The sequence below is a fragment of the Phocoena sinus genome, chromosome 2, assembly GCF_008692025.1.
Source record: "Phocoena sinus isolate mPhoSin1 chromosome 2, mPhoSin1.pri, whole genome shotgun sequence".
Taxonomy (NCBI): domain Eukaryota; kingdom Metazoa; phylum Chordata; class Mammalia; order Artiodactyla; family Phocoenidae; genus Phocoena; species Phocoena sinus.
This window is the reverse complement of record NC_045764.1, coordinates 93,651,661-93,706,953: the sequence shown is the minus strand read 5'-3', so window position 1 is coordinate 93,706,953 and position 55,293 is coordinate 93,651,661. Positions and strand designations below refer to the sequence as shown.

Genomic DNA, 55,293 nt, shown 5'->3' with positions numbered 1-55,293 from the left:
GGACCCACACCTTTCAGAGGCTTTTTATCAGGACACTTCCTTCTCTTTGGGGATCCTCTCTCGGGCCAGAATTGGGCTGGGCCCTCTGTCCTTAACTAACCTGTGCTCCTCACAGTCCTCAGTCTGACCAGGAATTTGTCAAGACCAGGCAGAGATGGCTGCTGGCAGTGAAGTGGAGGAGGAGGAATGGTCAGCCTCAGAGCACCCCTAAATTGCTGATGGCCCCTCATGGGGGGCTGCATTGACATGGAAGGGTCCTCTCCCCTGTTAACAACAATAAGAATCCTTTACGTCCTGCATCTTTTAGTTTGCAGAACACTTCCACACCCATCGTGTCCTGGGAATCTCACCACTTCTGTGTGGGGTAGCCTACAGTTGGTCAGGTCCTCTTGCCGCCAGTTTACAGGTAAAGACATTGAGACTAGGTAAGGTTGAGTGATTTACACAAAGTCGCGTGGCTAGTAAATGGCAGAACAGGCTTCCTGACTCATTCCACCACAAACTGCCACTCTCCTCTGTCTACCTGCCCCAGGGGACGTTGGCCTGGGGCTGTCTTGATCTTTGGTCTCTGACACCCTCTAACAACCTGCCTTCGCAGATGCCTCTCAGTAAACTCCCCTCCTTCCTCACTTTAGGCCTCCATCTCCCAGAAAGAGCTACGTTCTGAGCAAGCCTGGGGTTCCTCCCCATCTCCCTCGTGCTTCCCTCCAGCTCCAGCCGAGAAGCCTACCATCCATGAGGCATCCTGGCTGTTCTGATTCCCAGGTTCAGGGTCAGAGGAGGAGGCCTCTTCAGTGGCCACAATGTGTGGAGAGTCCCTGCCAGGAGACGCACTGAGGGCAGTAGAGGCCGAGAAAAGTTCAATTAAGGCAGGAACTCAGGGCTGCCCTCTAGGAGTGTGTAAGTCTGAAGCTGTTTCGCAGGTCAAGGTCCCAGCTTCCTAAGGACAGGTCTCTCTAGGGGTACTCAGCAGACCAAAGGCTGACTGCCCCCTCCCCAAAGCAAAGGGTCTCTCTGGAAGGTTTTATCCCACATGAGAGCTCACGACACCTGGAGCTTCCAGCAAGTTTACTGAACACCCAACTCTGCCTATGGCACTACATGGGGACAGAGGCGAGGAGGGAGAACTCAGACATCTGCCCTAAGGAGCTCACTCTCTAGCTGGGGAAACAGCTCACACACACATGCAGGCATCGACGGGTCACTGATAGTAGCATGCAGCACGTGCTGAGGGCCATAGGCCTGTCACCATGACTATTGCTGGAGCTCAAGTACCCAGGAATGGTAACCAGGAAGGCTTCCTGGAGAATGGAACGACTCGAGCTGGGCTTTAGAAGTCCAAGTATCTCAAACCGAAAGGGACCTTAACAATCATTTATTCCAGCAGTTTTCAAACTTTGGAGCCTCAGGATCCTTTCCTTCAAAGAATCCTTGTGTGGAAAACAGTATATAAAGCAGATGAAAAGCAGCCACTCGGGTGGGTGCTGGGGGGTGGGGGAGTACAGAGCCAGGTCAGCCTCCCTTTCTACTGTGCCTCTCGGGGGACCCTGGGGAACCCTCAAGCTCCTGGTGGCTCTGAAGAATGTGATGCGAAACCACTGATGCAGGTCATTTTATGGATGAGTATCACAGAGGGGAAGGGACTTTTCTAGGGCCAAAGAGACAGTCTGTGGCAGAGCTGGAGGCAAATCAGGGGGTGTTTCAGGGTTTTTTTTCCTATATTGTTGAGCCCTACCTCCCACTCCAAGTAACCCATAAGAAGTGAGGCCAGAACCCCAATGAAAATATGGGCGTTGTGGAAGAGACAGAAGACCGTGGGCAGAAATGACCGGTTATGTCGGCTCCTTTGCAAGATAATGATACCCATTTGACTCCCGACACCAGGAAGGAGAGACAGTGACTAGGTCAAACTTGGACCATCTCCCTGGAGGTCCGCTGGGACCTCTCTCTCTTCGTGTCCCAGTAGAATTCAGCCTCTCTGGCCTGGCTTCTCTGCACCATGGACTATATCCTTCTGTTACCACACAGCCAGGCTGAGAGAGCTCTGGTCTCATCTGGGACCATCAGCCAGAGGGAGGACAAGGTGAGCCCTTCTTACTGAGCATAAGCAGAAGTCTGGCCTTGACTCAGAAGTGAGTCGAGCGTCTTAGTGGTCTCTCAGTGACTCACCGCGGCTCTTCTGCCCTGTGTTGTAGGAAGGCAGCAGGGCCCTGGACGGAAAGGACCTGCCTCCTCTGCACCCTCTTTCGTGTCTTGCAGGGGGAGGACCTTGCAGACCTGGGACTGGAGCTTCAGGAATCTGGCCTGAACACAAACCAGTGAAACGTTCGAGAGAGCATGAAGTGGTGGCTGGGGTGGGCATCAGGGATCTGGGGACAACTGAGGGCCCTCCGCAGGGTCCCCTTCTGGCAGGCTGTGCCACACAACCCTTCAGGAAGGCAGATGAGTCAGAGCAGCCGAGGCGCCCCTGGATTTGTTCTTCACACCAGCGGGCCCAAAGGACTGGAAGAACCCAGTGGTAATCCAAAACATCACCTCACACCCAGAGTGGCCCGAACGAAGAGCAGGCTTCCCACAGCGGTGGGTAATCCCGCCCACCTCTCTAGCCCCAACTTTGGAAAGCGGGATTTGAAGCACTTTCTATTTCCTTTGAGTTTCAGCAGATCTATTATTATCATTATGGGTGGTTACAGTGAGTGTATGGCCCTGGACACATGTGGGGAGAGGCTTAGATGCATGCTGTGAGGCAAGGGAAAACCAGTCAAAGCATTCACAATGGCTCTGGAAAATTCGAGAAATGCTTTCTTAACACTGAGACACTGCATGAACACTCATTTGGGACTTGAGGTCATTTCTCCCTATTTGTGCCACAAGTCCTTGAACTCACACCCAGAGCATGAGTATGTGTGCCGTATGTTTTAAGAATGTAACTTGGAATAGTTTGTCACTATGGGGAAACCCATCTTTCCATGGCTTTGGTGACAATGTTAGAGATTGAATTGACCGGCAGAATCTTAGATTTTACGGGCACATCCCATACCATGATATTTAGGCAATATCTCAGCTTGAGCCTGATTCTGAAGAGACATCTCACAGGAGACTTATAAGCCAAATGCCCTCAGCCCCTCCAACTAACTCCTCCTTCTCCCAGCGCATGACAAGACAGGGAGGTGGGGGAGGGGTACCAGGAAAGAGGACATATTGGAGAGTTTCTGATCTTTTCTTCCATGGTGGCCTTATCTTGGCCTTTGATAATACACGTGGGCAATGACAAGCTCTCTGGCACCCATGCCATGCATCAAGATTTGCTTGAAAAAAAAAAAAAAAAAAAAGATTTGCTTGGGGGTGGGAAAAACAGACATTCCTTACATTTTCTAACCTCACCCTTGTTCACAGGGACAGCAGTAACTCAAGGTGTAGTGGTGTTTATGCTTAAGAGAAGAAGCTGTAACTCAATTCACTGGGAAGATGAGAAACAAAAGAAAGCCACTGTGTGCTGTGTAAATGGCTGGCTGTCCCAAGCCACCTTGCACTGAAGAGCCCTGGAAGGACCTTGATAAACTTGCCATCATGAGGCCTCTGTGTGGTTATTCATGTTAGACCTTAACATAGGGAAAAGATCAACATTTTACCAAGTTCACAAACATCAAACAAGAGCTTCAGGACTGCTAACGAATATCACTCAGCTGGGCAGACTGACGTAGATTTGAATCCATGACCTCCAACCTCACCTGCAGTCTCCGCCCTGCCTAGCTAGCTTCCATTCCAGTTACTAGTTTCCATTCTTTGCAATGATCATTTCGTACTTTCTCTACCTGCTTCAGACATCAGATGCCCTTCACCTCCCTGCACCCCGACTTTCAGTAGACAAAAAACTCATTATTCATGAAGAAACCTAGAGGCATCAGAGTGAAATGTGCTCACCTTCAAGGCACCAAGTCCCCAACTCACCTACCGTGCTCCTACTGGCTTCTCAACCCATCCCTTCTGTTACAAAGAAAGAAGCAGTAATGGCCCCAGCAATGGCTTCACACACTTTGCATGAGAGGCCTTCAACTAGGGCTTGCATTCCCACAGAGACATGAACACTTTCTAGAAGGTAGGTGGGCACAGATAGTTTTAAGGGAATCAGTTTCAAGAGCTTCCTTCTTCATAACTTTCCTCTCCTCGTATTCATTAGCCTAAGAAGGAGCCTTAGGTCGGCAAGTTCGCCTCCCCAACCCCCGCTTTCCCAGTTGACCCTTCCTTCATTCTGACTCCTACTCTGGCATCTCCCTCTGCAGTATTTTCTGAAAAACAAATAAAAGGACTACTTGAGAATGCTCTGCTTGAGGAAGTCCTTGAGAGAGCAAAGCCAAGAACTTCCAAACGTTATTATAACTATTCCATATGTTCACATAGCTAAGTAGAGACTTAGAAAAAATATATATATATATTTTATTTTAAATACCCAAATTGAACTTGTAGAGATGAAAACTAAAATGTCTGATTAAAAAAAAAAAAATCCCTGGATGGAATCAACGGTTTAGACGTTTTAGGAAAAAAAAAAGGATTAGTGGACTTGAAGACATAGCAATAGATATTATCCAAAACGAAACACCAAGAGAAAAAAAAAAAAGTTTAGAAATGAATAAAGAGCATACACAATATACAGCAAGCAGAAAATATGTCCTTTACAACTATTTAACATTATGAAATAATTTAGGCATCAACTAAAAATGAAGAGGGTGCATTTTAAAAATATATTTTTTTGTGAGGGTACGTGCACAAAGGAGTTTGAAGATGCTACCCTAGGTACCATCTCCCTTGCCCCTTTCTCTATGACTTTGCTCTTTTGATCATGCCATCTCCCTTCTGAAGCATCCTATTCTTCCTCTCAGCTGGCTCACTCCCATAGGCACATGTACCCACTATTATCTACATCTTCAAGAAAACCCTTCCTTGACCCCCACAACCCACCTTCAGTTATTGCCCAATTGTTCTAACTCCATTCACAGACAAACTCTTCTGCACCCGCCATCTCTGCTTCCTCGTCTCTCATTTACTCTTCAATTTGTTCCAGTGTGGCTTCCACTCCAGCCTCTCCACCAGAATTCCTCTTCTGATACTCAACAGTGACTTTTGTGTGTGTATGAGAAAACATATGCATGAGTTTATTCACTGCAGGGTTTTGTACACACCAATGACTTCTCTGTTGCTAAATTAATGGGTTCTTTTAAAATTCTCATCTTGCTTGCCCTTTCAGTTATTTTCAATGGTTTATCACTCCCTTTTCCAGCAGTTTACCACTTTCTTCTTCCTAGCTTCTAAGACACCACCCTTTATTTATTATTATTTTTTTAAGATGTTGGGGTAGGAGTTTTATTACTATTTATTTTGCTGTGTTGGGTCTTCGTTTCTGTGCGAGTGCTTTCTCTAGTTGTGCAGCGGGGCACTCTTCATCGTGGTGCGCGGGCCTCATCACTATCGCAGCCTCTCCCATTGCGGAGCACAGGCTCCAGACGCGCAGGCTCAGTAGTTGTGGCTCACGGGCCTAGTCGCTCCGGGGCATGTGGGATCCTCCCAGACCAGGGCTCGAACCCGTGTCCCCTACATTAGCAGGCAGATTCTCAACCACTGTGCCACCAGGGAAGCCCCTCTTTATTTTCTTTTCACCTCTCTGACACCTCTTTATCAGATGTCTTGGCTGGCACCTTCTAATCACTGCAGCTTCTAAGTACTGCCATCCCTGTCCTTGGTCCTAAGGCTCTCTGTACACTTCTTCCCTGGTGATCTCATCCAATATCATAGCTTTAAATACATATGTATACCCATGACTCCCAAGAGTATATCTCCAACCCAGACTCTCCTCCGGGCTCAAGGCTTGTATTTCCAACTGCCTACTTGACAGCTCCACTTGAATGTCTCAAAGGCATTTCAGGTTTGCCGTGTTCAGAACTGAAATCTAAATCTCTCCCCAACACAAAATAATGACTCTAGCCACACAATTATTCAAGCCTGGGAGTCATCCTTAAGATCTCCCTCCCCCTTACTCCTCCTTCCCCCACATCCAGTCTAGCACTAAGTCCTGAGATTCTGCCCTCAAAAGCTGTCTTAAATGTGTCCGCCTCTTTCCATCTCCACTACCACCACCACCATCCTGGCCAAGCCCCCATCATCTCTCACTTGAATGATGAGAGTAGCTTCCCAACTGTCTCTCTAATTCTGCTCTTGCTCCCCTTCAATCCATTCTCCTTGGAGTAGCCAGAGTGAACTTTTTAAAATATAAATTGGGGAATTCCCTGGCAGTCCAGTGGTTAGGACTTGGCGCTCCCACTGCCAGGGCCTCAGGTTCGATCCCTGGTTGGGAACTAAGATCACACAAGCTGCGCAGTGCGGCCAATATATATATATAGAGAGAGAATGACACTCTCCTGCTCTAATACTTCAATGATTTCTAATTACCCTTAAGAAAAAAAATCTCAAAAATGAAAAAGAAATCTCATTACGTTTGGACTACAAATCTCTTTACCTTTGGCCTACAAAGACTGCCACTTGACTTATTTCTCCAGCTTTATCAGTACCATTTGCCTCCCATCTTTCAGTCCCTCTAGGAAAAGCCCATTCCTACCTTGGGATTTTGCATTGCTCTCCTCTTCCCCATTGCTCATCTGATTAACTCCTACTCATTTTTGTCAGTCAAACATCACTTAAGATGTCTTCCCTGGTACTTCCCTGGTGGCACAGTGGTTAAAAATCTGCCTGCCAGTGCAGGGGACACGGGTTTGATCCCTGGTCCACATGTCTTGGAGCAACTAAGCCTGTGTGCTACAACTACTGAGCCCGCATGCCATGACTACTGAAGCCCGCGCACCTAGAGCCCATGCTCCACAACAAGAGAAGCCCCTGCAATGAGAAGCCCACACACCTCAAGGAAGAGTAGCCCCTACTCGCTACAACTAGAGAAAGCCCACGTGCAGCAGCGAAGACCCAACGCAGCCAAAAAAAATGACTCTGCAATGTAAACTAGGTTTCCCTGCTTTTCTCTCATAGCACATTGTACTTTCCCTTCATAGTTTTACTATAGTTGATGAATATATATTTATTTGGGTTTTTTCCCGCTTAACTGAGATACAGTTGACAAGTTTGTGTGACTATTTGTTTGCTGTTTCCTGGATTGTAAACTCCATGAGGGCAGAACCCAGGTTAGTGTTGATATTTGCTGCCCTCATCCCATCTGTCCGCTTAGAATTGTGGTCTGGCACATAGCAGGTGTTCAATAAATATTTGTTGAGCGAAATGAATCAGTGCACTGTTTAAGAACCCTGCCCTGTTCCCTAGGAGTAGGTTTGAATCTCCGCTTAAATTCTGGATAAGTCTTATTAAAGTTAGGACTGAGGGTAGGTGTTGCAGGTATTTCAGCTCACAGACCCTCTCCAAACCTCGCCTGCCACTCTCCACCCTGTAACGTGTAGTTTCCTGCCCATCCCTCTCTGTGTTCCTGGCTATCCGGTATCATGCACCATCCCTAACAATCACAGACCAAATAAAGAGAAAGATTGTGACATGGACTCCAAACGTGACCGCGTTTGCGTCCCAAGGCCGGAATAAGACGCCAATGACTCATAGCTCCATTTAGGCCGGCAAAGCGCATCACTCCCCTCCCCCGTCCAGACCTGGGGGATTCCACATCCACCGCCAGGAAGCTCGCGCTCGTGCCTCGATTCGGATCTTCCGTACAGCATGGCAGCCCCCGAAGGCGTCGCCCACGGCAGTACATTCCGTACAACATGGCCGCCTACAGAGAGCGCACCGCAGCCCTCCCGCCCGGCCACCGGAAGTTTCCGTTTGAAACCCAGGCGGCAGACCCGGTCTGCGGTACGGCAGTTATTGCCGAGCATCTTTCGAACCAGAGCGACGGGGCCTGCGGGCAGGAGCAGCAGGCGTCTGGGTTCGGCTCTCCTGGGGCGGGAGACTGGGCTGGATGTGGGAGGCCGATGGGATGGGCTGAGAATGGAGGATTTTCTCTCTCCCGAGTCGCGCTCTTCTGGGGCCCTCCGCCTGCTCGGGCACCCTGGCTCACTCCTGGGTAACATTCGCCTTGTACCTTCCAGGCCCCAGCCGTGCCGCCTCGTTACGATGACCAGCGTGGTCAAGACAGTGCACACCCTGCAGCCCCCCTCTGTGCTGAGCAGCGGCCTGTCCGCAGGTGGGTGTCCACGCCGCCCCTGCCCCCGGGCACTGCGAACTGGCCCCGGGTGGTCAAGCCAGGAGTATGGGGGATCAAATCGGTGGCTGGGAGTGGAGGGCTCCGGCAAGGGAGGGGGTTCTATTGGCTCTGACATCCTGCTCTAACTCCCCTAGAACCGAGCTGTCGAGGCTTATGATGGGAGTTAGGGGAAGGGCCACATGGTGGGAATTTAGACTTGACCCATACCCCTGCTCCCCCAAACTGAACTCTGCTGCATTCACCAAGTAGTTTTAAGTTGTTGATTATTCTACAATATTATTCCCATTAAGCTAGGAATCCCTTTTTAAACATTTACCTGTTTTATTTCCAGACGAGCTATCTGGAAGGACTGGGTTTATTGTCAGGGAGAAGAGAAGAGAGTCATATGAAAAGCAGGATACTTAGGGAGCACTAGGGTTCACACTGTGTCTGGTTCACATTTGTAACGGCACAGTGTCTCTTATATAGTACATTCTCAGTAAACATTTGTTGAGTGAAGTGAGAGAGAAGGGTCAGGCCTAACTAGTATTCGAGAATCTTGGGAGAAGAGAGATGGTTAAAAGCAATGTTTGGGACTTCCCTGGCGTTTCAGTGGTTAGGACTCCGCACCTTCACTGCCAAGGGCCTGGGTTCCATCCCTGGTCGGGGAACTAAGATCCCACAAGATGCCCTGCGTGGTCAAAAACTAAAAAATCAAATAAATAAATAAATAAATAAATAAAAATAAAAGCAGTGTTTGATTGCTTTGCCATTTGCTTTGTGTTACTGGGCTTGCGGCTGAAAGTCATCTCCTAAAGTCTGCAGTTGCTGAGCTGCCTGATCTAGAGATCATAGCACAGAATAGGCTTCAAACATCAGAACCTGTGGTAGGAGATTTTGAAGCAGCTATTTAAGATCCCTTCCCAGATGACTCCATGCAGTTGACTGATGGGCAGTAGCAGGATTGACCTTTGAAGTAAATAGGCTTTACTTCAAAGGGTTCTGTTTGTCCTATGTTGCTTCAGAACACCTGAGTGGCAATTCTGGCATCAGCAACACCTAGGAGTTGATGGAGGAAATGGAGCCGGTATTAGCTGCCTTTCCCTTAGAAAGCAGTCTCTCGTTCAGTGGGGAGCGACTGGCATCTCCCCAGCCAAGTTGGAAGTTTTCATCTCTTTGCTTTTTTCCTTGTCCCAGCTTTATGATCATATGTAACTTCAATAGTTTAACATTTTTAGGCTGCTTCTCAGGATTTTAGATTTTAGGCATGGGTTGGTTGTTTTTTAGTTTTTTGAATAGGTAACATTCAAAATAAATAAATATCCAAAGTGGGGAAACAATATACGGTGAAAAACAAGTCTTCCCTTCCTTGACACCAGTCATCCAATTCCCTCCTTCACGTCTCTCATTTTAAGGAGATAGTCTTTGTTAAATCCTGCTAAATTTTTCCTACGATGCAGTCCTTAGGATCTCACAAATATGGGTTATTGAAACCAATTCCAGTCAATGAAGAGTGTTAATTTTGATCAATTTGCTATGGACACCTTTTTGCATGAGATAGATTTCTTTTTTTTTTTTTTGCGGTACGCGGGCCTCTCACTGTTGTGGCCTCTCCCGTTGCGGAGCACAGGCTCCGGACGCGCAGGACCAGCAGCTATGGCTCACGGGCCCAGCCGCTGCGCGGCATGTGGGATCTTCCCGGACCGGGGCAAGAACCCGTGTCCCCTGCATCGGCAGGCGGACTCTCAACCACTGCGCCACCAGGGAAGCCCTAGATTTCTTATTGTGTGTAACTTATTAATACTTGAGAGAGGAGAAGGTAAATTCATGCACTCAAAGTTACCTTTTACTTCCAACAGAGACCTCAGAAAGAACCTTTTTAATACTTGTTTTGTGGGTAAGAGGGGAAAATAGGATGTAAGTGCCGATTGAGTGTACCTATAAATGAAGTAATTTGTTAGCCTGAGAAATCATATTTATTCCAAACTGTTGTGCAGCTAGAGTCATCAAAATAAATCTTTATCAGACACAAAGTTTCCTAATCCCTGTGATCCAGTGCTTTGTACCTCATTTCTTCAGCTTGATTTAATTGTTATGGCTCTTAACTTAGGTCAAGCTTAAAGGAGCCGTTTTACAATGAACAAAGTGAAAGTTAGTATAAACTAGAAGAATCCTGTGCATGTGCTGGGGGTGCGTGCTTAACTCCAGAACAAGTTACTTGAATTTGCTATCGAATGTAAGTGGTAGAAAGATGTGTGTGGTAGAGGGCTGGCATAAGGGCTAGGGGGGAAATGCTCTCCTCTGGCGAAGAAGAATGTCATGTCGGGGCCATTTCTCTGGTTATCTGGCAGTAGCCTAGCAGGATCAGAACAGAATACCAAACAGGGAACCTAACGAGCCTCTAAACTTAACAGTGGATAAACAGTTTAAAAGGGCTGGTGGTAGGGGCTTCCCTGGTGGCGCAGTGGTTGAGAGGCCGCCTGCCGATGCAGGGGACACGGGTTCTTGCCCCGGTCCGGGAAGATCCCACATGCCGCGCAGCGGCTGGGCCCGTGAGCCATAGCTGCTGGTCCTGCGCGTCCGGAGCCTGTGCTCCGCAACGGGAGAGGCCACAACAGTGAGAGGCCCGCGTACCGCAAAAAAAAAAAAAAAAAAAGGGCTGGTGGTAAAGGCAGTCAGCATGGAAGAGGGAAAGAAGAATAGAGGAGCTAGTTTAGAGATGGTCTGTGAAGTAACCCATGAAACTGTGACGTGTTCCATTTATTCAATAAGTAGGTTTTGAACCTCTGTTAATATGCCAGATACTCTCCTAGATGCTGGGGCACAAAGATGTCTCTTAGAGTACTAGTTAGGGAGCCAGTCTGGTCAAAACAACTAAGCAACTGCTGAAACTCGAAGCAGCTTGAGTGTAGCCTTAGGAGAGCGGGCAGAGTGCTTAGGAGCTGAACGACATAGTTCCTCTCAACTGCTGTGTGACGAAGGACTCAGCTGTGTTCTGCCTTGCTGACGGCCACACTGCCTCTCATCCTCTTTGCTGTATGAATCTCCACTTTCACATCTATACCCTCTGGCCATTCAGTTTGCTGTATCCGCAAGCTTTTGGCTACCCTCAAACACACTGTACTGTCACATTTCAAGAATTTTGGTTTCTATTCCCAGTTGGTCTAGAAGTCTTATTCTTGCGAATTTATAGAGTTGCACTGTTGGTCATGATGCGCGGGATTCCACCCTCTTGTTTTCCTTTGCAGATGCACAAACTCGAGCCACTTCTAAGAGCCTGTTACCTGTTAGGTCCAAAGAAGTCGATGTTTCCCGACCTCACTTAGGAGATTCAGAAAATGATGTTACAAAAATCATCAAACCAAGACGAGACAATGGGTGAGAGTCAGAGCATCGGTATCCAATTCTTGCTCAGTACCAAGAATTAGGGCTTTCGAGAGCACAGGGTATCTGAAGGATTGGCCTGTAGTCAGTGGCCTATAGCAGTGCAGCGTTGCTGACCTGTTTGTCAGAACCCTCTGTGTTGATCAGGTCAGAAGAGGCACAGCCAGGGTTACAATAAGAGCTATTCTTTCCTCTCTCAGCATTTGCTCTGAGTGTACAAATAGCAGCAGTGCAGTCAAACCAGCCTTAAGTGGTAGTCGTGGCAGGTGGGGCCTAGTTGTTAGCCTAGGTTGCTGCTCTCAGCAGTCCAGCCCAGTGTAGTATGCATGTGTGTCCCTCCACCTGGTGTTCAGCTCCCGTGTGAGTGAGGCTGACATGAAGTAGCCACACTGTCTTGAGCCGAAGCAGGTCTGTCAGGTTGTTGAGGTGGTCAGGAGGGGAGCCCGTGCCCTATTCATAAGCTTTTTTCAGTAGTCTGGGCTGAAACAAAAGTGCATGGGCCCTCAGAGCTTCTCAAGCTTGTGCTCTCTGGGACTTGCCTGGCAGTCCAGTGGTTAAGATTCTGTGCTTCCACTGCAGGGGGCACGGGGTTCGATCCCTGGTCAGGGAACTAAACTCCCGCATGCTGCACACGGCCTGGACAAAAATACAAAAAAAAAAAAAAAAAAAGTAATAACAGGACCGTGATTCTCTGATTGATTTCTTTGTTGTTATTGTTTTAATTGAGGTATAGTTGACATACAACATTGTGTTAGTTTCAGGTGTACAACATAATGATTTGATATTTATATATATTGCAAAATGATCACTGCAGTAAGTCTAGTTAACATCCTGATTTGTTTTTGCTTCTCTAGGCAGCTGAGAGCTACAGACACTGCCACCAGGAGGAACATCAGGAAGAGGTGAGCGTCAGGGTAGATGAAACCTGGCCACCGTTTTAAGGTAGTGGAGCTCAATCCTGGTTGCACATCAGAATCACTCACAGGACTTGTTTTACTGTGTTGGAGTCTGATGCCACCCCAGAAATCTAGATGGTATTTTCAGGGCTGAGGCACAGCCGATTTTGAGAACCACTGTCAGGGCAAGAATCAGTGATGCTACCATCTTGAGTACCAGACAAGAGTTTGGGGGCTCCATGCCAGGACCACTGCCCCAACCTAGCTATGGCCCATCGGCAGGAGCGGGAAGCCCTCAGGATGGGAGAGCCTGCGTGTGGTTAGTGAGTTCGAGATCAGTGTTCTGCTGCTGCTGCTGCTGCTGTTGAGATTCTGGAGAAGGATCCAGCTTTCTCTGCTTGAGACTTGCTTGGACATTTTGCAGTCCTGCAGACAGAAATAACATAAGCTGAAAAGTTTGTAGACATAGGTTTTAATTCCACATCTGTTATTTGGGCATGACTTAAAAGTTCTGAAGACAAAATACTATCAAGGACTCAGAACTTTGAAAAGGCTTAATATTGATGATGATAATGGCTATTCCTTTTTTTTGATTTTTTGCATTTTATTTTTTTATACAGCAGATTCTTATTAGTTATCTATTTTATATATATTAGTGTATATATGTCAAACCCAATCTCCCAATTCATCACACCACCACCACCACCACCACCACCACCACCACCACCACCACTTTTCCCCCTTGGTGTCCATACGCTTGTTCTCTACATCTGTGTCTCTATTTCTGCCCTGCAAACCAGTACCATTTTTCTAGGTTCCACATATGTGTGTTAATATACGATATTTGTTTCTCTCTTTCTGACTTAATTCACTCTCTATGACATTCTCTAGATCCACCCATGTGTCTACAAATGACCCAAGTTCGTCCCTTTTTATGGCTGAGTAATATTCCATTGTATATATGTACCACATCTTCTTTATCCATTCGTCTGTTGATGGGCATTTAGGTCGCTTCCATGACCTGGCTATTGTAAATAGTGCTGCATTGAACACTGGGGTGCATGTGTCTTTTTGAATTATGGTTTTCTCTGGGTATATGCCCAGTAGTGGGATTGCTGGGTCATATGGTAATTCTATTCTTACTTTTTTAAGGAACCTCCATACTGTTCTCCATAGTGGCTGTATCAATTTACATTCCCACCAACAGTGCAAGAGGGTTCCCTTTTCTCCACACCCTCTCCAGCATTTGTTGTTTTTAGATTTTCTGATGATGCCCATTCTGACTGGTTTGAGGTGATACCTCATTGTAGTTTTGATTTGCATTTTTCTAATAATTAGTGATGTTGCACAGCTTTTCATGTGCTTCTTGGCCATCTGTGTGTCTTCTTTGGAGACATGTCTATTTAGGTCTTCTGCCCATTTTTTGATTGGGTTGTTTGTTTTTTTGATATTGAGCTGCATGAGCTGTTTATATATTTTGGAGATTAATCCTTTGTCCGTTGATTTGTTTGCACATATTTTCTCCCATTCTGAGATTGTCTTTTCATCTTGTTTGTAGTTTCCTTTGCTTTGCAAAAGCTTTTAAGTTTCATTAGGTCCCATTTGTTTATTTTTGTTTTTATTTCCATTACTCTAGGAGGTGGATCAAAAAAGATCTTGCTGTGATTTATGTCAAAGAGTGTTCTTCCTATGTTTTCCTCTAAGAGTTTCATAGTGTCTGGTCTTACATTTAGGTCTCTAATACATTTTGAGTTTATTTTTGTGTATGGTGTTAGGGAGTGTTCTAATTTCATTCTTTTACATGTAGCTGTCCAGTTTTCCCAGCACCACTTACTGAAGAGACTGTCTTTTCTCCATTGTATATCCTTGCCTCCTTTGTCGTAGATGAGTTGACCATAGGTGCATGGGTTTATCTCTGGGCTTTCTATCCTGTTCCATTGATCTATATTTCTGTTTTTGTGCCAGTACCATATTGTCTTGATTACTGTAGCTTTGTAGTATAGTCTGAAGTCAGGGAGTCTGATTCCTCCAGCTCCATGTTTTTCCCTCAAGACTGCTTGGGCTATGGCTATTACTTATTAAAAGTTTTGTGTCAGTAGCTGTGCTAAGAATTGTACATGTATTCTCTCTTATCCTTCATGATAATAATATTATGAGATGTGTGTATTAATTCTAGAAATGAGGAAACAGCCTCAGAGAGGTTACACAACTCCCTGAAGGTCATATACCACTATGTGGTGATGCCAGGATTCAAACCAACCCGACTCCATAGCCCATACTCTTAACCCCTCCACCACTTCATCTAAGTACGATTATCACTACAGCTATAAGCCACTGAGTAAAGAGAAATCAGAGGAAGAGCTCAAGGATAAGAACCAGCTCTTAGAGGCCGTCAACAAGCAGTTGCACCAGAAGTTGATTGAAACTCAGGTAAGCGATCCACCAGACCTGCCATCAGCTGCACTGGGTGATGCATGTGGAATCCTGAGGGGCCACGCCAGGTGCCTGAGCGCAGGAGAAGATGCCAGGCTTGCGCTGTGGCTGCCCCTGAGGAATGGGGCAGGCCTTACCTGTCTGTATGGCACCCCTACAGGGAGAGCTGAAGGACTTGACCCAAAAAGTGGAGCTGCTGGAGAAGTTTCAGGACAGCTGTCTGGCAATTTTGGAGAGCAAGGGCCTCAACCCAGGTAAGAGATGGCACACAACTGCCTTCAAAGGAGTCAGTGCATGTGCCCCTTCCTGGGTGATTCTGGACTGTGCATCAGGGGTCTGGCATGGTGTCAGCTGACCCAGTCAGTGCAGGGGTTGCCTAGCAAAGCCCTGAAGATTTGGGGGAGCTCCACTCTGTTCTGTTGTGATGTTGACTTTGCCTGCCCAGCGGAGTTTTAGATGGTTGTGCAGAGAGGATTCTCTCTTTCTTATCTGAACATTTTATACCATTAGTTTGGTGCTGACAGGTATGGTCTTGCAAATACATCAGAAATATTTTCTTTCTTTCAAGGGATATAGCATACAGGTAACCTTCACAGGTGGAGAGAGAGATAATACTGTTGAAAGGGTTCCTAAAGCTGGCTAGTTAGCAGAATCACGGTGTTTAAAATGTGATTCCTGTTCTGACCCTGTCCCTAGAGGGCAGAGTCTGTCACAGAGAGGAAGCGGAAGAAGGGGTTACCCCAGGACTGTAAGAGAGCCTGAACTGAGGAGCCTGAGAATGCCCAGGGAAGGAGCCCAGGCTTGTTTGAATTAAGGAGTGCTGACTTTGAATGCTGCCATTAACCTGTGCATTTTAGGATATATTCTTGATAGTCACCATATACGTTTTTGGATGATTTTAATTTCCTACGTGTATGCACTGTTTTTACCGAAAATAATAAAAATGTCTAAGGCCTGAAAAGCTTTTAAAAATAGTTTTGTGTATTGTTAACGAACCCAAAAAATACAACCTATACATTTCTTTTGGACAAATTTTCCGCTGAGCTGAGGAGAAAGCAGGATGAAGTTTTGGCCATATCCATACCTAGAGAGGAAGGGGAGATAAAATCCAGCTCTGGAGGGCAGGCGTGGGTGACCTTGCCAAGGTGAAAACTCAGGGGAGAGAGTTTTCAGATGCTTAGAGAAGTTTCCCTCATGAATACTCCTGTGGAGGGATTTAAATTTTCTTTTAAGTTGCAGTTCCCTAGGCAAGGCTGACTTTGTTGTATTTACTGGTTTTAGGCAGTGAGACCCTGGCGGCACGGCAGGACTCCACCACGGATCACATGGACTCGATGGTGAGGGTGTGGGTGTGAGTGGGCGAAGGCCCAGTGAGCGTGAGGCCCTGCAGATCTAAGCAGGTCTCTGCCGTATGCTCGGCAAAGCCCATGAAGCAGCCTTCGGTTATCCAGGGTAGTGGAAGAGGGTGGTGGATGTGTACTCAAAGTAGCATATTTTACTTGGAAGGTGACTTTGTGCTTACAAATATGACGGAGTCTAAGTTGAGAATGTACTAGTTTAAAACCCGTAGTAGGGTGGGCCGGTAGAGACAGCTTTCTGGTTTCTCTATTCTTTGCTTTACCAAATTTCTCCCCTTATTCCTTTGCTGAGAACTGTGTCTTACAAAGGTCCAGCCTGAACTAAACCTGCCTTCTCTTTGCTTCCCTCCCTGAAGTAGAGGGCAATCGTTTGCACTTAAAGCCTTTTGAGCTTCTGTGATCTATTCCCCAGGAAGATCAGTTGTCATCTTAGAATCCTAGAATACTGGGTACGGAAGCCTTCCTCAGCTCCCCCAGGCGATTTGTCACCCCTTTAGTGGCTACTGCCTTTCGTTCATATTACCTGTGTAGCACAGAGCACGTGGAGGTGGGGTTCTCTGTCCATGCTGTGGACTCAGTTCTTCCAGGCCCACGAGAGAACCCGGCACATTTGTGGACACTCAGTCAGTGACTGAACAGATGGGATATTAGCGATCATCTAATTCAACTCCCATGAAGAGATTAGTTTATATGAAGAAAGTTCTCACATTTCAATAAAGATTTGTTACTACCTTGTACTTTTCTCTTAGCTGCTGTTAGAAACTTTGCAAGATGAGCTGAAGCTTTTTAACGAAACAGCCAAAAAGCAGATGGAGGAGTTACAGGTGAGAGGCAGACATCTCCGCAAGGCAAAATTACCATTTCCTACCACAGTAGGTGGATCTGTGGAGGGCTCTTTCTTATTTATCTCTTTATTCATTTTTTTTTTCTGGTACGCGGGCCTCTCACTGTTGTGGCCTCTCCCGTTGCGGAGCACAGGCTCCGGATGCGCACGCTCAGTGGCCATGGCTCACGGGCCCAGCCGCTCCGCGGCGTGTGGGATCTTCCCAGACCGGGGCACGAACCCGTGTTCCCTGCATCGGCAGGCGGACTCCCAACCACTGCGCCACCAGGAAAGCCCTCTTTATTCATTTTTAATACACTATTTTGTAATAATTTTAGACTGCAGAAAAGTTGTAAAGATAATGGAGAATTCAACTCCCCTAATATTAACATCTTACATTATCATGCTGTATTTGTCAAGACTAAGAAACCAATATTGATGCCTTACTATTAACTAAATTCCAAGACTTTATTTGATTTCACCATTTTTTTCAACTAATTTTCTGTTCTAAAGACTCTTAGAAATGTTCACATCTGCAGGGCATGAGGCAGTGTGCAACACGCTAGGTGGCTCCAGGTTGACAGTTGACACCTGTGTGAAATCCATGCTGTAGAAACTTGATATCTCAGGGAAACCTGTAATAGGAAACCCCGATTCTTGGGTCTGAACCACTTTGGATTGCTTGGATGAACCATGGGATACTACACGGAATCCTAGAGGATTTCATTGCTCCAGTTGACATAACAGACTCTGTAGTAGAGAGAGACAATTCCTAAAACCAACACAGATAAACACACCTAAGATAGAAAAGACAATGTCTGTCAGTATCTCAAACAGAAGCATAATGTTCTGGTTATGGTATTGTCTTTCCTATGAGTCAGAGTTTGGTGGTTTTTTGTTTTTTGTCTTTTTTAATGTCTTTCCATGCAGGCCTTAAAGGTAAAGTTGAAGATAAAAGAAGAAGAGAGGGCCCAGTTCCTAGAACAACAGACCTTATGTAACAGTCAAGTAAATGATTTTACAACAGCCCTTGAGGAAATGGAGCAGCTATTAGAAATGTGATAAAAAGCAGGTGGCCACATGGCTCCCTCTTGGGGATAAACTCTCAGAGGAAGCCACTTAAGACATCTGCTTCTTGGCCATGATCTTCTAGGACTCACCATCCCCAGAATGAAAACAGTTTCTGCAGTTCATGCTGGAATGGCAATTCCTCCTTTAAACAAGCATTCCCAGCCTTCACATTGGCCAGCTCTCCTGAACCTCACAATACGTAATTGAGGCCTACAAGAGAGGGGGCCTGAAAGCTTGGATCAACCTCCTAGGCAACAGAGCGGCACAGAATTAGTATCAGGAGACTAAACCAGCCACAGCCAGAGAAGCCAAAAGGTCACATTCAGACGTGTGGGAAGAAACAGTGGTGCACAGGTGCTTCACGGGAGACATCACTGAGGAGCCCTGCGGTCCCCTCATAACTTGGAACGCATTCTGTCCCATCCTGGTTGGGCTCTATAACCTCACTGTAAATTTACAAACTGGAAGTTACCTGAAATGGTTTAATAAATGGGGTGAAGGTATAGATGGCAATAACACCTATGAAACAATACACCTTGGAGCTTTTAATCTAAATCAGTTCTGTTTTTGTTTTTATAAAGTGTTACTTTTAAAATAAATATTTCTGTAACTATTCAGACTGCAACACTGGCAAATGAAAATAGCCTTTTAACCTAAATACGTCCACTGAATACTATTGAACTAATCTAGGTAACAAGTTCAAGCCTCCAGTTTCACCCAGAATATTTTTCTTCCACTCATTAAGTGCTCTGTAGCTAGTGCCCCCCACACACCCCCCAACCCCATCTTCCAGGAACATTAGCTAGTCTTCTGTGGTGTTCCCTGTTTGTAGCAGTGGGTGCCACGCTCCGTCCACCAGGTTTGTGTCACTAGCTGCCTGCATTCCTAAGTATGCATGTATCTCTGCTCTTGCTTTGCACGGCCAATCCTGGACCTGGCCCCCTGGATCCTTAGTCAACTGAAGTCCACAGAAGCCACACGCCACCCGTGCAACCGCCAGTCCACCAAAGGCACCGCCATATTTCATAGTCAAACTAGGCACACTTTGGCTTTGGCCATCTCCCATTTTTTTCTGCACCTCTCCCAATTTCTTCAGCAATTCCCTCTACTCTTCAGCATTATTGGGGCTGCCCAGAGCCACCCAATCAAGTCAAGTAACGTCCCACCCTAACTTATAGGGCTAAAATTCTTTTCCTTCATACACATACAACATTCACACAGTTGGTTATGTCCCAAATATTTTGATAGGGAAACCCAGTTAAATAATTCTCACTGGTGACAAGGGCTGAATATTTTCTTCTACCCATTTTCAGGATGTTTATCGTTTAAAAGATTTTTACCCAAGTGAATTTGTAATTGGCATTTCTGGTCCCCCCAAAAGTTCTACTTCCTTCTTGGAAGGAAAGGGTGGGAAACTCAGCTGTGAGATCCTTTCCTCCTTGTCATGCCTCCCTAGTTAACGCCTAAGAATGGAACTATCCCAACTCCTCCATTACTCATCTTGCCCAGTGTTGAGATCCTGTTTGCTCAAGGTCTGGTCTCACAAGGGGCCTTCACCTCACAGCGCTGCTTTGCACCACCAGCCAGCATTTGTGCAGTCTTGCCTTTTCTTGTCTTCCCTCTGACCTCTGCTGCTCCATCTGCCTTTTGTACGTGTGGAGGTGTTGTGGTGCTTCTTCTGATCTACAGCCTCAATAAATTCCTGCATTACATGAACCAATGTGATCTGCACCCTCCACTTTGCTAGACGCCATAGGAAACTTTAATGTAGCATGACATTCTTAACCTCAGAAATGCTTACAGTACATGGGGTGAAACATTGCACAGGTGATATACAAGTTGAATAACAAAGGCAATAGTTTACTAAACAGTGGGTTGTGTGATGTAGTTGTGTGCTATAGTAGTTAACTCTGAGCTAGTTCGGTTGGGGGAGGCTTGATGGAAGCGGTAAACTGGGGTTGAAGGAAGAGTAATATTTAGGGAGGCTAGCTAGAGGATTGAGAACTTTCCAGGTTGGTGAACACATGGAATTTGGGGACAGTAGCGCACTCAGAGAGGGCATGGAAGCTTCACGCCCTTTCCCCATGCATCTCTTCCATCTGGCTGTTCCTGAGTTATATCCTTTTCTAATAAACCAGATCTAGCAGATAAAATATTTCTCTGAGTCTGTGAGCCATTCTAGCAAATCAGTCAAACCCAAGGAGGGGATCGTTGGAACTTCTGAGGAGAAAATAAAATTATGCGAGACTGAAGAAAAAAGAAAAAAAGCTGAGGGTATATCCAGATGAGTCTTGAGGAACTCAGTAAGAACACTGGACTTCTTCAGAAGGTTCAAGATGAGAGGGGAGGAATTCCCTGGTGGTCCAGTGGTTAGGACTCTGTGCTTCCACTGCAGGGGACATGGGTTCGATCCCTGGTCGGGGAACTAAGATCCCGCAGGCCATGTGGCACGGCCAAGATATTTAAAAAAAAAAAAAAGATGAGAGGGGATTATATCTGACACTTAACCGAGCACTTGCAATATGCCATATGTGATGTTTATGTGTGTTCCTCCTTATGTTCATTCTCATGTAATCCTCATTACAGTCACACAAGGTAAGCACTATTAACCCTTTTTATAGCTAAAGAAAAAGGCTCAGAGAAATTATACGAAATTAATCCATATAGTTAATTAATGAAGTTAGTTAATGAAATGAAGTTGATTTGCCCAAGGTCAAACAACAGGCAAGTACTGGAGAAAGATTTGAGCCAGGGAATAATGGGAGTGGAAAGTACATGGTGCTACTAGATGTTTTGAAGAAACTTAAATGCAAGCTAGGAGGTGTGGATTTTTATCATCCGGGCCAGAAGTTTACAAACTGTCTCAGTTCGTGATGCTCCTGGTGTCTCAATATTTCATGACACACCAAAAGAAATACCTAAAAGTTCTAAATACCTAAAGTTCTATTTTTAGTAGGTATTTGAAAAAATAATACAAATAAATCTAAAGAAATTATTTTAAAATAACTACAATTATTTACTAATGGGATGTGGGGCACAGTTTAATTTCTCAAGCCTTGGAATCAAATTGGACACTACCACCTTCCTATCCTGTTTGACACTGAGAGGAACACAGCATGACCTAATGTTGAAACTGACCTACTTTGAGCTAGTACTTCACATGTTGTCTAACATGTCATGTATCACTGTGATTCCCCCAGAAGTTTATCCCGTGGCGTCCCAGTGAGCTTGCTGCCTAGTCACAGTCTGGGAACCATGAATCTAGGCAATAAGGAATCACTGATACATTTTGAGCAGATAATCACCATAATGAATGATTTAGAAAAAATGAATCTAGCACTGTGTGAAGGATGGATGGCTTGCAGGATCTTAGCTCCTGAGCCACTCCTTGGGCAGGCAGGAGGTCATGGGGCACTACCATAGCACCTTTTTTTCTTTCAGTTTTATTGAGATACGACTGACATAGCAGTGTATAAGTTTAAGGTTTACAGCATAATGATTTGACTTACACACATCATAAAATGATTATCACAACAAGTTTGTTACTTTGTTTTTGGCCATGCAACGTGGCTTGCAGGATCTCAGTTCCCCGACCAGGGATCAAACCTGGGCCCCCAGCAGTGGAAATGCAAAGTCCTAACCACAGGGAATTCCCATTAATTTACTATTCTTTTTCTAGGTTCTTAAAATAGAAGATGAGGTAATTCCATTTCAATTTTTATCTTTTCCACTATATGCGTTTACAACTATAAATTGTCCCTCTAAGGGCCAGGTACCAGCATCCCAAATTTTGCTGTGTCCTATTCTGATTATTTGTCTTTCTGTTCAAAATATGTTCTAATTTCCATTGTGATTTCTTCTTTCACCTGTGGATAATCTGGCTTCCTGTCTCATGACTCTCCCCAAACAATTTTTGATAAGGTGTGTGAAATGAAATTCACATTTTATGGCAAGACAAGAAAAATTTAAATATAAAAAAATTTCCTCTGCCCTTCAGCCTCCTGTCTCCCCTCTACTGTGCATTGTGTATCTGCATTTTGCCTCAACAAAACCTTCCCCGCTGGCAGAAATACCTGCTCAACCATAAACAGCAACATCCTCCTAGCAGGAACAAGGCAACGCCTTAAAAGACAACATTTCTTCTTGATCTTGTAAAGGGGTCACAACGACCCATCAGTTTGCACTTGCCGATCTGGATTGTGTAAACTGTCAGTGATACGTCATCTAATGTACGGCTCTGTCTCAAAAAACTTATGTAACTGTGTTTTGACTTCTAACAGGCAGAACAGTTCTTGGAACACAAATTTGAGGGTTACAGTACTCAGATTTGGCTCAAATAAAATTTTCCATTTCTCTCATAGATTGGCTATTGATTAATTTTTCATCGAAATATGCTTGGTGTAGTCAGCAGGATACCAGAGACAGCCACCAGAGGACACCTGGAAGATGCCTCAAACCCGGCACTCAGTACCAGCATGGGTACTTTGAGCCTCACCAGCTTCTCAGCATCTCTCAGGTGTTCTGGTGTGTTCTCCTAATACCCAGATCTTGTTGTTTTGGTGATGATCCTGAAAATTTTATTTGGGCTGGTTTTTACTTGTCTTAAGGGGCACGTAGGAATTTCCTAGGCAGGGTCCTAGGGGGATCTGGACAGGAAGTCCAGGGAAACATAGGTAGCTGGTTTTTGTTAAGTTCGGCTTAAATCAAGGGAGAAAAAGGGGTAAACTGATATCAGGTCTTAACAAAACTTTTTTGTTAGTGAAATGAGAGACTGAGTTATTCAGCTCTGAAGAATAAAGGGACATTTTGCTCCTGGCTACAAGGCATCCTCAGGTGACTGAGGACCTTGCAGAAGTGTCTGAGGATCAATCCTTACTATGTGCAGTGGTCCTACAAGGGAACCCCACTACGACCATTAAGTAAATGCTGCTTATCTGTGGGGTGCAACAGAAGCTGATAACTTAGCACTCCCCGCACCCATGACAGTCTTAGACTGTCACAGGGAGAAACAGAGACACATAAGTGTCAAACCGACTGCTAGACTCAGAAGCAGTGCACATCCAGTCCACCAGACTGTCCTCAGAAAATTGTTCAGATCATATCTCATACCTGAACCAGACTACCAAATTAATAATGGGAAATCATGCCTCACGGGCCAAACAGCTCCCGGATGAATAGCCACCTATGGGAACCCCAGCTGGGTTTATGTATAACACCCATGAAACTGACACTTGCAAGCGTTTAACTTAATGGGAAGGTCTGACCAAAAATCATTTGTCCCTGAGATGGCCAAAATGGGGCACTTTCGATTTACCTAAGTTGGTAAATTTTATTTGCACACTAAATTAGAAAAAGCCGGCTTAAGATCAAACAGCTAGAATGGAGACATTTTAATTGGTACCTGGAAGCCTCAAAACGAGAGAATGATAAAATGGCTTCATTGTGAGAGACAGATCAGAAATTATCAGAAATGGTGACTAGATTAGAAAAGACCTCAGAAGTCATCACTGCTTCTCCTCCTCTCTCTCCTCCTTTGGCTCCTTCGTATCCTCTTCTTTCTGAGCTCCCCTATGCTGACCTCTCTGCTCTTCCACCTCTAATCTCAAAGGAAGAACTTGTTGAGTCTAAGGGAAAGGATAAAGACAGCCCTAAGGTAATAGCCACCCCCTTTAAGGAGAAACCTGCTCTTACCTATACACCCTTGGACTAGGACAGAACTTAAGGCCTTAACTAAGGAATTTCCAGATTGTTTACAGGATCCCTTGGGGTTTGCTAAACAATTTCATCTTACAGTAAGAACTTATGAGCCTGGATATTCAAACTTGTACCAGCTTGTACATTTACTAGTCCCTGAAAGTAAAGCAAAGGAATGGCTCCAAGAGAGAAATTGGAAGGTGCCTATGGAAGATTTTCGCAAACATGAGGCTGCAGATCATCAGAAATGTACAGAACTTGCCCACAATCTATATCAGGTTATTCCGAAAATCTTCTCCACCTGGGGGTGGGGGAACCTTTGATATGAAAGGCAGTGAGCTGAAGAAGAAAACATTTTGGTCTGGACAAGCTGACAGAGCCTGGCCTTTGTCTTAGCTGTGTTTGAGACCTTGGACTAATGAATGGGGCACTGTAAGAAGGAACACCAAGTGTTCTCATTAAATATGTAATCTCCTTTATTCCTACTTGCAATGGGTGGTATTGTTTTCATTTAAAGACGATGAAAGGGGGGACTTCCCCTTGTGGTCCAGTGGTTAAGAATCTTCCTTCCAACGTAGGGGACTCCGGTTTGATCCCAGGTCGGGGAACTAAGATCCCACATCCCACAGGGCAACTAAGCCCGCTTGTGCCTCAACTAGAGAGCCCACGTGCTGCAAACTACAGAGCCCACGCGCCCTGGAGCCCGAGTGCTGCAACCAGAGAGAAGCCCGAAGGCCACAACGAAAGATCCCGCGTGCCACAACTAAGACTCGACGCAGCCAAAAATAAAATAAAATAAATAAATATTTAAAAATAAATAAAGGTGATAGGGAATTCCCTGGTGGTCCAGTGGTTAGCACTGTGCACTCTCACTGCAGAGCGCCCGATTCAATCCCTGGCGGCTTGGCCAAAAAAACCCCGATGAAACAGAGTCTGAAAAGATCCAAGAAACTTGCCCGAAGTTCCACATCTAAGTAGCAGGATTGCAATGGTGTCCCTGGATTCGGGGCGCTAAACTACCTGAGATGAGTTCTTCAAGGGCATTGACCACCCCACAGAAAGGGAAATTAGCAAAGCAAGGAAGGGGATAGAAGCCGAATTCTATCAGCTCTCCTCTTTCCCGTCATATACCATTCTTCCTTTCCTGTCTCCCTGAAATGGAGCAGGACCCTGTGAGGCCCTCCTGTGTACAAATCCTTTCTGTGTCCCCGTTTATTGTTTGTAGGAAAGAGGCATCAGCCTCCTAGACCTTCCCTGAGTGCCAAAGGGCAGATTCAAACAGTTGCTAAATAGAAAAAAGAGGGAATGCAGAAACAAAGGAGGAGCTGTCAAGAAACTATAGTACAACAATAAAGCAGGGTCCTGGTTCCTCCAGAAACCAGAAATATACCTAACAATATCTTTGAGTTCTTCTGCTAGAACTAAGGCCCCACCTAGGTGGAAGATGGTAACTTCAGGCTGAGCACCAGATTCCTGAAACACCACCTTGTTACCCCACCACCAACCAATCAGAAGAAAGTCTGCACTTAGTGGAAGATAAGGAAGACTCTGATCCCCCGCTCCCCAAATGATTAACTGCGAATGGCTTCCCCCCTTTCTCCTTTTAAAAACTTTCATGGTGGAGCACACTCTTCAGAGTTGGTTCTTTGACACGACTCTGCCTTCCCCCCAGGTTGCCTTCTGAATAAAGCAACCCGTCCTTTCCAGCCAACACTTGTCTTTCCAGCAGGAAGCAGCTGAACCCGAGCAGCTGAGTTCGGTCCACCATCACCCCACCCCTGTTAAAAATAAGTCCTGATTCTTGTTCTTAGGTACATTAAATAATTTGGAAGACAGCAACTCCTTAACAACCCCTTTCCCATAAAACTCAATCAAACTCAACAAACCTTGTTACATAATAAAGCAAATTCACTGAGTTATAACCAACGTGTACCCTAGAGCAAGCGCTCTTTTCCCCCGATTTGCTTTAACAATGTATTGCTAAGCAAGGGGCATTCGGGGCTTTTCCTTTTGCTTTTTTAACACTTGCTTTCCCACAGATGTTTGCAGTTAGGGACTGCTATTTTCAACGCAGGGGGAATACTTATCCTCAACTCAAAAAAGAAGACACTCTTCCTACTCGTCCACTTTAAAAAGACCCAAACTTGACATGACCCCTGCAGGTCCAGCTCCCCCAGCAAGCACACCAGCCTCGCGGGGCGTCGGTCCGCAGGCGGTCACCGCTGATTGGCTGGTGCAGTGGCCGGGGGAAGCGCGGCCTTCCTCGGACAGTGGAGGGTGATTGGCTGCTGGAGACCCACCCCCTCGCCGATTGGGTGGCGGAAGCGAAGCCGGGGATTGGTGGAGCGCCGTAGGACTCGCTCACAGCTGCTGGGGCTCAGGCTCCCAGGACAAGGCCGAGATGGCGACTGTAGCTTGGTTACTGGGTCGACGCGTGGCGAGCTGGAGGCCACGGCCGCCACTGCAGCCGCTCGCCGGCCTGATTACCCAGCGGGCCAACTCGCTGTTGCCCGTGGACGATGCAATCAATGGGCTAAGCGAGGAGCAGAAGCAGGTAGGGAGCCTGACCCCCCTCCCGGCCCATTTTCCGTGCTCGGTGGTCTCCCTGGCGCTCTTCTACCCAGCGCCCACCCAGCCGCGGCGTGTGATCCGGGGGCTGTAGGAGCGCCAGCGCGGGGGCAGCCGCGGGCCCCAGTCTCCCCTCTGTGGCGGCAGCAAGGCCCGGTTGCCGGAGTTAGACGAGGAGTCGAGGATAGGAACGCTCCTGGGAGACCGGGGATGGTGGGGCGGGGGGTGTTTTGGTGGAGGATTGGCAGGACTACCCGCGTGCGGCAAAAGGGCCCTCAATCTGTCTGAAGTCTTCTTACACCTCAATACTGTCTACGGCTGTGGTTCTCAAACCTGGTTAATCATCACCATGGAATCTTTCAAATACACACCTTGGGGGTGGAGTTGAAATTCACAGTGTATATAATTCTTCAACCTATCGGGTCAAACCACAAAGTTGAAAAAAAAACTTGAAAGATGTTGTTACGAATGTGGCTCAACCAGAGCCATTCCTGGAGGAAGGAGACTGTTCACTTGGACACTGGCTTGGAGTTCCCGGGGAATGTGATTCTCCTGTGGCTCTAAGCAAGTGCCTGAGCTTGCCCACTACCCCAAAGTCCACTTGTATTTACAGTCAGCATACAGAGCTTTGAATCACCTCAGGCAGAAAGTGTTCAATCCTAGTTCTCAAACTTTCCTGCCAAAAGGAGTTTCTAATCTCTTTTGAATGATCCCTTTTACCCAAAGGCTCAGGGACAAAAAGGAGCCTGACACGTGCCAGGAACTGAAGGGGGTGTGGCTGGAGCACAGTGAGTGGGGGATGAGAAAGGTACTGGGGAAGGCTGGATAGGCTGCAGGGGTCACCTCACACGGGGCCTTCCAGTCCTGGGTAAGGAGTTTGTCTTAATTTTTTTTTAATGGTTAAAAAAAAGAAAGAAGCATAGTTAATTTACAATGTGTTAGTTTCAGGTGTACAGCAAAGTGATTCAGTTATACATATACATATATAAGGAGTTTGTCTTTTTTTTTTCTTGCGGAACGCGGGCCTCTCACTGCTGTGGCCTCTCCCATTGCAGAGCACAGGCTCCGGATGCGCAGGCTCAGCAGCCATGGCGCACAGTAGCCGCTCCGTGGCATGTGGGATCTTCCCGGACCGGGGCACGAACCCGTGTCCCCTGAATCGGCAGGTGGACTCTCAACCACTGCGCCACCAAGGAAGCCCAGGAGTTTGTCTTTTAAGGACAGTGGAAAACCATGGAATGATTTATGTAGGGGAGTGACATTTAAGAAATAATCTTCAGGGACTTCCCTGGTGGTCCAGTGGTTAAGACTCTGCACTCTCAATGCAGGGGACCCGGATTTGATCCCTGGTCAGGGAACTAGATCCCACAGGCTACAACTAAAAAATCCCCTATGCCGCAGCCAAATAAATAAATAAGAAATGATCCAAATAAATAAAAGCCTAATAAATAAATAAAAGCCAAATAAATAAAAGCCAAATAAATAAATAAATAAAAAGAAATAACCTTCAGAAAGAGAGGGGAAGATCATCTCTGAGGAAGCATAAACTGGTGGGGCCTCTAAGTTTCAGTTTGATGCTCTTTGGTGAGGTTACTTGTGTCCCGTTTCCCTGAAGGTGTCCTCAGTAGTGGAGACGCTGTCCTCAGGGGCAATTATGTACCGTTTCAGCAGCATCTGTCCACGTCTCTCCCTCTAGCTTCGTCAGACCATGGCTAAATTCCTTCAGGAGCATCTAGCACCACATGCTCAGGAGATTGATCGGAGCAATGAGTTCAAGAACCTGCGAGTGAGTAGTGGGGCCCACTCTGAGGGGCACGGGGGCCAGACTGGGAGCTGGGCGGGGATGGCCTGGGAATTGTACTGCTGCCTGGCAGAGTTCTCATAGTCTTCTGGTAAATGAAAGCCCCCTAAGAATGCAGCCCCTTTCTGTGAAGCCCTTGGGTCTTGTTCCAGATATGCCAGGCCCCTGTGACTGTCTGCTTTCTCACAACCGACTATACTCATTCCATTCTGTTGGCAGGAGTTTTGGAAGCAGCTGGGGAACCTGGGAGTCTTGGGTGTCACAGCCCCTGGTGAGTATGGTTTCTTTCCCTACAGAGAACTTTTCTTGCATGCGCTTTAAAACCATTCCCAAAAGAAGCAGGAAAGGAGAAGAAAGATCATACTCGGAGAAAGCAGAGTCTCTTCCCACTTGGAGCTGAGAAAGTGCCCAGTGACTGTCAACCCAGAGAAGTGTAAACTCTTCTGTGTCTTTAGGCGGTGATGTTAACAAGGCAAAGAATTTAGGTCAGTGTGGTTCACTTGGGTCACCCAGTGCATGCTTAACAAGTTCCCCCAGGTGATCTGGGGAGTTTAGAAAACTCCAGATCAAGCAGTGGTCTGAGTACCTCAGTCTTACTGCCTCGCATAATCCCTAGGCTCTGCCCTACCAGTAGCATCGAGGCAGTACCGCTCAGGACAGTGTGTTCCTGTGGGGGATGCCTGTGTTCTCTGCCCACAGCTGGGCCCTAGAGCTCATCTGGAAGCAGACGGAGGTAGAGGGGAGAGGGATGCCGTTCTGAGCCTCCACAGTGAGGTGGCCAGATGATGTTTTTAACAGGCTGTCCCTGGGCCTGTCCAGAGTCCCCTGTGGGTCTTGCTACTTGTTTCCGGGGGGAGAGGGCAGGGAGCTGGTGGGCTTTGTTTCAGATGTTGGCCTCTAGAGCAAAGGCCAGGCCTGGCTTGCAGTGCCTTGTAAAGAGGTGAGCCTATGGCCTCGCCAGCCAAAGCCTGGACAGCCCACCCTGCTTTGGCCTGTGTTCACTGGGCATTAGAGTAGTGGTGGACCACAGTATTCTCTCCTTACATCCTCCCCTCACCACTTGGAGACAGTTCCTGGGATTTAAGCTGATCGTACAAAGTTACATCATGAGTAATGATGTAACCACTTAAAAATTAATTTAGACTATCTTAACGTACAATAGTAGGGGGAAGGTTGCTGGGAACTCTCAAACAAGACTCTTTCTCCCATTGTGTCTTGGGGGTTTAGGAGCCCCCATAAAGAATATTCTTCTGAATCAGATGCTAGTTAATGGAAGAAAGAGGCAGTTAGGAATCAGATGAAAACCCTATCCAGGGATAACCTTGAAAAGAAAGCCAGGTATGAGTTCTGGTTTCCACATGGTGTCCTGGTAGCAGTTTCTAACGTTACCCGCCCATGGGCTTTCCTTCCTGGAGTCGTGCGGGTTGGGCTAACCCTTCCCTAGAGCCAAGGACCAGCCTGACTTCTTGGTCAGAGTGAACATACACAGAGGGCCTTGCCAGGGTTTACCCAGACAGCAGGGCGGAGGGAGGGGAGGCTGGCACCAGGTAACCCAGCCTCTTTGATTTTGATGTTTGGGATAAAGCAGGAGTTGCAATGACTGTTTTCTGAACCATGCCTCAGCTGACCAGAGGCAGCAGCAGGCAAAACCAATTCTGTGAGCTTGCGAGCAGGGTCCACAGCATCCGCCTGTTGACCTTGCTAGAGGGAACTTGGAATAGGTGCTATAAGAGTGTTCCTCTACTGCAAATAAATGTAAGATTCCTCTCAGTGTCCTCATTTAACCGGGCTGCCTTTTCCACTCCCCTGCGCCCCCCACCCCGACCCCTAGTTCAGTATGGTGGCTCTGGCCTGGGCTACCTGGAACACGTGCTGGTGATGGAGGAGATATCCCGAGTCTCTGGAGCAGTGGGTCTCAGTTACGGTGCCCACTCCAACCTCTGCCTCAACCAAATTGTTCGTAATGGAAACGAGGCCCAGAAGGAGAAGTACCTCCCCAAGGTGAGGAAATGGGGATGGAGAAACACGCTGATTGCATGGTGCAACCACCAGCCATGAGGCTTCTCCCCCATTGGGGAGGGCCTTGCTTTCTGTAGCATGCTGCTGCCCAGAAACTGATAGGGGTAGGAAGGGGTCAGGGATTTGTTTTAAAATACTTCAGTCAGGGCTTCCCTGGTGGTGCAGTGGTTAAGAATACACCTGTCAGTGCAGGGGACATGGGTTAGAGCCCTGGTCCGGGAAGCTCCCACGTGCCGTGGAGCAACTAAGCCCGTGCGCCACAACTACTGAGCCTGCGCTCTAGAGCCCGCGAGCCACAGCTACTGAAGCCTGCGTGCCTAGAGCCCGTGCTCCGCAACAAGAGAAGCCACCGCAATGAGAAGCCCGCGCACTGCAACGAAGAGTAGACCCCGTTCTCCGTAACTAGAGAAATCCCACGCAGCAACGAAGGCCCAACTCAGCCAAAAATAAATTAAGAAAATAAAAAACTAAAATATGACACTAAAAAAAAAATAAAATACTTCAATCAAAAAAATTAAAAATAGGAACTTCCCTGGTGGTCCAGTGGTTAAGACTCTGTGCTTCCAATGCAGGGGGCGTGGGTTCCATTCCTGGTCGGGGACTCTCAAGCCGCATGGCACAGCCAAAAAATAAATTAAAAATAGGGCCAGAACACCTGAGTCAGTCACTGGACAACATTTACTGAGCATTTTAAGAAATGAAAGCCTAGGACTAGCTTCCCTTGCAAAGGGAATGGGAATAGAAGAGAAAGCTTCAGGCTTGTGGCTATGAGGCTTCTCTTCTAGGACTTTACCTATGCCCGGATCTGAAAGAAGTTGGAAGGGGTGTCATGTGACCAGGCAAGACATGGTATCAGTGAGCCCCTGTAGGGTATTTCTGAAGTCATAACAAGGCCCTTTGGGGTTTTCCTTGCAGCTGATCAGCGGTGAATACGTCGGAGCCCTGGCCATGAGTGAGACAAATGCTGGCTCCGATGTTGTCTCCATGAAGCTGAAAGCAGAAAAGAAAGGTGAGGATCCCCTTGATTTGAGAGCTGGAGTGGGCAGAGGGACAGACCTTCGAGGTGAGGGGGCAGTGACTGGAGGTGGCCTCTGCTGGGTTTCTGGAAGCACTTACCAGCTAGACAGCTTTTTGGTCCACAGAAGGTCTGGAGAACTGACTGGTTGAGACAGGCCCATACAGCTTATGCAAGTAGCCAACTTCCTGTCCTTAGGAGACCACTATGTCCTGAATGGCAGCAAATTCTGGATCACCAATGGCCCTGATGCTGATGTCCTTATTGTCTATGCCAAGACAGATCTGGCTGCCGTGCCAGCTTCTCGGGGCATCACAGCCTTCATTGTGGAGAAGGTGAGTGTAGGGGAGTGTATGGCGGGAGGCTTTTATCTCCTGAAAGTGGCACCAGAGATGACCTCCTTCAGGTGATTGCAAAGACCATCAGGGTTTGTGTGCTCTGCCAAGGCTCCCTCCTGGGATGGGGCTGAGGCGGGAATGGAGACTGAAAGGAGGGTGGCCAAAAAGTGGAATTCAGGGAGGAGGGGTCAAGTCTGAGGACAGTGGAGCCATCCACAGAGCTGGGCTGTCCGGAGGTCCAGGAAGATGAGGACTGAAGGGAGGCCACCAGCTTTGACAACCAGGATGTCACTGGTGGACTTGGAGAGAGCAGCCGCGGGAGCCCAAGGTATGAGTGAGGATGCAGGTGGAGACCGGAGACTGCACCTTCCAAGTCTTGTCAGTAAAAGCACAAGGGAGACAGCAGGAGTTAGAATGAAAAGTTGGGAGTTTCAGTTTGCTCTTAGGAATGGTAGAGAACTGAGCAAATTTTTTGGTAAAGAGAAAAGAAAATAGGAGAAGGAGAAAGTGAGATGCATGAGAGAGAGTGAGCAAAGCACAATGGTGAGTTGAGGGAGAAGAGGCACAGGTGGGGGATGGTGATGGTGATGGTGGAGGAACCATCTGCCTAATGGTCATGAAGTAGGAGGCCAGGGCCCCTGGGAGGGCAGGGGCACCATGGGGGCAGGGGAGTTGGTAGAGAGTTTCGTGAATGAGTGTTTTAAAGATTTGCAGTAGGGCTTCCCTGGTGGCGCAGTGGTTGAGAGTCCGCCTGCCGATGCAGGGGACACGGGTTCGTGCCCCGGTGTGGGAGGATCCCACATGCCGCGGAGCGGCTGGGCCCGTGAGCCATGGCCACTGAGCCTGCGCGTCCGGAGCCTGTTGCTCCGCAACGGGAGAGGCCACAACAGTGAGAGGCCCGCGTACCGCAAAAAAAAAAAAAAAAAAAAAAAGATTTGCAGTACCCTCCATAGGGAGAGGGAGAGAGTGTTTCGGAATGGGACTGGAGGACAAGAAAAGTGAGTAGCCCAAAGGGCGTGACTGAGATGGGAACTCTCCAGGTTGAGTCACGCTGCTCTCATCTCCTAGAGGAGAGGGAAGCAACACCTGGCAGTGCTCTGATGGGCATATGCCAACGTGTTCTGCATCTGATTAGTCCAGGTCAGAGCACACAGGTGGTTGAGTTGAACCCTGGGTGGGACTCCATTAGGTACAGGTGGCAGAGGAACAAGGGTACAAAGGAATTGAGTGGGCTGGGGAGAGTGTCTTCGAAGTGATTTCCTGGGGCTTCCCTGGTGGCACAGTGGTTGAGAATCCGCCTGCCGACGCAGGGGACACGGGTTTAAGCCCTGGTCCGGGAAGATCCCACATGCCGCAGAGCAACTAAGCCCATGTGCCACAGCTACTGAGCCTACGCTCTAGAGCCCGCGAGCCACAACCACTGAGTCCTCGTGCTGCAACTACTGAGGCCCACACGCCTAGAGCCCGTGCTCTGCAACAAGAGAAGCCACAGCAATGAGAAGCCCACGCACTGCAACGAAGAGTAGCCCCCCTCGCCGCAACTAGAGAAAGCCTGTGCACAGCAACAAAGACCCAACACAGCCAATAAAAATAAATAAATTTTTAAAAAAATCTTAAAAGAAAAAAAAAAGAAGTGATTTCCCCCAAGGAAGGGAACCAAAGCCAGGAAGGGTCAGAAGGGCGCCAGGGAGCTGGCATTTCACTGGGAAAGAACCGGTCTCCCGAGAACTGGGGAGAATGCAGCCAGCAGCAGGGGAGGCTGGGGTGGAGTGTTAGGGCAGCGCCTCCAGAAATGGGGTGGTTGCATACAGAGTAAGTAGACGCTGGTGTATCAGGCAGATACAGGGACTTGATGGAAAGATGGTTACTTCCCAGGGGTTTCCCTTTTCTTGGCCCCCTTGGGGACTGCTCTGTAATCAGGGCCACCTTTTATTCCCATAAAGGGTATGCCAGGCTTCAGCACCTCCAAGAAGCTGGACAAGCTGGGGATGAGGGGCTCTAACACCTGTGAGCTAATCTTTGAGGACTGCGAGGTTCCTGGTGAGTCTCTGAGAATGAGGGAGCCCCTGTCCTGACCCCATCACACGCTGAGAAAGCCCATCTCTGGCTTGGAGAGCCTCACCATTGTTAGCTCACCACTGGTATGTGGCCGGAGAGTGGGCCTGCCACTGTGCCCTTGCCCACTGGCCCATAGGTGTTGGTCTCAATCTGGACAGCTGTCCTTCCCGGCCAGAGCTCCTGCAGCTGTATGCCCTACTGTGGCTTCAGGGAAGGGTGGTGTTCCCTATGTGGACCACACACTGTGCCTGGGGCTGGTATTCCAGTATCTGGAGTAGAAAGGTAAGATCTGCCCTTACCCACTCACGTCCTTCAGACGTCCTTGTATGTACATTTGCCTGTACAGCCTGTGTGAGGTATTCATTAACAATGCTAAAAAAAACATCTAAATAAACTGATGGAAGCTGGACTCGGTGAAGGGAAGGCAGTTCAGTTTATAGGTATTTCTCCCCTGAAGTGTAAGTGAGTATGGCACATCATGAGAGAACCAGCGCGCCTGCCATGCACTGATGAGACGGAGGGCACAGATTTGATCACCAGTTAGGATGGTTCTGTGTCTCAGCCATAAACCATCCCCCTGCCCCACGATCCGCCACCTGAGAAAAGTGTGCTTTAGTCACAAGGAGCACCTAGGGAGGGACGATCAGTGCAGAGCCTTCTTTGTCGGCAAGGAAAAAACTCCACTAGCATTAAAGACAGGTCAGTGGTGTCAACTCTTTGCACTCAGCTTCCTGCCCACACCTCCCCAGGCCATCCAGTGTCCTTGCTTCCTGGGTGGGGAGGTGTTCAGCAGTTTCTGTCACCGGCACCAAATGGCCCATCTCCTGGACAGGCTCTTCCATGGACCACCCAGGGGAGGGTAGAGGGTAGTATTAACCAGAGCAGACTCAACCTGGGGGAAAGAGTAATTCTCTGGTTCCTTTATGGGCACAAGTGTGTTAAAAAGAAAAATTGGGAGAGGTTGGATGACTTCTAGACCAAACTAGCTTTTCTTCTTTCCCATCCAAGGCAGCTCAAGAAGAGAAGGGGAGGATCTAAGGATTGGGCCTGTGTGTCTGGTCTTGGGGATGGTGTGTGTGTTGGGGGCAGGATAAGGGGAGCATGTCCCCACTAGCAAACTCCACTTCTGACTGGAAATGGTAAACTCCATCCTTTTCCTCACCTGGAGCCCTAGTTGAAGGTCAGGTAACATATTTTAATGCCTTGTGAGAGAGCCATGTTACTAAACCCAGCAACTTTTCTAAAAGTGAGGAGGCTGTGGACAGCTCCCTTGCCCCTGACCAGCACTTTTCCCTGCAGCTGCCAACATCCTGGGCCATCGAAGTAAGGGCGTCTACGTGCTGATGAGTGGGCTGGACCTGGAGCGGCTGGTGCTGGCCGGTGGGCCCCTCGGGTGAGTGTGAGGCTTGGGGCGGGGGGTGGGGGGGAGCTGGGTTCTTGTAGCCTCCTCAGCAGGTGGTGCCGCAGCCCTCCCCTGGGGCCGATGGGAGCCTGTACCTTATCTCCTGGAGACAAAAAATTACCTTTCCTCTCACGTTTACTTTCTTTGCACTGAAGGCAAGTATCATTGGGTGACAGACACAAGGCCTGAGGAGCCACCCTGCTTAGTTACTCAGATGTGAAGCAAGACGCCTGAGCTCTAACCATCTACGAAGGGTCCCGCCACTCCGCCTGGTCTCAGGGGAAGGGGCACTCACTGCTGGGCAGTCAGTGTGGTGACTGAGCAGGGCTGACAAGGGTCCTCACGCTCCTTTTCTCCTCCCTGGGACGCCAGCTCCTTGTCTTGCTGGGCTGCCCCCCAGGCCTTTCCACACTAGCATTTGCCCCCCAACCAGCAATGGGGTAACAGCGAGGCCCCTCGCCAGTGTTCTCTCCTTCCCGCAGGATCATGCAGGCCATCCTCGACCACGCTATTCCCTACCTACACGTGAGGGAAGCCTTTGGCCAGAAGATCGGCCACTTCCAGGTGAGTGGAATGGTTTTGTTAAGATGTACTCTTTCATTGGGTTCAGGTTTTCTTTAATAAATGAACAAATAGGGCACTTGCTGTGGGCATTTACTATCCTTCGTCAAAAAAATGAGTTTGAGGGACTTCCCTGGTGGCACAGTGGTTGGGAATCTGCCTGCCAGTGCAGGGGACATGGGTTCGAGCCCTGGTCTGGGAAGATCCCACATGCCGTGGAGCAACTAAGCCCGTGCGCCACAACTGCTGAGCCTGTGCTCTAGGGCCAATGAGCCACAGCTGCTGAAGCCCGCGTGCCACAACTACTGAAACCCCAGTGCCTAGAGCCCGTGCTCTGCAACGAGAGAAGCCACAGCAATGAGGAGCCCGCACACCGCAATGTAGAGTAGCACCCGCTCGCCCCAACTAGAGAAAGCCCATGTGCAGCAACGAAGACCCAACACAGCCAAAAATAAATAATAAATAAATTAAAAAAAAAAAAAAAAGAGTTTGAGGGAATGCCCTGGCGGTCCAGTGGTTGGGACTCTGTGCTTCCACTGCAGGGGGCCCAGGCTCGATCCCTGGTTGGGGAACTAAGATCCCGCAAGCCTCAAGCCTCGTGGCATGGTCAAAAAAACAAAAAAATGAGTGAATGCTTGGGGCGCAGGCTTCCTCAGCATGCTACCTGGCTTTGAAAGCTGTCAGGCAGTTCATCTCATGTCACCTCCCTTCCTGTCTGAGATGAATGAATGAGGCATTGTAGGGTTGGAGGGTGAAGGGAGCAGATTGTGGGGAGGGAGTAGCATTTTGAGCCACACTTTCTGGGCTGCGGGACGGTCGGTAATGAGGGTCGTGTGAGTGGAGGGCCAGGTCCACAATGCAGCAGCAGCTCTCTGGCCTTAACTCCAGACCTGCTACCATGTCTGTCATCCTAAGCAAGTCCCACCACCTCCTCTCTGTGCCCCGGGTCCCCATTCCCGGCTGTCAGGTTGCTACTGCTGACCCACTTTCGGTAACTAGGGAATGATTCTGAGAGGAGCGTGTCTCCACCACACTGACCTGGGGGCTCCCTTTGTGTGCAGTTGATGCAGGGGAAGATGGCAGACATGTACACCCGCCTCATGGCCTGTCGGCAGTACGTCTACAATGTCGCCAAGGCCTGTGATGAGGGCTACTGCACTGCCAAGGTAAGGGCTGGGCCCAGAGGAGAGCGTGCCGGGGCAGGGGTGGTTGCTGGGCCCCCTCCCCTCCGTGGGGCCCTGGCGGGGGCCCTGCTGACACGGAACCTCCTCCCACAGGACTGCGCTGGGGTGATTCTTTACTCAGCTGAGTGCGCCACACAGGTAGCCCTGGACGGCATCCAGTGTTTGGGTGAGCGGCCCCCACTCCTCACCCTGTGCTTCAGCTGAGCTGCACCTTTAGGCTCCTCCTGCCCCAGTTACTGGGAGGACATGGAAAAGCAAAGAAGAAAACTGCCAGAGGCCACAGGTTGCTACTGTCTCCAGTAGTGCCCCCCTCTTACCCTCCCAGCCTGGTCCTATGGGCACTGGGGAGTGGGGAAGAGGAGACGCCTCAGAGGTGGAACAGCCTCACTTCAATGCCGCATAGTGGTTAAGAGCACAGGCTTGAGCCAGACGGCCTAGGTTCAAATCCTGGCTCTACCACTGACCAGCTTTGTGACTTGTGCAAATTACTTCACCTCTCTGGGCCTGGCCCCCAGTAAGTGCTATGCAGTAGTTTCTTGTCCCCCTTCTCCATGTTTGCCAGTGGTTCTCCCCTACCTTTGCCTGGCATCCTCAGCACTCTGAGTGGACTTCCGGCCTCCTGTCCACCCTCCCCACAATTAGGTAATCCCCACCCCATCCCTCTCACCACCTTTTTTTATTTTTTATTTTTTATTTTTGGCTGTGTTGGGTCTTCGTTGCCGTGCGCGGGCTTTCTCTAGTTGCGGTGAGCGGGGGCTAGTCTTTGTTGCAGTGCGCAGGCTTCTCATTGCGGTGGCTTCTCTTGTTGCAGAGCATGGGCTCTAGGCGCATGGGCTTCACTAGTTGCAGCACACGGGCTCAGTAGTTGTGGCTTGCAGGCTCTAGAGCGCAGGCTCAGTAGTTGTGGTGCACGGGCTTAGCTGCTCTGTGGCATGTGGATCTTCCCAGACCAGGGCTCGAACCCGTGTCCCCTGCATTGGCAGGCGGATTCTTAACCACTGCGCCACCAGGGAAACCTCTCATCACCTTTTGCTGCTTCTCTTCAATCAGTCTCTCCTCCTAGCCCATTTCTATGTATTTGATCTTCTGTTTGCTTTCATTGCTTTGCCCACTGCCCATCACTTTTCCTGTTGTCCTTTCTTCTGTGCCCAAACCATGGCTGCAGGTGGCAATGGCTACATCAATGACTTCCCCATGGGCCGCTTTCTGAGAGATGCCAAGCTGTATGAGATCGGGGCTGGGACCAGTGAGGTGAGACGGCTAATCATCGGCAGAGCCTTCAACGCAGAATTCCACTAACTCCAAGACCCGTCATCCCCTTTCCCAGCACCTAGAGGCCTTTCTCTGGAAGGAGAGACGCCGCAGCTCTTCTCCAGGCAGGCCCTGCCCACCGGCCCAGGGAAGCTGTGCAGCGGCTTAACATGGACTCCTCAGGAAGCATGCTGGCTTTTCTGGGGCTCAGTGGGAGGGCTTTGGTGACTCTGCGCCCTTGCTCTCTAACTTCAAGCCTGATGCCCCACCCCCGCTCCCAGGGTGGGCACCTTTTTTCCTGGTGAGCCTCTGCCAGGGAACTCTCTGCTCAAGTACACAAGAAGTGTTGCCCCTCTCCTTCATTTGAACTTGGTAGCGTCTTTTCTTTCTGGGGAAAAATACCCCCCAAACCTAGCCTCTGTTTCTGCCAATTTCTAGAGGCATCAGCTCTCAGCAGCTTGTGAGTGGGCACCCCCTCTGCAGCAACCCCTCCATCCCTCATTCTTTAAGCTGAAATCCTACCACTGGGGTAGAGGTCTGGAAATAGGCATCTCAGAACACCTGTGCCACCCAGAGTCCACGGTGGGGCAGAGGTCAGCGTGCTCGTGAAGGACGGGGCTCAATGCCTCCAGCACAACGCTGCCACCGCCACCGTCCAGTCCTGGCCATGTGACAGCCCACAGCTGACTGGGCAGCAGGCCTGGGTTGGCTGGCTTAACTCCAGCCAAGGCTGCCTGCATACATTTCTCTGGACACCCTATGGCTAATTTTGTTACAACTGCACAGTGGCTGCTGCCATTTTGTATTAAACATTTCGTGAAGCAAACCCATCTGCTTCTAAACTGGTGTTTTGGGGGAGAAGCAGTCTACTTGCTGCTGCCTTCTGTCTGGCTCCAGCCCTATGTCCTTGGAGAGTGGCTGGTCCGGGTCCTGCTTCTGGCCCTTCAGCCTGCTCCTTGGTGATAGGGGACACAGGGGTGGAATCAGCCCTTAGGATAGAGGAGTTCTCAACCTCCCTTTTCCAGATCTCCCAGTGATTTTTTAAAGAAAGGAGGGAGCGGTAAGAGTCTTGGAGCTAGAAGGAAGCTCGTAAGTTTCTGGAAACCATCCCCGTGTTTAAGATCAAGACAATTTGATTTTCCCAAGGTCAGAACTGGAGCTAGAATCCAGATCAGCAGAAATAGGGGTTCTGGGAATGCCAGGCTGGGGCCCTACTACATGGCCACCTGGATGGAGCACAGTGAGAGTGGGACAGTTTTGGGTTGTCCCACCCCATCTAATTCCCTAAAAGAGAACTGGTTTTCTTGGCCCTCAGCCCAGCAGCACCTGTTCTGACTTTTGGTCCTGGCCTAAAGCCAAGAGCTGTTCCCAGCCTGATGCTTGTGACAGGTGGAGCTAGCTCCTTACCAGCCCCAACCCAGTCCTATCCTGAGGGGCTTGTGGCCCTGTCCCTTCACTTCCCCACCCCGCTCCCTACTATGTTGGAGATGAATGTGGCTAAAATGGTGGTCTTGCTGGTTATAAAGTGTAGCTGGAACGAACAGCCCGAAGACGTTCAGAATGGGATGCTTCATCCAGTCAGTGTGGGTAACGGAGCTCTGCCACCAACTTGGGGAGGATGATTATTCTCCCAATGCTATATGTGAAATAGAAATGTTATAAAATAAAGCCAAAAAAGTGTAGCCTGAGTCATGAATGATGGGAGAGCAGGGGGCACTGGTTCTTGGTATTTGGGGTTGTTATGTGCATTGTGCAACTCTGCAGTACCAGCTCCCAGCACCACTCCTTCCTGGGGCTGCCTCATTCCACTCCAGTTTCAGGCAGGTCACTATCAGCCCAGCTCCCCTGTTGACTACCATGCCATTCTTTGTTCTCCTACTGTTTGCCCCGTCGGATGGCAACAGAAGCTAAGCGAATGGTTTTCCAAGTGTGGTCTGGGCACACCCTTTATCAGAATTTAGCAACCTGTAAAAAACCCAGATTCCTGGATGGGACCCAGACCTAATCACATCCCCAGGGGTAATTATAAAGCACAGGCAACCTTTTAGAACAGCTGATCTGGGGCCTAGAGGACACACCTCCAGAGGCCTGAGTCCTAATTCTAAACCCATATAACCTGGTAATGACAATCGCTCACCTATATAGACCTCTCAAGTCTCATACTGACATATTAGCTCCTTTATCCCGACAACCCGGTGCAGGAGACAAGGTTGCGCAGGGCCCGCTTCCTGAAGACCGGTGAGTTGCCCACGGTACCTGAAAAAACGCTAGGGGAACCGGCCACGCCCAGACGTGGAGCCAGCCCTGGCGTCAGTTAGGCGTTGGGGCTGAGAAAGGGCGCCTCTTTTTTATTTGGGGGCGGACGCCCAGTCCACGCCCCGCCCGGCTAACCCAGGACCGTTAGCCGCGACCCCCAGCCTAGGACAGGTCCAGGGTCCAGGGTCCTCCTTCTGTCCCCCTCCCGCGAGGCGCCGCACACGCGGCGGACCCCGGCTCGGGCTCGGGCGCGGTTCCGTGGGTCCTGCGTGGAGCTCGCCTGACCCCTGCCGGCCGCCCGCCGCAAAGGCAGGGTGCTCTGGACTGGAGGCTCGCAGTCTCGTATTTCAGGATGCACAGGGCTCAGCGACGTTTTCTTCTGCCAAATGAGGACATTAACGGGGGGAAAAGCCGGCTACTCTCCATCTGTATCGTTTCATACAAGAAAGGCCACTTTTAGCAATTTAAAAAGTAGAAAGGACAGAAATTCAGAACAAAGGCCAGGGTTTTTTTTTGCTGGTGGGGGTGTGTTTTTTTTTTATGTGCATGGGTTTTAAACTAGGATAGTTTAAAGGCTTATTTAAAATCAACAACAACAACAAAAAAAACCCCTGCAAACCCTCCCCTACGCCCAGTTCCAGGATGAAACTCCTTTTGAATCTTTAAGAGATTTCGTTTGGTAATTCACTTCATGCCTTTAAGTGATATGCTGACTTATTGATTTAACTGCAGATGGATCTTTCAAGTGCACACATTTAATTTATAAGAAGCCCACTACATGCCTCATTTCCACAGGCCAGCATCTGGGGGTCCTGGAATCAGAGAGTTCAGAGCCCCATCCACATTCCTGGCTGTTGCTGCCTTTGCCCACACTCCTCATACCCAGAACCCAGAGCCACACTAGTTCCAGCGCCCTGTGGGATACACCTGGTCACTCGGCAGGGAGCTGTTTGTGAAGCTGGCCTCTCCTACACCCACCCACCCACCAACTCTCAGACACAGCTAGCCTGTCAAAATAGTTCTTGGATCCACAACAACCTGACAACTTGCCTGCCTCCTTCCAATCCACGCACCTCAACCCTTCCTCTATACTGAGCCAGAGTGAACTATCAAGCCCCTAAATACTTTGGTGGCTCCCAACACCTATAAGATCTAAGGTTTTGCAAGGCAAATATGACCCTGATCTGCGTTGGCCTTCCCCTCCGGCTGCTCCTCTCCGCATCCCTGCTGAGTACTTGTGTTCTGGTTGCAAACAGTCCTCGTGACATTGTTTCTTACCCTGCGCCTTTGCCCCAGCTGATCCCTCTGTGGAGGATGTCTTAGCCCTTCACCTTGTTCTTGCTTCCTCATCCCTAAGGCCTCAGTTCAGGGTCTGCTTCCTTCAGGAAGGCCTCCCTTCTCCAACCTTTCCCACTCGTCTGTCCCCATCTCACCCATCCTGAGTGGAGCCCCTTCTTGCTTCTCCCTGGGCATATTTGCAGCAGTGGGCTTTCCCCGCTGTCGTTTTTTTTTGTTTTTTGGTTTTTTTTTTTGTGGTATGCGGGCCTCTCACTGTTGTGACCTCTCCCGCTGCGGAGCACAGGCTCTGGACACGCAGGCTCAGCGGCCATGGCTCACGGGCCCAGCTGCTCCGCGGCATGTGGGATCTTCCCGGACCAGGGCACGAACCCGTGTCCCCTGCATCAGCAGGAGGACTCTCAACCACTGCGCCACCAGGGAAGCCCCCCGCTGTCGTTTTTATCTCATCTGTGTCTGTTTCCCACGCACCAGGCTAAGAACATAAGGGTCAGGATTGTGACTGAACTGCCTTTATATGCTCACCATCCAGCACAGTTTCTGGCACATAATAGGTGTTCAACAAATGTTTATTGAAAGTGCAGATGGGAGGTCATGTGATATTTAGCTCACATTTTCCAGGTAGCATAGTTATTTGTATACGTGATTACCTCTGTATACAGTACAGATCTTTGAGGTCAAAGACCATTTCTCAGTTATCTGAACACTCCCAACAGCACCCAGTGCTCACAGTAAGTGCTCAGTGCCTAAGTTCATGCTGAATGAGTGAAACAACAGGTGGGCCAGAGCCCTGGCCTAATCCTCAGAGTTGGCAGAGACAGCAGAGCCAGCCGGCCTCGCCTGGCCCTGCTTCCCCCAGGCCTTCCCACTCTGGAGTAGCGGGGCCCAGCTGCAGAGGGGAGGCCCTCACCTCCCATAGTCCTCTGGCCCCCCTCAGAAACAGAAAGGAACTGTGATGAGGGACCCTGGCCCCCTCTCTGCCAGCTGAGGACAAGTGCAGGGATTGGATACAAAAAGAGGGCAGAGTCGGGGCACACACCATCCTTTTTTTTCTTGTATAAAACGTAGAGTATATTTAGAAAAGTATATAACATGCATGTATGCAATGTGAAAAACAATAACACAAACTCCTGTGTACCCAGCACCCAGGCCAACGAAGAGAACATTCCAAGTACCTTAGAAGCCTGTGTGCCCCTCACTGACACGTTCCCCCGAGAGGAACCATGACCCTGAATTTAGTGATAATCCTCTCCCCACATTTCTTTATAGTTTCCTACCTCTGTGTGTCTCCCTAAACAATATTATTTCGATCACCTGTTTAAGCTTTGTGCAATGGTACTCATACTAAATATATTCTTCTGTGTCTTGCTTCTCTGGCTCATCTTTGCATAGTTTTTAAAGATTCATTCACGTTAATGAGTGGAGCTTTAATTTGCTTACTTTTCTTCTTGTATAGTATTCCATTCTGTGAAAATACTACAATTTAAGTATCCATTTTCGTGTTGATGGACATTTGGGTTGGTTCCAGTTTGGGGCTACTCTAAAACATTCCATATGTGTCTCCCAGTTTATGTGTGCAAGTCTCCAGGTACACTCCCAGAAATGGGATTTCTGTGTTGTAGGGTATACATGATCAAGTTTACTAGGTAATTCCAAACTGTTTTCCAAAGTTGTTGCGTGGCCTATATGTTTTAGAATGATGCCACCAGAAGTGACCCAGGGCAGAGGTGGCACGCCAGCCCCAGGGCCAGCCCCATGAGCTTCTTTTCAGCAAGGGGGAAAAATCAGACAACAAAAGAGTGTGCATTGGGGCTTCCCTGGTGGCGCAGTGGTCGAGAGTCCGCCTGCCGTTGCAGGGGACGTGGGTTCGTGCCCCGGTCCGGGAAGATCCCATATGCCACGGAGCGGCTGGGCCCGTGAGCCATGGCCGCTGAGCCTGTGCTTCTGGAGCCTGTGTTCCGCAACGGGAGAGGCCACAATAGTGAGAGGCCCGTGTACCGCAAAAAAAAAAAAAAAAAAAAAGAGTGTGCATCACTGCTTCCCTGCCCAGGCCTATAAGCCACAGTCAACAAACCTTTATGGAAAAGCTGAGAACCATGCGCTGGGCCAGCATTGAGTTAGTATAGACCAGCCTCAGAGAAGGACAGTTTTGTTTCCACTTACTCTTCCAGGCAGCCCAACACAGCTTTGCCCCGGAAGACATGGAAGAGTATGGGCTAGACAGGTAAGTGGGAGTTTTCTGGGAGAGAGGAACGATATTCCGAGCCCAGGGATATCTCAGCACAGGCAGGATCCTCCCCCCACAGAGGACAGGGGATCAATGGAGGAAGTACAGAGGGCTGCTTTTGCCAGCAATAGACGGAGGGAAGAAAGAAGAGAAAACTAGGGCTATGCAGGGAACCACAGAGATAGGCACATCTCCATCCAAACACATCTGTGCCCTGTGCCCACTGGGCAAACACGGGTGCACACATACAGACACGTACACGGCTGCACGCACCAAGAGACAGGTTGTTAGACATGCCGCAGAAGCGGAGGCAAGGAGCGTGAGCTCGCAGCTGCCAGAGGGAGATAAGCCCAGCACTGGGGGCCACCTGCCTGGCCCACCTTGAGAGTCCCCCCCGGCGCATCCGCCTGGGCTCCAAGAGGCAGCCTCTGCAAAGCTGAGTATTTTCAGGGCAACGCAGGGCCCACCCCAAATGCTTGTTCTATTTATGGGAACGGAGTAGCAGAGTCTCAGTCCATACCTGAGTACCTTGCCTGGTGCTGCCAGGTTGGGCAAGGTTGGGTATACAGTAGGTCCCTTTACTTGCTGAAATAAAATTATTTACTTAAATTTATTATGAGATGAATTAAGATCTAAAATCGGAGGAGGAGGAATCTGAAGTGAGAAGAGGCTGGGGAGGTGAGACCCGATGTCCTTCATAACTGGCCTGCAGCCTACCCAGCCCTTTCTTTCTTTCCAGACTCCTGCTGTTGGCCCAGAGTGCAAGGGTGGGGTTGCGGCCATTGCAAAGTTGTTCATTAAGACTGGAGGGGTGGGAATTTTGTATGACTTCAGTTACCTGGGAGAGCAGGGACCTGCTCTCTAATGCTGAGACTACTTCCAAAGTCCAGAGCTGGCAACAGTTCAAGCTAAAGACTCACCACCTAAAAAAACTATATTTTACTCTTTTACATGAAGTTTGAATCCTGTTTTATCTCTGATTATAATTAAAACTTGTTTCTGCAAGATTAGCGAAATGATGACAATTGATGAAGTTCTGTAATGGGCACATGGATTATTCTGTAATGGGCACATTGCATTATTCTCCTTTGTGTTCGAAAATTCTCATAATAAAAAGTTAAAAATAAAAAAACTTACAAATAAAATTTAAAAAAAATCACCACCCAGATATGCAGACCCAGCAAGTGCCAGCCCCTCTCACTACCTCTCTCCCTGCCCCCGCCTCCTGGGTGCCTCTGGACAGAGTACACCTTGCAGTAGATCCTGCAAGGCTGAGAAGAGGGCAGGTGGGAAGCAGGTTGGCCTTTGGGATCTTCATCTGCCCTAGGTACCCTCCTTTCCTGGGAGGCTGCCTGGCTCCAGAGTGAAGGAAGGTGAAGTCCACACTGGAAAGCAAGTGGGGCCCTGCCTTGTCTTCTCCTGTGCAGGATGCCCGGGTGCTTGGAACCCTGCCCCACACACCCATAAGCCCCATTCACCGACCCCCTAGGGGCCTTTCGAAGTTTCATGCTGCAGTTTTTCTGCTCTCCCCACCTGATCACCCAAATTTCCAAGTGGGCTAGAGACTCATGTCCTGGACTCCTCAGCCTGGGAGAGGCCCCGGAGGTGCCTCAGAGTATGTGGAGCCTTCTGTCAATAGGCAACAGGACAATCTGTAAGTAAGGCTGTGAGCCTTCCCCAAAGAAGGGTCAGAGAAACACAGGCTCCCCGGTGTTAGCTCTGAGGTATCTCCCTCACTAGTGTACCCTTCCCTACTTCCCTATCCCATATTCTGCATTCCTTAAACTTCCACATTCCCCTCTGCCTTGAGGATGGGAACCCCACGTGGCCACTCCTGTGGGCTCAGACTTCTTTCTTCCCCACAAGGTTCTCTGAGCTGTCCCTTCCCTCCACTCCCTGCCGCCCCAGCCTGCCCCACTCTCCAGGAAAAAGCCACCCAACTCATTTCCCTGCAGCCTCATAGAAACTTCATCACTCTGCACCTAGAGAGTATGCAAGGGTTTCCTGGGGTCCACCACCCAGTCACACTGCCAGTCAATGGATGGACCTGCTTATCCAGCCTCCTGCCCCTCAGCTAGAGTACCCCAGACACAGCCCACTTGAGTGACCCACCTCTCCACCCCGCCCCCAATCCCCAGCTTGGTGAAGAATGCCCGGCATTGAGGGGCGCCAGGATTCAAAGGTGAGGAACAGTTATGGGGCCAAAGGAGCTTACAGTTTAGTTGGGGAGATAGATGTGAAACGCTGATAGACATTTAATCACGCCAGCCAGTTCTAATGTTATCCATTCTTTAAGACCCAGTATGAGCACCGCTCATCCAAACATTCTCTGTCTGGTTTGCTGCTGAATCCCCAGCATTAAGCCTGGCTTAACGGAGGTACCCACCATTAAATACTTGCATAATGAACGCCTTCCCTGGGAGGCTACAAGAGGGGACCACCTGTCCTCCTGTCACCCTTCACCAAGCTTATTTAAATGAAATCAGATTTAGCTAAAACATCCAGGGCGGACTTGCAGGGGGAGAGGTATAAGAGGACAGGGGAAATCCCAAGGCTTCTCCTTGAACTAAATTCTCCGATCTTTTTAGTAGCAGCTAAAAGAGCAGGGTTCTGGGGCCACAGATTCTAGCTTCTTGGAGAAGCCATCTGGACTGTCAAAGCCAGCACCGTAACTTTTATGTCTTCAGATTTCAAAGTCTGCCCTGTCGAACCCACAACTGTTGTAATCTAGTCACTGAATTAAAGTCAGAAAATTTTATAGTAAAAATAGCGGCAGGGCCTGGTAGGCAGTGTGGCAGCAGGAGGTAGTTTTCCAAGCGGATATGGAAGGTCCAGTGCTGTGCCCACCTGGCAAAGCAGGCAGACTGCAGAGCCGCTGCGGCACAGGCAAAGGCTTGCTTTCTTTGCCAGTCATTCATTTATTCATTCATCATTCAGTAATTGCTACTGAGAACTACCGTGTGCAGGCGCCCTGCCAAGCTGTGGGGAAACGGCAGGACCCAGTGCAGAGGCCTTACCCTTGCTGGCCTGGCTTGGCTTGGGAGGGAGGGAGTATTGCCGGTTCAGGAGTGCAATTGGGGGCGGGGGGCGGTGGCGCTGGGTAGGGATCAGGGAGCCTCCCAGCTAGGGCAGCCTCACTTGTCTGTCCCATATTCGGATTTTTATCCTGACAGCCAGCAGGAGCCATAGAAGGGTTTAAGCAGGAGAAGGTTGCAATGTGATCGGTTTTGGGAAGATCCCTCTGGCTGCTGCGTGGAGAACAGGCTGCAGAGTGGGGATGGGGGGATGGGGTGGGACAGGGCGGATGCAGGTGCTGGGGCTGCTGTGCTGGGGTTGGGAGGAGGTGTGAGGAGTGGAGGTAAATGACAGTCAGGCTGTGGTGATGGATTAGATATGGGTGGTGGCTGAGGAGGGAGAGGGAGGTGCCAAGGATGATTCGCAGTTTCCTGGCTTTGGAAAGTGGGTGAGGGCTGGTGCCTTTACCCCAAAATCGAAACACTGGGAGAGCACTGGGTTTGCCTGTAGTTGGAAGTTGGTTGAAGTGTATGTGATGTCCCTGAAAGACCACATTATTTCAGTGTCAACATGAGTGCAGAGGGTAAGCAAAGGGTACTTTTGATGAGGGTTTGCAAAAGGAATATTCTTTTTATAAAGAAATATGAAAATACACTCAAAACATTTTGCTTCCCTATCTAATAGTAAGATGAATGTTGCTCACAGCAACTTCATGTGTAAAATCCAAACTACTTGCTAACAGACATTTGGAAAACACAGAAATGGAGGTTTGGGGAAGCTCATTTAGGAACAAGAGATAAAGGAACAACTAAAAGTGACAAGGCTGAGGGCTTCCCTGGTGGCAGTGGTTGAGGATCTGCCTGCCAACGCAGGGGACACGGGTTCGAGCCCTGGTCCGGGAAGATCCCACATGCCGCAGAGCAACTAAGCCCGTGCGCCACAACTACTGAGCCTGCACTCTAGAGCCCGTGAGCCACAACTACTGAAGCCCGCGTGCCTAGAGCCCGTGCTCCGCAACAAGAGAAGCCACCACAATGAGAAGCCCATGCACCGCAAGGAAGAGTAGCCCCCACTCCCCACAACTAGAGAAAGCCCACACGCAGCAACAAAGACCAAACTCAACCAATAAATAAATAAATTTATGTTAAAAAAAAATGACAAGGCTGGGATCTGAATCCTGGCTCCTCTACTTATTCGCTGTGTGACTCTGGGTAAGCGATCGAACCCCTCTCTGCCTCAGTTTCTTCATCAGTAAAATGGGAATAATAACTACCTGTTTCATAAGACTGGCTGAAGATTAGAAGAGAGTGTATAAAGGACTTAACCCAGTTCTGAGCTCATGGAATCTCTCCGGGAATGTTATCTATCACCACAGAACACACTCTGACAGAGAGAAACAAATGAAAAATAAAATTGCTGACTTCCCCATATGCATTTCAGTAAAGAAGAAGCATTGCCCATATAACCAATCATGATTTTTGCAAATCCCCTTGTAAGATTTTTAAAAATTAGGATAATATTCCCAAATCAGGGGAAATGTTTGTCAGACCTCATGCCTGACTCTTGGTGTCACCTGACCAGCTATTTATTCTCTGACTCAGTCTCTTGGCTGGGGGTTCTTCAGTTTCAGAGGGGCTCTCCTCTGATGGGTGGAGGGGTGGCTGTCCAGGTCAGACGCAATGTAATCAGCATCACCTTTCAGGTCCACTGGTGCCTGAACAGTGCCAGGTGTCAGTGGCGCTGTGGTTGGTTAGCATGGCACTTGCAGCCCAGACTTTAGTTTGGGGGCCTCTCCAGGGGGTGTCTCTGCTGGGAAAAGCTGATCTTGGGCTCCTGTGCATTCATTGAGGTTGAAGGAAGACGGCCAAAGAGCCACCAGTGACTCTCTGCCTCTGCTCTTGGTTTCAGAAGACCGGGGAGGTCAGTGGCTATGGCTAGAAGCCTGTAGGAGATGGAGGCTTGGGGAATGTGATTAGCGATGCCACCGAAAATCTTTCCAAATGCAGAGGAAGATGGCTGGGGTCATGGAGACTGCCCCGGTGTTGGGAGGGTGAAGCAGGAAAGCCTTGGGGAGAGAGGCTGGCTCCTCCCCCAGACGTAGCAAAGAGAGGCATCCAGCCTGACTGAGGCCAGAAGGGGACACACTGCAGCTGGGTGGACAGGATACAGCCACGGGCACCACGGAGTAGGGGCTTCCAGTGTGAGACAGGGGTGCAAACAGGACTTGTAGGACTGGATTCCAATACCAATACAGAAACAGGGCAGACTGCAGGCATGGCAGGATGGGGGTATGATGAAGTAGACTCATAACTGCTAATGCTCTGAGGGCATTTGCTGTGGGTCAGACACTGTTCTAAGTACTTTGCATGTTTTAAGAAGCTATAGAGCCAGGACTCCAACTCGGGGAGTCTGGCTAAAGCTTGTATTCTTTAACCACTACACTACATGAAATGTGAAAAGAGCAAAGGTTTTAGACCTACAAAGGGTGAGACCTCTGTTAACCCTTTACGCTAAGTGCCATATTTATGTTTTTACATTTTATTTATTGGCTGCGTTGGGTCTTCGTTGCTGCACGCAGGCTTTCTCTAGTTGCGGTGAGTGGGGGCTACTCCTCATTGTGGTGCGTGGGCTTCTCATTGCAGCGGCTTCTCTTGTTGCGGAGCACCGGCTCTAGGCGCACGGGCTTCAGTAGTTGTGGTAGGCGGGCTCAAGAGCGCGTGGCACATGGGCTTAGTTGTTCCTGGCATGTGGGATCGTCCCAGACCAGGGCTTGAACCCGTGTCCCCCGCATTGGCAGGCCGATTCTTAATCACTGCACCACCAGGGAAGCCCTAAGTGCTATATTTTAAAAAGCAAAGGTAGGAACCACTCCAAGCCTGTGTGATCTTGAGCAGTTACTTAGACTCTTCAGGTCTCAGTGTCCTTATTCATTTGTAAATTTAAGAATAATATTAACCTAAAAGGGCTGTTGAAGATTAAAGAAAGAAATGCGTGTTAAGTGCCTGCCCAGGCCTTCTGTAAGACCCCTGGCTTTGGAAGACATGGCCCATTCCAGATCTGGGTTTCCTCATGGTCTCAGGAGTCTGCAGGTCTGAGTTCAAGGAATCACAGTGGGTACACTCCTGGATTTCCAGTCCATAGCCCCCTGGGTTCCTCAAAGGAGGGGTCCCCTTAACATACTCCTATTTTGATATCTGAGTGGACAAGTGTCTTGATAGCAGTGACCCCAAGGAAGCTGAGGTCCCAAGCGACCCACACCCAGATCATCACAGACGTTTCGCGTTTCTGGGAACCATCCTCCCCACTCCATTAATTTATTTATTCAGGTGCCATTTACCATTTACTATTCAGCTCATCAAACATTATTAGGCACCTACTATTTGCCAAGCATTACACCATGTTCTTGCGAGTAGTCACCCAGAAGAGCCCACACACTCTGGACCACATTTAATTTCCCTTTTCGTCTGCAGCCTGGGCCCGTGAATCTTGGCGCATGCTCAGTAAACAATAATAAACGTATTATGAGAAATAGGCTGTGAGAATGTAATGAGGATCTCCAAGTAAGGCCCAGGGAGGCAGACACTCCAAAGGCCTGGACCATGACACCCATCTGTGTCTCTGAGGCCAGAGTGCAAGGATCACAAACCTGAAGACCTTCAGGGGTCAGACACACATAAATGGTGGAAGAGGGCAAGGTGGAACCACGGCACACTGGAGCATGCCTGCCATGTAAAGATGGCATTTGCTACTTGGCACCAGCCTAACTGTTGCAAGTGGAAACATGGGCCAAAGGTAGCCAGATCTTCTGATTTTTCAAGAGAAACTGTAAATCTGGATTTCTCTTTTAAATTTCCAAACATTTCAGCATTGACTCCTAATTTTAGTCTTTTTTGAAAGCCCTGTGAGAAAAAAAGCTTGTCAAACAGAACTTGTCTGCCTGCTGAATTCTGCTCAAAGGTTGCCAAATTGGGACCCCTGAGTGGATCTGTTCAAGAGGAGAGGTAGAGGGCTATCCTGGAGCTAGGTTCTGAGGGACCTATAATGCCATCCTTCCTTGGATCCAAGGATATGCGAGACACACAGGAAACCATAAAGAGGAAGTTGAAGCCACAGTCCTGTCTTCCAGGGTTTATAGACTCATCACAGAGACCCAGGCAAAGCAGGAGATGGTCAGGAAGGCATAGCAGGAGGCAGTGTGGGACCCCTGGGAGTCCAGAACATCAGGGAGTGAGGTGGACCTAAGCTTTGGGAGACCCTCACCTGAGCTTCAGAAGACTTTCCCAGGAAGTCAGGCTTGAGTCTCTGAGGATGAGGATTCCGGAGACAGAGAGCCCAGGGAGCTCCAGGAACAAACAGGAATGGGTATGACCTGTGCTGGAGACCCCAAAGAAAAGCCCTGGAAAGTTTGCTTCCAAGTGTCTGGGAAAAGGCTAGAAAGTGCCGGGCGATCGTATGAGGCTTCACTGATACGTTCCCACCCTGTCCTACTCGACCTGGCAATACCAACAGTGGTCGTGGTCCAAAGGGGCAGACAGTGGGGCATGGCTGTCCAGGCTCATAGAAATCAGGGCTGTGGGCTGGGTTCAGGGGATCCAATCCTGACCTGAGAGTCAGACAAGCTGGGGTATAAGTCTCACCTGTGTGACTTGGGACAGGCATTAACCGTTCTAAGCCTCAGTTTCCTAACCTGTGAAATGGCAACAGTGATCATGCCTGCCTCCTGGGATTGGGATGAAGACGAAACCAGCTCTATATGGTTTTTAATCATCAATGTTCACTGCCTGAGAATTCCAGTCCCAAGTGGAGCAGAGAAAGAGCACCTGGAGGGCAAAGCTGGTCCCCCTGCTTGCCGACTTCTTTCTTGCCACTGCTCCAGGAAATGGCAGGACGGTTTAGAAGGGGCGAGGGAGGAGACGGAGGAATTGGACCCTCCCCATCCCTTCCCCGGGGAGAGAGAGAAGGTAGAACCCGTACTTGGCGGTGGGAGCCGCGCTGAGAGGGGACTCTTCCCCAAGGATAGACCCTTTCTGCCCAACCCACCTGGAAGGAAGGGCGGAGACCGGAGGTAAACCGTCCCTCCGAGAAGCCAACGTTGGGTGGAAACCAAGGGGCAACATGCCCCCTGCATGAGCTATACCCCTCTGCTCCCCCAACTCGCCTCCCCAGATCTCTGTCACGCCCAGATCTGACCAGGACCTTCCTTCCCCTTAAGAGCCTTCCGTGAGCGATACCTTGGGATGAAGCCCCATGGCAGGGCTTACAAACCCGGGTGGCTCCAGTCCCGCTCCAGCCTCAACTCCCGACTCACCGCCTACTTCACAGCTCTGCGCTTTTGCTCAAGCCAGGACCCCTGCCCGGGGCGTCCTTAACTTTGCCCCTACCGATGGCAGGTCTGCGTGGAGAACGCCTGAGCCTTCATAAAGACTTTGCTCACTGCTTAGCCCTTTCTCGAACGTTCTCGCACCTCACCCCAGCTGCACACCAGGGGCAGACCTTGGCACCCCTCCTTTGGCTTCCTCAGCAGCCACTGCGTGTTCCTGTCAAGAAGTTATGTTTGTCAAGCTGTTTTCTGTCTACTTGTCCTTCTACCCCGAACACATCCCAGCCCCCGACTGGAAGCTTCTTGAGAGCAAAAAAAAAAAAAAAAAAAAAAAAACCCACAACAAAAAAACCCCAGTCTGGTTCCTCGTGGTAACCCAAGGGCTGGCCCTTTGGCCGGGGGCATTCTGACCCCTCCAGAATCCCTCCGAGGATGGACAGCTGGGCGGGGGCAAGGGCGAGTGGGCGGCTGGATGGAAGAACTAGAGAGGCGGATGGGGCCGCTTTTGCAGAACCGGAGCGGGTGGGGGTGGGTGAGGTGAGTCCTCGACCTTCTGCAGCCGGCTCCCGCCGAACCCAGCCCACCCGGCCCCGCTCCCGCTCCCGCTCCCGGGGCCGGTGCCCACTGGGCCAGGTGATCTCGAACCTTCTCCCTCTCACACCCCAACAACAAACAACCCTCGCGCTCTCCCTCCGGAGAAAGGAGGTGGAGCCTGACCTCAGCCGGAGGCTGCAGCAGCTGCGGGAGGTGCGGGGGGAGGGCTCGCAGCTCCGGTCCTTGGGGGAGCCTCTCCTCCAGGGAGTGGCACGGGTGGGGGCCTTGGCGGGTTCCCAAGCGCCCGGGAAGCCCTCCGGCGGCAGCCTCGACCCTCCACGGGCGCAGGGAGGAGGGGCAGAAGGGGTGGCTTCATTGGAAGCCTGCTTCCGACTCTCCTTCTCGGTCTGGAGTGCCCTCGTAACCACCTCCCCCCTTCACACCCACCCTCCTCGTACCCTGCGGCCGCAAGGGCCGGGTAGGACTGAGGTGCCGCGTTAGCAGGAGGGCGAGGATGCAGCTCCGCCGGGCTCCCGGGAGCCGAGGTGTGCCCATCCCCCACCCTCTTGGCTGGGAGGGGGGTTGGAGGGCCCACGAGGGTGAGACGAACTCCGGGGACTCAACGACAAGGACAGGAAAGAGCCTGAAATGGGGTTTAGTCTTCAGTTGTTGGGGCCTCGGTGGAGGCAACTTGGGTAAGGGGCAGAGAGGGCACCCCAAGGGGAAGGCCTGAGGCCCTAAGAAGGGTGGGAGTTGTGAGAAGGAAGGAGAACGCAGAAACAGCTTTTTCGGGGGGCGGGGGGAGGCAGGCAGCCTGCAAAGACTTCCCCTGGCCAGCAATCTGGAGGCTAGCACTGGACAGATGGGGGTTTTGGACACCGCGCCATGGACATGTGTTCCCCAAGGTCTGAGTACATGTAGCCCCCCTTGTTCCCTCTTATGCAGAGACTGGGCCCACACAGGCTCCTGCCTCACCTTGACCTCCCCCTCATCCTAGAGGAAAGAGAGGTCCTGTTCCGTGCTGGGCGCTCAACAGCTGGCTCCTTGGCGGCAGGAGGGGGCTTTGCCCCTCCAGCTCAGTCACAGGGAGAGCACTTCTGCTTCCCCCATCCCTAGGGAAAGGGGCCCCAGCAGGTAAAGACCAAACAGACGGCTGCACTTGGATTTGCCTGGGGGCAAATAATTTCTGGAGATCCCTTTAAGCAGGGGGTTTCGATCCCTTTAAGAGGGAGTGGGTCAGATAAAAGGACTATGAAAGTCCAGCTTTCTTTATTCCCCAACACCCCCCTTCCTGCGACGGGGGAGGGGGGCAAGTGCTGCAGCCGCATTTAATTGGTGTCCTGGTATCCCTGCCCCAAGGCACCGTGACCTCCAGTTTGTCCAGTGGGGATGAGGGACCAGGTAGCTCAGTCAGTGATCTTGACACCTAGAGTTCACGCACTCTTGGGGGGGCGGGCAAGAGAACAGCTACCCCACTCCCAGGAAAGACAGGACCAGGGCGTGGAATGCAGGAAGGGGAAAGTGGTTACCGCCACCACCGCAAGGACTGCGCTGCCCCGCTGTGGTGCCCTGCCCTGTGCCAGGTGGCTGGACCCGAGGGCAGGCGGTCTGCAGGGACTGCGGCGGGCAGTGGGGGAGGTGCCTGGCGGCTGGACTGGAGATGACGGAGCAGCCAGTCTGTCCCGGCTGTCAGTCTGGTCGTACGTGGTGGGGGAGGGGTGTGCAGCGTGTTTTCTCTCAGCCCTGGATGTTTTCTCTCCGCATCTCTCTCTCTCTCTCTGCTCTCCCGTTCTGAGGCAGTTAACCCTTCCTGATGGGTCTGGAGGCGACTGGGTAGAGGGAGCCCCCTGCCTGGAGGCAGAGAAGGGGTGACTCTGGAGACCTGATGAATCCATTCCTCTCTCCAGATGAAGCAGCAAATCCTTTTCAGTGGGGGACCTCTGGGCTACTGGGTGTGCCAGGGTGAGGAAAGGTGAGGGGCCCCAGGCGTTGGCACAGCTGCCTTGGTGGAGTGGGGTGGGGGCAGCATTCATTCAGGAAAGGTTTAGAGGAAGAGGTGGAGCCCTTCCACACCTGGAATCGGCTCTGGACTGGAAAGGAAAGAAGCCCAGGTGAAGAGGTCCCTGGAAGTGGGGTGAAGAAGAGAGACCAAAAGGTCCCTTGGGGAACAGGCAGGGTGTGCAGCCCCTGGTCTCTTTATTGGCTCATTGACCGGCACTAACAAAATGGATGGGGAACAGAGGTAGATCAGTGGGCTGGCATAGGAGGAACATCAAGTGCCCTCAGCCAGCCTCTGTCTCCAAACCATAGTGAGAGCTTCTTGGGGCAAAGGAGACAGCCACCCACATGGGGGAGGCTCTGAGAGTAGAATTCCTCCAGCTGCTGGGCCGGCTGGGCAGGCTGGAATGGGCTCTCATGACCACTCTGCCTCCTCTCCAATCAATGTTCCCTTTTTTTCCTCCCACCAGGGCCCCAAATAAAGACAACTCTTTCCCCACTCCCCCAGCCTAGGGCCATTGGATCTTCACTCCTGGATGTTGGGGAGAAGTCCAGTCCTCCAACCTCACCCTGCAACCACTTCCTAGGCCGAGCACGGGCTTC

At 49.7% G+C, this 55,293-nt stretch overlaps 3 protein-coding genes across 4 annotated transcripts in view; all 3 read left to right on the top strand.

Moving 5' to 3' along the window:
* Positions 1–1,397, top strand: part of DISP2 (dispatched RND transporter family member 2) — a 13,514-nt gene extending 12,117 nt beyond the window's left edge. The window contains 1 exon segment of the mRNA XM_032618125.1: positions 1–1,397. This exon segment is cut by the window's left edge and continues 504 nt beyond it. The gene's annotated coding sequence lies outside the window, so the exon portion shown is untranslated.
* Positions 1,398–7,722: 6,325 nt separating this feature from the next.
* Positions 7,723–18,766, top strand: KNSTRN (kinetochore localized astrin (SPAG5) binding protein). The gene is given in 10 exon segments (XM_032617554.1): positions 7,723–7,795; positions 7,798–7,930; positions 8,094–8,188; positions 11,437–11,566; positions 12,427–12,474; positions 14,793–14,898; positions 15,062–15,155; positions 16,183–16,238; positions 17,009–17,083; positions 18,013–18,766. Coding segments are annotated over 10 exon segments (942 nt in total). The 3' UTR covers positions 18,145–18,766.
* A 7,450-nt stretch (positions 18,767–26,216) lies between these two features.
* Positions 26,217–39,726, top strand: IVD (isovaleryl-CoA dehydrogenase). Of its 2 annotated transcripts, none has more exons than XR_004348638.1 (12): positions 26,217–26,401; positions 28,112–28,201; positions 28,436–28,487; positions 30,048–30,217; positions 31,151–31,244; positions 31,449–31,585; positions 33,532–33,628; positions 34,946–35,039; positions 35,531–35,612; positions 36,671–36,775; positions 36,887–37,435; positions 37,959–38,863. XR_004348638.1 is itself a non-coding variant. In XM_032624040.1 (12 exons), the coding sequence occupies exons 1-12, from the start codon at positions 26,249–26,251 to the stop codon at positions 38,090–38,092; spliced, it is 1,281 nt and encodes a 426-aa protein (XP_032479931.1). In that variant the 5' UTR covers positions 26,219–26,248; the 3' UTR covers positions 38,093–39,726. The 2 variants fall into 2 exon arrangements, 1 of the variants encoding a protein (XP_032479931.1); XM_032624040.1 differs by having other exon boundaries at positions 26,219–26,401; positions 36,887–36,959; positions 37,959–39,726.
* The last annotated feature ends 15,567 nt before the right edge of the window (positions 39,727–55,293 follow it).

What these genes read in the sequence shown, in the direction of transcription:
- IVD (XM_032624040.1), top strand. Translation starts at nt 26,249, where the DNA reads ATGGCGACTGTAGCTTGGTTACTGGGTCGACGCGTGGCGAGCTGGAGG. An exon ending in TAAGCGAGGAGCAGAAGCAG is followed by an intron (nt 26,402 to 28,111) that starts GTAGGGAGCCTG and finishes CTCTCCCTCTAG; the next exon opens with CTTCGTCAGACCATGGCTAA. An exon ending in GGACGGCATCCAGTGTTTGG is followed by an intron (nt 36,960 to 37,958) that starts GTGAGCGGCCCC and finishes CCATGGCTGCAG; the next exon opens with GTGGCAATGGCTACATCAAT.